General features: G+C 42.2%; 2 protein-coding genes across 5 annotated transcripts; one reads left to right on the top strand and one right to left on the bottom strand.

Moving 5' to 3' along the window:
- The first annotated feature begins 19360 nt into the window (after positions 1-19360).
- Positions 19361-38417, top strand: LOC121551594 (mitochondrial-processing peptidase subunit alpha-like). Its single transcript, XM_041864300.2, has 13 exons — positions 19361-19446; positions 33912-34114; positions 34234-34313; positions 34456-34538; positions 34710-34804; positions 34963-35063; positions 35260-35523; positions 35624-35716; positions 35836-35954; positions 36049-36139; positions 37355-37417; positions 37540-37684; positions 37844-38417. The coding sequence occupies exons 1-13, from the start codon at positions 19400-19402 to the stop codon at positions 38011-38013; spliced, it is 1554 nt and encodes a 517-aa protein (XP_041720234.1). The 5' UTR covers positions 19361-19399; the 3' UTR covers positions 38014-38417.
- A 2630-nt stretch (positions 38418-41047) lies between these two features.
- Positions 41048-48551, bottom strand: LOC121551593 (phosphatidylinositol polyphosphate 5-phosphatase type IV). Of its 4 annotated transcripts, none has more exons than XM_041864299.2 (11): positions 48485-48551; positions 45728-46624; positions 44681-44804; positions 44465-44562; positions 44261-44385; positions 43944-44063; positions 43733-43840; positions 43391-43552; positions 42736-42851; positions 42475-42611; positions 41048-42289 (listed from the first exon to the last, which is right to left on the bottom strand). In XM_041864299.2, the coding sequence occupies exons 2-11, from the start codon at positions 46570-46572 to the stop codon at positions 42157-42159; spliced, it is 1968 nt and encodes a 655-aa protein (XP_041720233.2). In that variant the 5' UTR covers positions 46573-46624; positions 48485-48551; the 3' UTR covers positions 41048-42156. The 4 variants fall into 4 exon arrangements, with proteins under 4 accessions (XP_041720233.2, XP_041720231.2, XP_041720230.2 ...); XM_041864297.2 differs by lacking the exon at positions 48485-48551 and adding an exon at positions 48196-48477; XM_041864296.2 differs by lacking the exon at positions 48485-48551 and adding an exon at positions 47295-47454.
- Between the last annotated feature and the right edge of the window lie 23538 nt (positions 48552-72089).

The raw sequence follows: 72089 nt of genomic DNA, 5'->3' as shown, positions 1-72089 counted from the left end.
ATATCCCTAATGATTAGGGTTGCAAAGTGAGGGTATACAGTGCATTCGAAAAGTATTCAGACCCCTTGACTTTTTCCACATTTTGTTACATTACAGCCTTATTCTAAAATTGATTAAACTATTTGTTTTCCTCATCAATCTAATACACACAAAACCCCATAATGACAAAGCGAAAACAGGTTTTTAGACATTTTTGCAAATGTATTAAAAACAAAAAACAGAAATACCTTATTTACAAAGTATTCAGCCCCTTTGCTATTAAACTCGAAATTAAGCTCAGGTGCATCCTGTTTCGATTGATAAACCTTGAGATGTTTCTACAACTTGATTGGAGTCCACCTGTGGTAAATTCAATTGATTGGACATGCTTTGGAAAAAGGCACACACATGTCTACATAAGGTCCCACAGTTGACAGTGCATATCAGAGCAAAAACCAAGCCATGAGGTCGAGGGAATTGTCCGTAGAGCTCCAAGACAGGATTGTGTCGAGGCACAGATCTGGGGAAGGGTACCAAACAGATTCTGCAGCATTGAAGGTCCCCAAAAACACAGTGGCCATAATTCTTAAATGGAGGAAGTTGGGAACCACCAAGACTCTTCCTAGAGCTGGCCGCCAGCCAAACTGAGCAGTTTGGCTGGGGGAGAAGGGCCTTGGTCAGGGAGGTGACCAAGAATCCGATGGTCACTCTGACAGAGCTCTAGAGTTCCTAAAGGCACCCAAAGACTGAGAAACATGGTTCTCTGGTCTGATGAAACCAAGATTGAACTCTTTGGCCTGAATGCCAAGCGTCACGTCTGGAGGAAACCTGGGACCATCCCTACGGTGAATTATGGTGGTGGCAGCATCATGCTGTGGGGATGTTTTTCAGCGGGAGGGACTGGGAGACTAGTCAGGATCTAGGCAAAGATGAACGAAGCAAAGTACAGAGAGATCCTTGATGAAAACCTGCTCCAGAGCGCTCGGGACCTCAGACTGGGGTGAAGGTTCACCTTCCAACAGGACAACGACCCTAAGCACACAGCCAACACAACGCAGGAGTGGCTTCGGGACAAGTCTCTGAATGTCCTTGTGTGGCCCAGCCAGAGCCCGGACTTGAACTCGATCTAACATCTCTGGAGAGACCTGAAAATAGCTGTGCAGCGGCGCTCCCCATCCTAACTGACAGAGCTTGGGAGGATCTGTAGAGAAGAATGGGAGAAACTCCCCAAATACAGGTGTGCCAAGCTTGTAGCGTCATACCCAAGAAGACTCGAGGCTGTAATCGTTGCCAAAGGTGCTTCAACAAAGTACTGAGTAAAGGGTCTGAATACTTATGTAAATATGATATTTCCGTTGTAATAATTTCTAAAAACCTGTTTTTGCTTTGTCATTATGGGGTATTGTGTGTAGATTGATGAGGAAAAAAATCAATTTCATCCATTTTAGAATAAGGCTGTAACGTAACAAAATGTGGAAAAAGTCAAGGGGTCTGAATACCTTCGGAATGCACTGTATTACTGAAAACTTTCAAAGTTTACCATTAAACTATCAGAATTTGGGAATATTTCAAGGATTTTATATAAACTATCACAAGAAATCTAGTGGCCCTTTTGGGTACTTCAGATTATCACAGGTGTCTGTAATTATCTCTGGCCCTCTGTGTGGCCTTATCACATGTAAAATATATGAAATAATTAAATAAGATGATTTTCAAATAAAAAATAGAATGACAAAGTTGTAAAACATGATCCTAAATATAAACCGTCAACTTAGTGAATACCATTGGTGTTTAATATGAGGGTTTCAGCATGAAATGTCCTTTATCTTATTTTTTACACACTCGGCTATGTCAGTATGTATTTATTGTCAATGTTTTGGCGTCAAACTGGTGTCAGTTATGAAAAAAGGAAATAGTTGGAAGAGTTAATTGAAAATAATGCCATTGTTGATTAGATGCTTTTTTCATCAATTAGGCTATTTTCTCTTGAACTATATGGTCTAGCTCCTAGAACTAATGGACAATTTAAAAAAGTTAGTCAAGTATAAATGACCAAAGTTACTATAGATTGCTATAGATTTTCAGTTAATTACCGAAATTACTGAAGATTCTGGTAACTTTGGTAAACTACCGATAGCTTTTCTACCCTACTAATGATGAACGTGTTTTAGTTAGTTAATATACCAAAAGGCACTATTTGAATGTCCTATCAATGAACAATATTGGACACACAGTACGAAGACATAATTGGAAACGTCCTGTAACAACTCAAAAGAGTTGCCTGTACCTGAGTGACTAAAACCGGCAGTTCTATGATAGCATTCAATCTATAGAAGTGGATCTGTTAATGGACTGTGCATCATGGAAAGTGCTGTCTGGACTTTTTCCGCCTTAAATGAGGCTAATGAGAATGACTGCAAGGCAACACCAAACACTAAACCAATATTGTGACAGTTTTTGTCATTGGAAATAATGTGCTGTCGTACATAAGGAAAAACAGAAATAAACACTTTATCAAACAATTGATAACAACACCATTGTGTCATGTAAGATGTTGGTGAGACACATATCCTATGTTCATAGAAAATAAGGTTATTGTGACTGCCTTCACTGAATCCATTAAGTATTGTCTATAGACAAGACTGTCAATTAAGGTTAAGGACACATCAATGTAAGCATAAACGGATAAGCAGTTTTCGTCTTCCCACGTTAAGGAGAAGAGCTGATAGGCTAAACACAATGGTCTCAACTCCATGGAATTGAGGCTGTAGTAGCGCTGTTTAGCACATTCAAAGGCATGGGTATTATCCACACATAGCCTCGCCTCAGTCTACCTGTAGTAAGACTTTGCAAATGTAAATTGACTCATTTTCCCCAATCAATTCAGCACAATCAAATGGAAATTAAAGTACAAATAGGCCCGGTTTATAAACTATGCAAGGAGGGTGATTTTAATTAACTGGACAAAGACTGATTTAGTTGGCATGTGATATTGTCAGTTCTGGACATCAAACACACAAATTCACCAAAGGAGGTGTGCAACTCGATACCTGCCTAGACGCTAAGCATTTCTATTTGCTGCTGATGTGATAAAGTTTAATAAAAAGTATATAGTACTATATAAAATTAAAATCCTGGGGGGTTAATGTGGTCATTAGTTAGTTGTAAATATAACTCTACTCTGGAGCCTCAATAATGTAATAATAATGTAATTGAAATGCAATGTACTAAGATGAGTCATTGATTTATTGAGACCAAATGGTGTCTTTAGCTATGAATATGTATTCTGTAACTGAACTTATGCAGCTCTTGCACAGTAATGTAAATGCATTTACCAACAACCATAGTAAAACAAATATTATAAGAACTTTGTTTGCAATGGATGCTTGTTTCATTGTTTTATGCATTGATGTATACCTTCCCCGTGAGAGGGCTTGTTGTGAGATAATGATAATGTCAGAGATGAAGGGCTTTCCTCAGCGTTGAGGAGGTGTGGGTGTATAGAGTGGTGTCATTCAAACCCTCAGCTCTCGGCTCTATAATCAAGACATGTGGACCAGCAGGCGGACATTACTGAGCAATGACTCATGATGAAAATCGCATTCACACTGAATACAGCTTACCCTGCAAAACGTGCAGTATTATTGCTACATTCATATATTGATTGGTACACAAAGCATCAGCTTTAAATTACTTTTTATTCAAATACATCTAACAATAAATAAATTCAAAGTATACCTACTCACTGCCGTGTCTTTCAGAGCCAGAATTGCAAACTAGCTAGATGTTTTGAATTGACAGGTTTTAAATTGTTTATTTGAGTAACAAGGGATGAAGATCTTCAGTTGTTGCTATTATTCTTGTAATGGTAGGTCTTATAGCCACATTTAAATTCAGTGTTTGTACTGAAAATCACAATAAACTGTAATATGGAACAGATCCTAGTTAAAAAGCATGACATTCAAAAGAAACAGGCCACAGGTCAGGTCGAAAAATGGTGATGCACAGGAGGTGCAATTATGCCTAGCTATCACTTTAGAAGACACAATGTTAGCCTGGTCCCAGATCTGTTTGTGCTGTCTTGCGAACTCCTTTGGTCATTGTCATGCATGTGAAAATGACCATAGGAGTTGGCGGAGTCGGGAAGACAGCACAAACAGATCTGGGACCAGGCTAACACAATAGTGATTTCTGTATTCTCGAGTTCAGAAGTCAGAAAAGCAGAGGGCTCAACCAGACAATGATTGGAGTAAAAAGGAAGCGGGCAGGAACTTTGAAGATAGGACTGGCAGCTCCGTGGAGATCAGGCCAGCAGAAAGCCTGCTCCAACGTGTGACGTGTCTCAGGACTGATACCTGGAAAACCAGGAGGATTGAGGAGATTGGTACAGATGTAGCAGTGCAGGTTCATCATAGAATACCTTTTGTATCCTGTAAATATGATCTTACCGTGTTGTGTCCATTTATTCCAGGCATGCAGTGAGTCGCTTTTATGCTGTCCTCCAGCGTCTGTGTGGAATGGAATTGGAACTTAGGCTATCTTATGACAGATTATAAATAGCCTAATATTAAATGTGGGAACAACATACCTACTGTACAGTCATGTATCTTGTTTAGTTAAAGTGCTCACCTCTTGAGTGATCCAAGAGCAGATGCTTCAGTTCGCGGAGGGCACGGGTGAGATTCTCCAGACGGTGGTGAAGGTGGACATTCTCCTCTTTCAGAGTGTGGATGGTATCCTGGAGCTCATAGCTAGAGCCAAATCTTGGAAACATACAGATCACCCAGAACATCACAGCCACCTGCACAGTGAGCAGTATTGTATCCCTTAAGGACATAATAGCGAAAGATAGGCTAATAGCAATTCTGTCTGCCAAAATCAACTCAATGTTTCATTGCTTTGTCAAGAATGTCTGAATACCCCTACCGCAGCAACTGTTCGGATTAACTGCTCGGCTGCTCCAAAATGTGATAAAAGCATGTGTAAATGGCAGCATTGCCTATTTCTAGGGCTTGCCTATTTCTAGGTCAAACCATTATTTGGGGTCCAGTAGTGGTGGGCAGCCATATGCCACTCTCAGAGATCAATTGTACTGCTCTGCATCACTAATCTAGGCTAGGGAGACTTCCTGCCCAAAAGGTGCTTTTCTGTTCCCTAATGACATTGACTTCATAAGGTCCACCACAAAGGTGAAACAATCTGCTGTGAACAGTGAACCTATCTCATTCCAGGAAATCAGAGAAACCCAGATAAATTCCCCCCAAGTCTGCATTGCCTGGGAAAGTAGCTACCCACATAAAAAAAATACTACAGTTTATTATAAATTATTACAGTACTTACTATATCATTCTGTAGGAAACTGTAGTATACTATGCTACACACTGTAGCATCCCTCGATCATGTGTAGTACTTTGTCAATAATTTTGTAGTATACTGTAGAATACTATATTAAAACTACAGTATTATCCACAAAAAACACTGTAGTAAATACTAAAGAAATGTCTGCAAAAACACTACAGTCCGCTTTTTTTTTTACTATAGTAAATACTACAGTATTTAATTTTCATATACCCTGCCCATTCCCCTCCACCATATCCGAATTTGTGCCACCCATAAGTGAGAAACCTACATGTCAAGAATAGACCACATATTTTGTTCCCTACATGTTATAGAAAAGAGCAGAAGCCCTGAACTCTCCGTTTACACCCCAGTCCTACCTATCTACAGTACCTACCTACCTACATACCCACCTACCTATAGGTTAAGGAAAATGTGCTAATTTAGTATTTCTCCAGTAGGTTTCCTCAAGGAGAAAGCCCCCCACTTCTATGTCAAAGATAATAAAACAAAAACACTTTAGTAAATACTACAGTAATGTCACTAAAAACACTACAGTAAATACTACAGTATACTACAGTCTGCAAAAACACTACAGTAAATAATACAGTATACCGTACTACAGTCCGCAAAAACACTAGAGTAATTACTCTAGTATATACTACTCTTTGTTTTACTACAGTATTTATACTATAGTAAACTGTAAATACTGCAGTATACTACAGTGAATACTACAGTATAGTCTGCAAAAAAACATTCCTACCATTGTGTACACTATAGTATTTTTTCATGTGGGTAGCTCTAACCAGAGCCATATTTTTATGAAGAGGAGAAATTCCACTAAACTAAACTTGGCGAGACTTACCACAGAACCTGGAGGGGACTGGAGTATCTACTATTTAACCTCGAGCCTCTATCCTCATTGAGCATTGGATAGAGCTGTTTACAGTCTCTGTCTGTGGCCTGTCTGTCTGTGACACATCACACATGCCTGTGTGAGCCCAATTCCTTTTTAAAACGCAGCATGTTTCAGTATTGTCAAAAGGTTGTCACAAAGTGACACATTTGCATTTTCGGGAGTTGCAGTCACCTCAGTGGTTACAGTTCAAAGTTAGCTGACAAAAGTTGGAAATTGGTTTGATGTTACGGAGGTCGTACATAGCGCTTCGGAGAAGGGCACCCCTCAATGGGGTAACATCTGGCGTGTCGTGGGAAGTCAAAATGGAAGAAATAAAAAATATCCCTGGAGTGATTGATGCACGTCAGATGAATCGAGTAGTTAATGTAGAGAAAGTGAAGAGTCTATCTATTATTTACTTTTTTGAAGCGAGTTGAAGTTGGGGTATATGATTTACCGTGTAAGAGCGTTTGTCCCAAGATTGCTGCAGTGTGATCGCTGTAGTGCCTCTGGACATGTGGAAAGTGTCTGTAGAAGAAAGAAGCCAAGGTGTGAAAGTTGTGGAGAAGATCAAATTGAGTGTGGTTTGAGTTTTGATCGTGTGAAATGTTTCAATTGTGGTGGGAACCATGTTGCTTCATCTTTGGAATGCCCGACAATGGTGAAGGAAAATGAGGTGGCTAAAGTCAGGGCCAACCAGAACATATCATATGCAGCGGCTGTCAAGAGGGTTGAGGGAGCGAATGGTCTCGAAGGGCCCATGGTGGTGGATAGGCATTCACTGCAGGCGGCAGGGGTTGCCTCTCATCAGCAGGACCCAGCTATTCTACAGGCTAAGAAGGTGGACTTTGCACTCTTTATGGCTATGGTGATCAACGGCACTGCCAAAGTGGAGAAAAAGTCTAGAAAGATGGACATCATTGTGGATGCGGCAGAGCATTTTCTGGGATTGGAGGACTTACATGAAAGGCTGTTACGAGCTATACTACTGTCTCAGGCCCCAGAGCCTGAGTGGGGAGATATGGAACTTTGAAGGACGGAAGAAGTGGGAGTCTGTTTTGTTTTGTCTACTATTGTAGTTGTAAGGAGTAAGTTAGTTTTCCCCATTAAGTATGGTTTTATTTTTTACTTTGAATCCAGTAGTGGGCGGAAATACAACTTTTTGGATGTAGTCTGCCCTAAAACCCCACCGAAGAAGAAGAAGAAGAAGAAGAAGAAGACGTTATGGAGATCAGCAAAGATACTTTTGAGGAGATGGGAAACTCCATTGGAATAGGCCCTTTTCACGTGACGTCAGACAACTTCCGTTCTGCCGCGATGCAGGTTATGTTTACATCCGGTGTCGCTTAGGAACGCTTAGCTAGTAGCACATCATTATGGAGTTCACCCAGTCCCTTTCACATCTGCCACCAATACGACTTAACGACGTAGAACGACTTGCTGACAAGTGGTCCCTTACTTCAAGATCGAAGCTTGATAAAGGCTACAAGTTCTTCGTTGAAGGTTACCTGTTTGATTATGAAGGTACGTGTTTATCTTTATTTAGCTTAAATTAGCCCTATGCTAGCGAAGGTTATGAGCTGACGAGTTTCTGTTTTGCAGCCTCTTTTTAATATTACTGCTGTTTGTATCGACCGTAAGATAAGAGTCAGTAATGTATTAATGGCTAATGCTGCGCCCTTTCTCCCAATCACTGTATTGAAACAGTCTCAAGTGTAGTTAACGGTGAGGTGACAGTGAGAGGGCGATGTTACAGGTCCATGAAGAAAAATGAGGAGGCTCATCGGCTTCAGGTTTCTCAGATAAACAGTTCTCTAACATTATGATAAGATAGGTTAAGATAGATAAGTTTTCTTTTTGTTGTGTTTTGCTGCGGTTGCAGATTTAATAAGAATGATTCCACAATGTTCCACTGTGGATCAGTTTGTTTCTCAGTCTGAGCTCTGAATTTGTATCATTAAACTTAATACACAACGAAATTCTAACAAACCGATGTGGGTTGTTGACGGCAATAAAGACTGGGAAAGATTCTGTGATAACTCAAAATGTTCAAATTTTCGATAAGTGTTGGCACTACTTGTCAAAGGTTTCAGAACAGCCAATTTTTCTTAATTAAAAAAAGAAATTGGGTTTTGAAAATTGTGTACAGTAGTTTATAATGAAACGCAGAAAAAATGTTTTGTAAGTACAGCACTAATTGTTATGTCTCTATGAACAGGTTACACTAGACTCTGCAGAGGTTCCTGTGGTACTCAATCACATGTCATGTTCCTGCTCTGCTGGGAAAGCACTATGTAATCACATAGTAGCACTTATTTTTCAAAGTGCTCACTATGTTACCATGGGCTTTAAGACAGTGCCATTGCCTCTGTCATGCACCAGCGCACTGCAGACCTGGCACCGGCCTAGGACACAGGTCAGACATTATTTGTTACACTGATGCAGAACTTTGCAGTTTGTATTGACTTTTGACAATGTATTGTTCATCATTATTATATCACAGGGAATTGTACCAGAGGCCACCAATGATATGGCGGTGTGTAAACCAGCGGCTAAGAAAAAAACAAGTGTCAGAGCTGGTGTGAAGTGCACACTGTACCGAGCCTATGATGGTGAGTCTGAATGAGCCCCCGCCTGTACTAGAGCACAAAGACTTTAGTGCATTTCTAAAATAATACAAACATAAAAGTGATTATTATTTGTTACTTTTTATATAGACTTTCAGTGTATATTTTTTTATTTGTATTAGAAGCATGTACGAGACTGGATGAGTGTGGTTGTCTTTTTTAGTGAAAAAGATAAGGTGGCATTTAATGAAATCTAAACTTGACATATCTCACTTTCATGCCAGGGCCTATTCCGGATCCTCACGTCATGGCCAGTGCTGAGAAACTGAAAGACATCCGTCCACAACCAGGGATTTGCAAATTGCTGCACGGGCTTGAGGGCCTTAATTTGGTGGACTCTAAATTTGGCCCTGTGCCATTTGGGTCTGTGCTTTCTTACCAGTGCCCTCTAGAATTAAGTAGAGATATTATTAAACACCCTGGTGCCAGTGAGTTTCCTCAGTTGCCTATTGAAGGTTACAACTTTAAATTTCCCATTGATTTTGAGCCCAACTACATACAACAATGTCATTTGGACAGCCTGATTGTGTCAGAGGAGATGTCTGCTGCTATTGAAGCAGAAACAAGAATGCAGTCAGAATGCCAGCTGTGGAGCCAGGTACGCAAACCCCGACTGACAGCCAGCAGATTCCGTGAAATATGCCATGTTCGTGGGGGAGTTGTCTGCCAAGGCTTTGGCAACCCGCATTCTGAGAGGAACTCCTCAGACAGCTGCTATGAGAAGAGGGTTGGATCTGGAACCTGAGATACTGAGGCAATATTCTGATTTTTGTGATGTCTCTCTGAAACAATGCGGGGTCATCATCCACCCTGATTCACCTCACCTTGCAGCCAGCCCGGATGCTAAAGTCTTCTGCCCAACAGAAGCACCACCATTTGGTCTTGCTGAGGTTAAGAGTTGCGATGTTGAAAATGTTACCCAAGTTAAACACCTGATCACAGTTAAAGGCCAGGCCTGCCTTAAGAAGAGCCACAAATACTACTATCAGGTTCAAGGCCAACTCGCCTTAAGCGGACTTCAGTGGTGTGACTTCATTACAGATACCCGCACTGACTTCACAGTTGAGAGAATCTTTAGGGATGAGGAGATTATCCACTCAATGCGACAGAAGCTTGATCATTTCTATTATAACATCTACATGGATGTCTTCTTAAGTTATAAAACATAAGGCAGAATTATGTGTAAATAGTGTTAAGGTAAATGTGGAAGGTGAACCTTTGACATTTTTTTCTTTAACTGCAAATTAACTTGTCATATACTGTATATCTCCTATGTACTGAAACACACATTTTGAAAAGGATTGTGATGTAAATGTCGACATGTTTTTCTTTAACTGCAAATGAACTTAATTGTGTTATATACTGTATATCTATGTATTGAAATACAAATTTTGAAAAGGATTGCGATGTTGTAAATGCTCTTACCAAAATCAAAAAGGATTGGAAGCAGTTGCTTGCAAACATATATTTAATAGTTCCATCAGTGCCATGACACATAAGCACATAACATGGTTAATAGTTGGATATTTTTACAATATATCACATTAGGTTCATTAATAGCTATGAAAAAGTTATTACCCTTAACAAAAACATACAGTATAACATTAGATCAATTAAATTACCAACAAAGTTAATTCATATTTACATTTTTTTGTACATACAATACAGTAATATAAAAGTACTTCTATTTACAGCCCATCTAGCTTACTCAGGAAATATACAACTTCCAGTTGACAAAAACATCAGACTGGTTTGTCTCCTTTAATGTCAAGAGGTCCCTGATAGTTCGACATGAGGCAGCAGATGGCCCACAGCTGATTCACTGAACCCACTGTGGAAAGAGGAACAAGCCCATCCCAGATATGGTACTCCTTCACCCTCCGTATGGCCCTCTCGACTAAAATCCTCAGCCGGGGCGATGGCCTGGGTCTTAAGAGTGTCCTCCCTGCTGAGCTGAGGAGATTTTTACGGGAAGATACGGGAATTTCTGTTTGTTGTTTGAACAAAATGGTACACTGCAATAGCATCTTCTCGAAGATTGTGCCATGCTTCGGTGTTGGATGGGATACTGTTGCGATACAGACACCGGGAGAAAAGAAACAGCTAAATTAACATTCAGCTTTGACCAGGAATCAATATTTATCTAGCTATCATGCACAACAGTATTTGAATAGGTGAGTTACTATACATTCATGAATAAACTAACTGCCTAACAAAGGGTTAGATAGCTAGCTAAGTAAACTTGTTACATTACAGCCAGGCAGCAATGTAACGCTACCTTTTAACGTTATCGGTATCTGGTACTAAGTTGTTGTTAGCTAACGTTAGCCCACTTTTAAGTAACTAAGGCAGTGAACAATTATGAATTAACAATAACGTTAGCAAGTTACAAACCATTGCATATACGTAAACATTATTACTCTTAACTTTACTAATTTAACTTAAACGTACCTCAGAAGAGAAGTCTCAGGTTACGGGCGAACGGAAGTGAAGTTAACCTGCTACGCGGAAAGGCGGAAGTTAGATGACGTCATCGTGAAAAGGGCCTATTGTACGTTGCCCATGTGTTGTCAATGGGCCAAGCGGTGCATTCTGGGTGAATCTGGGACAAGGAGAGCTCTTCTTCAAGGAGTGAATGGGTACCAGGGAAGAACGACTGCCCCCTCGCATTGAGGATTTCAAGTTGAAGGCCGACCGTGGTACTGCAGGCATTGTTTCCAGAAAACAGGATCCCCCATTATAGTGAATGGGGAAATGCCGATCTTCGTGGTCAATATTCATGGATGCCCAATTTTTAACACAATTATGGTACCAATAATTGTTTTCATTTCACCAGATGTATTTCCTTGAACCGATTACTTTAAAATCACACACAGATGAAGCTATAATAATAATTTAGTTGCTAATGGCAGCCTGCAGTACCTCTGTCAGCCTTTGACTTGAGATACTCCATGAGAGGCGGCAACGCTGAGCTAGCCTGCAACGTCACTTTCTAGAGTAGCTCAAACTGTGCATGCAATTTTTCCCAAAACTCCTCCATGTAGCAAGATGGTGACATGCTGAAATGACACTTCCTGATCATCAAATGCGCCACTGAGCATTCTCATAGGAAACAATGGGGTGACGTCATCGATGGCTTAGTCCATATTTGTACAGTCATGTACAATCGCCTAGTGGGTGGTGCTATAAGTCACGGTGGGTGTCGATTTCAGCTCGCATACAGGTGCACACAGCATTGAGAACGAGCCGAGAACAAGCGGAGCACTCGCACAAGTCCGGATCGTGGAATCTATTCAATACACTGCCTAACGGATGCTACTGTTTCATCAGGGAGTAACAAAGATGACGTCATGTCATCGCTGAATTCACGTTATGTTTGCTATTTCATGCAGCCACAGAATAGAAAGAAGCTAAACAAAGGATTTCACATTGTTTAAAGTTCTGAGATAACATTCACACAAAGTAATGAGACTGGGTGTATAAGTATCCTTCACGGATAATATGGTAAAGTTGGACTCATGTATACCCCTCAAACAAATAAATAAGACCAAGGACATCCAAAATCCATCAGATTAACTGTTTTTAATGATGCCAGCAACGCTGATATCAAATTCATATATTTTTTTAAAGAAAAATAGTTAGCACATCAGCAGAGAGAGATCAAGAGAGATGCTCACACACATATAGTGTCGAAAGTGTTCCACAGGGACGCTGGCCCATGTTGACTCATTTTTATTTATTTTTTTACATTTTTAGTCATTTAGCAGACGCTCTTATCCAGAGTGACTTACAGTTAGTGAATACATTTTTTTTTTTATACTGGCCCCCGTGGGAATCGAACCCACAACCCTGGCGTTGCAAACGCCATGCTCTATCAACTGAGCTACATCCCTGCCGGCCATTCCCTCCCCTACCCTATCCTGGACAACGCTGGGCCAATTGTGCGCCGCCCATGAGTCTCCCGGTCGCGGCCAGCTGCGACAGAGCCTGGATTCGAACCAGGATCTCTAGTGGCACAGTTAGCACTGCGATGCAGTGCCTTAGACCACTGCACCACTCAGGAGTACTCCAATGCTCAGGACTCCAATGCTTCCCACAGTTGTGTCAAGTTGGCTGCATGTCCTTTGGGTGGTGGACCATTCTTGAAACACACGGGAAACTGTTGAGTGTGAAAATCCCAGCAGCATTGCAGTTCTTGACACAAACCGGTGCGCCTGGCACATACTACCATACCCCGTTCAAAGGCAATTCAATATTTTGTCTTGCCCAGTAACCCTTTGAATGGCACACATCCATGTCTCAATTGTCTCAAGGCTAGAAAATCCTTCTTTAACCTGTCTCCTCCTCTTCATCTACACTGATTGAAGTGAATTTAACAAGTGACATCAATAAGGTTTCATAACATTCACCTGGATTCACCTGGTCAGTCCGTCATGGAAAGAGCAGGTGTTCCTCATGTTTTGTACACTCAGTGTATAAAGTATAAACCCACCATAGTGATGTCGGTGAAGAAGTTATGAATGGGTTCCCAGGTGGAGGGTTCTCGGTTGAACGTGGACGCTCATCGGACAGTCCTTGCCCATCATGACATATAGCACAGCTCATCGAGCAAAATGGCGTGAAAATAGTGTGTCCGTGTGAATGGGAGTCAATTGGCGCTAGCTCAAAAACCCAACATTAGCATGATTTTTGTCAACAAGAAGTACAACATTACAAATGTTTTCTGAGATGTGAGATTATTAACATGTTCTCTGTAATATCGTTTAGCTTTGGAATTGTGACACTACGTACTTTTGAGGAAATAGGCAGGTTTCTCCACTCATAGCCTGACTTTAGGAAGAGATTGAGTGACAATTAGTTTAGCAACCACGTGACGCAGCATGACAATGTGAAAGCGATTGGTCGACGGTATGCTTGGTGGGGCATTATACATTCTTCCATTAACCTCTTAAGGATCTGACCCTTTTTTTCAATTTTTGCCTAAAATGACATACCTGAATCTAACTGCCTGCAGCTCAGGACCTGAAGCAAGGATATGCATATTATTGATACCATTTGAAAGGAAACACTTTGTAGTTTGTGTAAATGTGAAACTAATGTAGGAGAATATAACACATTAGATCTGGTAAAAGATAATACAAACAAAAAAACATGTTCCATCATCTTTGAAAAGCAATTTAGATTTTGGCCACTAGATGGCAGCTGTGTGTGTGCAAAGTTTCAGATTGATCCAGTGAAGCATTGCAATACTGGACTATTTTGTATCAAGTCTGCCCAAATGTGCCCAATTGGTCAATTTATACATTTTCAAGTACATAACTATAGAGAACATACAAAAATGATATGGTAATACAAAATGGAAGTTTACACATTCCCAGGAATGTCCTACATGATGGATCATTAGCTTATACACTAACTTTCACACATCTAGATGGCCGGGCGGGGTGGGTGTGGAGCCAGAGACCGCAGGGGTTCAAACTGTGGAACCCAGTTCCTACATTTGAAAATAAAAATGGATTTTATCAAACAAAACTATGCTACATTTTATCTCTGAGACCCTTAGGATGACAAATCAGAGCAAGATTACTGAATGTAAGTACATTATTTACCTTCAGGGGTGAATGTATCAAACCAGTTGCCATGATACGTTTTTTGATGTTGTGCACTCTTCTCAAACAATAGCATGGTATTTTTTCACTGTAATAGCTACTGTAAATTACAACAGTCATACTAATCACATTAGTGCACGTTAGCTCAACCGTCCCGTATACGGGACACCAATCCCGTAGAGGTTAATTGCCCAATGGGATTCCTAACTCCTACTTTCTCTAATATCTCTGAGATCACTGAGGTACAATAAGAACTGTGTCTAAGACCTCCACCCGTTGTTTTCAAGATAATCGAGTCACGTTTGCATATGCCGATTCATGGACCGTCTATATCCGTGTTGCATCCGGTTTATACGGACCAACATCACATGCACACAGGGAGCAACGCGAGCAGCGTCAACGTCATCACGTTATCCAAAAACATGGCAGACATTGGATGAATATAACATTTTATTATTTTCAGCTCTGAGTGCTGAATTTTTTTTTGGCCTCAGCGACAATTATTTGAAAAATTCAATGGATGTTTTGTGCACAAAAGTGTTGACTAATGTGTCTTATTAGGAATATTCTAACCTGACTTGTCTATGTGGCCATCTATAGAGCCCACAGTGGACGTATCATAATACCTATCAAACTTAGCGGTCAAACACAGAAATATTAGCGGTCAAACACGGAAATGGTTCCAATCCTTTTTCACCATTCATTTCTCCCAAAGAGGATTTTAGAACCCCTTCAAAAAGGTCAAACAAAGTCAGTGTTTCAGGCTTTCCCTGGCGTGACGTTTTGAAAACTGTGTAAATCTCTCTTGGACAAGGTAACTTTTATCAATATATTAGTCTCTATTTACTCTCAGATTCGAAAATGCTAATTAGCAATCTCTAGCTGACAATTTTGCTGTCAGCTAGCTAGCTACTAGCTACATTGATCCAAAACGAAAGATACAGTGCATTCGGAAAGTATTCAGACCCCTTGACTTTTTCCACATTTTGTTAGGTTACAGCCTTATTCTAAAATTGATTAAATTGCTTTTTCCCCTTATCAATCTACACACAATAACCCATATTGACAAAGCAAAAACAGGTTTTTAGAAATGTTTGCTAATAAAAATAAATAAATAACTGAAATATTAGCATTCAGACCCTTTACTCAGTACTTTGTTGAAGCACCTTTGGCAGCGATTACAGCCTCAAGTCTTGTTGGGCATGACGCTACAAGCTTGGCACACAAAGTTTCTCCCATTCTTCTCTGCAGATCCTCTCAAGCTCTGTCAGGTTGGATGGGTAGCGTTGCTGGTCTCTCCGGAGATGTTAGATCGGGTTCAAGTCTGGGCTCTGGCTGGGCCACTCAAGGACATTCAGAGACTTGTCCCGAAGCCCCTCCTGCGTTTTCTTGACTGTGTGCTTAGGGTCGTTGTCCCGTGGGAAGGTGAACCTTCGCCCCAGTCAGGTCCTGAGCACTCAGGAGCAGGTTTTCATCAAGGATCTCTCTGTACTTTGCTCCGTTAATCTTTGCCTCGATCCTGACTCACCTCCCAGTCCCTGCCACTGAAAAACATCCTCACAGCATGATGCTGCTACCAACATGCTTCACCGTAGGGATGGTACCAGGTTTCCTCCAGACGTGACGCTCGGCATTCAGGCCAATGAGTTTAATCTTGGTTTCATCAGACCAGAGAATCTTGTTTCTCATGGTCTGAGAGTCTTTAGGTGCCTTTTGGCAAACTCCAAGCGGGCTGTCATGTGCCTTTTACTGGGGAGTGGCTTCCATCTGGCCACTCTACCATAAAGGCCTGATTGGTGGAGTGATGCAGAGATGGTTGTCCTTCTGGAAGGTTCTCCCATCTCCACAGAGGAACTCTAGAGCTCTGTTTTCCTGAACATTCCAATACTTTTCTGATGCATTTCGGGCTCACTTAGCCTAGTGATGCAAATACACATTTTTATACTTTCCCCATAGGCTATTCAAGTCATTTTACATCTTTTCTTATTGGTTAAAAAGGTCATAAGACCTACATCATTTCAATAACAATATAGCTGAAACCACTATTGGCTTCATTGACTTACTACATTTATTATCTTGTAATTGTAGGCTAGGCTTCTTGCTGATAGATTATTTAATATACACTATATATACAAAAGTGTGTGGACACCCCTTCAAATTAGTGGATTCGGCTATTTGAGCCAAACCCGTTGCTGACAGATGTATAAAATCGAGCACACAGCCATGCAATCTCCATAGACAAACATTGTCAGTAGAATGGCTTTACTGAAGAGCTCAGTGACTTTCAACGTGGATGGCACCTTTCCAACAAGTCAGTTAATCAAATTTCTGCCCTGCTAGAGCTGCCCCAGTCAACTGTAAGTGCTGTTATTGTGAAGTGGAAACGTCTAGGAGCAACAACGGCTCAGCAGCGAAGTGGTAGGCCACACAAGCACACAGAACAGGACCACAGAGTGTTGAAGCACGTAGCCCATGATTTTGGAATGAGATGTTCGACGAGCAGGTGTCCACATACTTTGGTCATGTAGTGTATTATTGCAATTGTAGGCCTACCTACACAATAACGTCATATGGGGTTACTGACCACAATCCATTTAATTAATAATAAGAATAGTGGATTATTTGGCCTTGGGGACAGCACAGCACATGGAAGAAAACATAGCTCCTGTAGCTCAGTTGGTAGAGCATGGCGCTTGCAATGCCAGGGTTGTGGGTTTGATTCCCACGGGGGGCCAGTATGAAAAATGTATGCACTCACTAGCTTTAAGTCACTCTGGATAAGAGCGTCTGCTAAATGAAGTAAATGTAAAGGGGTGCTGGAAGTGCTGCAGGTAACTTGAAATACATTAGCCTAATTATATAATTTCTCATGTCTACAGAAATAAATGAAATCATTAAAAATAGTACACCAGAGAGCATAATTTAGCCACAGAGGATCAATAGCTTATTTTAAAAAATTGCTGTAGGCCTAGATTGTGTTTTGTAACATTATGAGTGCATAGGAATATAGTCGGGTATGCCGCAATTGGGCAGCCCACGTGGCAAATATCAAACAGCTGATTGTTGAGTTGTGGCTGTCAGTGTGGCTGACAATGAACAGCAGGCAGCAGCTAAAGGGTATTTAGCAATATTTTAAAATACAACAGTTTGGATAAGTGAGTGCCACTGGAAAGTTGGTGGACTATAATTTCCTCCACATATTGTTGGCCTAAGATCTGTGTATCACTCTTTTCATTGGCCTATGCTATTGGTTGCAATTAAGACATTTGTTTTATTGATCGCAGTATGTCAATGTCAGAGTAGCTTGTCATTTTGGTCATTTGTGTGGTATAAAAATATATTATTGTAATGTCTCCAGTCATGTAAAATGACGTAGAATTGCATGAAATTATTTGAGAAAAGGCAAAAATTATTGGACCCGCAAACCCCTCAGCCCCTGGTCTTCAGGCCCTGGATGTTATGAAACTATGGTGAAGGCCCTGGCAAAAAGTCATAAACCCTGCCTATTTCTTCAAATTCTCTTCTTAAAATGTGTTTTATTACCTAACACTAATCTTAACCCTAACCTTAAAGACACTGCTAACCATATGTCTAACCCTAACCTTAAATTAAGACCAAAAACCTCATTTTTATTTTCATGAATTTTTATGATATCGCCAATTTTGACGTTGTGGCTGTGATAACTAGTGGAAACCCTGAGACCTATGCCTGAGGCCTTGAACGGGCTGGTCTTGGTAGCCGGAGACGGAAAAAGATGGCGGAAGCGGATGATTAAGTGGATTCTGAATCTAACGGTGGTAGAATCAAGGAGAGTTGGAATATTGTCCAAAAGTGTGTCCAAGGTGTGAGAAGTGTGCAGAAGGGCATGAGACAAAGGACTGTATAGCATTGGGGAAAGTACATTTACATTTTACATTTACGTCATTTAGCAGACGCTCTTATCCAGAGCGACTTACAGTTAGTGAATACATATATATATTTTTTTATACTGGCCCCCGTGGGAATCGAACCCACAACCCTGGCGTTGCAAACGCCATGCTCTATCAACTGAGCTACATCCCTGCCGGCCATTCCCTCCCCTACCCTGAACGACGCTGGGCCAATTGTGCGCCGCCCATGAGTCTCCCGGTCACGGCCGGCTGCGACAGAGCCTGGATTCGAACCAGGATCTCTAGTGGCACAGTTAGCACTGCGATGCAGTGCCTTAGACCACTGCGCCACTCAGGAGACAAGTAGTGGTATGTGCTAATTGTAGGGGTGCCCATGGGGCTGGGGATCAGAAATGTCCTGTGCGAGAGAGGCAGGTTGAGGTTTCCAGGGTAAGAGTAGTGAAGAAGTTGTCATATGCTGAGGCAGTGAAGAAAGTAGAGGAAGATGGGTCAAGGGGGAGGAGTGGTGAGAGTAGTAGAGATGTACCAATGCAGAGGGATAGGCCAAGAAGTGATATATGTTTCAGTAAGACTGGATTTTTAGCATTTATAGCAATGGTTATTAATTGTACTGCAGGGATGGAACGTAAGTCGAAGAAAATTGAGGTTGTGGTGGCAGCTGCAGAGAGGTATTTGGGTGTGCGAGACTTTACATCAGAAGAGTTACAGGGTGTGTTAAGTGGTGATGTCCCATCCTTTCAGGTTGAGGGCATGAGGTAGGAATAAATAGATTTAAATAGTGGAGTAGGTTGGTGTTAATTTTATTTTATTTCTTTTTTCTTTTTTGTGAGTGTAGTGTTAGATGGTAGGGTATTTCTTTATTTTATTTTTATTTTTCAAGCAAAATATAAGGCAGTTGTACTCCAGTCTAGTAGGTGGCGGTAATGCAACATATTGGATGCCAACCGCCGTTAAACCCAATCGAAGAAGAAGAAGAAGAAGAGAAGAAGAAGACGAAGAAGAAGAAGGATGTGTTTTGTAATAGCATCCGGGTGAATTAGTGGTCACAGAGAATTCAAGATGGCGACGCACATGTTGCAGTGTAGAACTTGGGGCCGTGTTCAGAGGTAATATTCACACCTTAGTATTTGCACAAGCTAAAAGACCGAAATATTGTATCTTCACGTTTATCTTAAAGCATTTGCACTGACTTTACTGCAATATGTATTTTCGTGATCAGCTAGCTGGCCAACCATAGCCATGCTAGCTATCTGTCAAACTAGCTATTACGCAAGCTAGCCAGCCGTGTAACTAAGATATATATTTTTTATCTGTAGTCAGCTCCAACCGAAAAGCATTGTTGACAGTAACGTTAGCGTTATATGCATGCCAGCGTAGTCGTGATTTCCTCTCTAGCTAGCTAACTACTGTTAGGTAGCTAGCTAACGTTAGTTAGGTAGCTAACGTACATTGTCACTGGCAACTTGGATTAATTCTGGACAAACACACTTTGGCATCATCAATAGTTAGCATATGGTACTACCTAGCCCATTTTTATAAGCTAACTACTACCTTTAGCGTCTATTGACGATAGTATCTTCTGGCCGGGGAAGTTTTGTTAAAGGTGTATTATGTTGAAATTGCTCGGCCATTTCCTGATTGCAAAAATAGTTCGCCTATTTTCAGTTAATCTAACAAAACAATCAAGTATAATGTAGAGAGTCATTGCACCATCTAAACCACATTTTTTTTTTTCATAAGCAAAAATATTGTGTTTGAAGCTGGTGTACAAAACCGAAAGTAAACGATTCAAAACGAAACGTAAGAACAGAAAGCATAGAAATATTACACACAAAACACATCTGCCGCTTCTTAGACTTGCTTTCAATGAGAATTACATTTGTATGTGAATTTGGTCGGGTAGCCCAAAAAGTTACATATTGCAGCTTTAAGAGCTCAGATGCTGCTTCTGAACGTTAAAACGAATCGCTTGCTGTATTTTATTTTTTTATTTAACCAGGTAAGCCAGTTGAGAACAAGTTCTCATTTACAACTGTGACCTGGCCAAGATAAAGCAAAGCAGTGCGATTAAAAACAACAACAGAGTTACATATGGGGTAAACAAAACAGTCCAAAATACAAACAGAAAATATATATACAGTGTGTGCGAATGTAGTAAGTTATGGCGGTAAGGCAATAAATAGGCCATAGTGCAAAATAGTTACAATTTCGTATTAACACTGGAATGATGGATGTGCAAAAGATGATGTACAAATAGAGATACTGGGGTGCAAATTAGCAAAATAAATAACAATATGGGGATGAGGTAGTTGGGTGGGCTAATTTCAGAATGGCTGTGTACAGGTGCAGTGATCGGTAAGCTGCTCTGACAACTGACACTTAAATTTAGTGAGGGAGATAAGTGTCTCCAGCTTCAGAGATTTTTGCAGTTCGTTCCAGTCATTGGCAGCAGAGAACTAGAAGGAATGGCGGCCAAAGGAGGTGTTGACTTTGGGGATGACCAGTGAGAGATACCTGCTGGAGCGCAGACTACGGGTGGGTGTTGCAATGGTGACCAGTGAGCTAAGGTAAGACGGGGATTTGCCTAGCAGTGATTTATAGATGAACTGGAGCCAGTGGGTTTGGCGACGAATATGTAGTGAGGGCCAGCCAACAAGAGCGTACAGGTCACAATGGTGGGTAGTATATGGGGCTTTGGTGACGAAACGGATGGCACTGTGATAGACTACATCCAATTTGCTGAGTAGAGTGTTGGAGGCTATTTTATAAATAAATAATAAATTGGTCATTTAGCAGACGCTCTTATCCAGAGCGACTTACAGGAGCAATTAAGGTTAAGTGCCTTGCTCAAGGGCACATCGACACATTTTTCACCTAGTCGGCTCGGGGATTAGAATCAGCGACCTTTCGGTTACTGGCACAACGCTCTTAACCACTAGGCTACCTGCTTGACATCGCCAAAGTCAAGGATCGGTAGGATAGTCAGTTTTACGAGGGCATGTTTGGCAGCATGAGTGAAGGAGGCTTTGTTGCGAAATAGGAAGCCTATTCTAGATCTAACTTTTGATTGGAGATGCTTAATGTGAGTCTGGAGTGAGTGTGAGTCTGGACACCTAGGTATTTGTAGTTGTCCACATACTCTAGGTCAGACCCGCCGAGAGTAGTGATTCTAGTCGTGTGGGCGGGTGCAAGCAGTGTTCGGTTGAAGAGCATTCATTTCGTTTTACCAGTGTTTAAGAGCAGTTGGAGACTACGGAAAGAGTGTTGTATGGCGTTGAAGCTCATTTGGAGGTTTGTTAACAGTGTCCAATGAAGGGCCAGATGTATACAAAATGGTGTCGTCCGCATAGAGGTGGATCCGAGCTTCACCAGCAGCAAGAGCAACATCATTGATATACACAGAGAATAGAGTCGGCCCGAGAATTGAACCCTGTGGCACCCCCATATAGACGGCCAGAGGTCCAGACAACAGGCCCTCCGATTTGACACATTGAACTCTATCTGAGAAGTAGTTGGTGAACCAGGCGAGGCAGTCATTAGAGAAACCAAGGCTATTTAGTCTGCCAATAAGAATGCGGTGGTTGACAGAGTCGAAAGCCTTGGCCAGGTCGATGAAGACGGCTGCGCAGTACTGTCTTTTATCGATCGCGGTTATAATATTGTTTAGGACCTTGAGCGTGGGGGGGGGGGGGCATGGGCAAGTTGCAGCGGAGGGTGCAGAGCTGGTGGCCGGGGTAGTGGTAGCCAGGTGGAAAGCATGGCCAGCCGTAGCAAAATGCTTGTTGAAATTCTCGATTATTGTAGATTTATCAGTGGTGACAGTGTTTCCTAGCCTCAGTGTAGTTGGGAGGAGGTGCTCTTATTTTCCATGGACTTTACAGTGTCCCAAAACTTTTTGGAGTTAGTGCTACAGGATGCAAATTTCTGTTTGAAAAAGCTAGCCTTTGCTTTCCTAGCTGATTGTGTATGTTGGTTCCTAACTGATTGTGTATATTGGTTCCTGACTTCCCTGAAAAGTTGCATATCGCGGGGGCTGTTCGATGCTAAGGCAGTACGCCACAGGATGTTTTTGTGCTGGTCAAGGGCAGTCAAGTCTGAGGAGAACCAGGGGCTATATCTGTTCTTAGTTCTGAATTTTTTGAATGGGGCATGCTTATTTAAGATAGAGAGGAAAGCACTTTTAAAGAACATCCAGGCATCCTCTACTGACGGAATGAGGTCAATATCCATCCAGGATACCCGGGCCAGGTCAATTAGAAAGGCCTGCTCGCTAAAGTGTTTTAGGGAGCGTTTGACAGTGATGAGAGGTGGTCGTTTGACTGCGGACCCATTACGGACGCAGGCAATAAGGCAGTGATCACTGAGATCCTTGTTGAAGATAGCGGAGGTGTATTTAGAGGGTAAATTTGTCAGGATGATATCTATGAGGGTGCCCATGTTTACAGATTTAGGGTTGTACCTGGTATGTTCGTTGATAAATTGTGTGAGATTGAGGGCATCTAGTTTAGATTGTAGGTTGGCCGGGGTGTTAAGCATATCCCAGTTCAGGTCACCAAGCAGTACGAACTCTGAGGATAGATGGGGGGGCAATCAGTTCACATATGGTGTCCAGGGCACAGCTCGGGGCTGAGGGGGTCTGTAGCAAGCGGCAACAGTGAGATACTTATTTCTGGAAAGGTGGATTTTTAGAAGTAGAAGCTCAAACTGTTTGGGCACAGACCTGGATAGTACAATAGAGCTCTGCAGGCTATCTCTACAGTAGATTGCAACCCCACCCCCTTTGGCAGTTCTATCGAGACGGAAAATGTTGTAGATGGGGATGGACATTTCAGAATTTTTGGTGGCCTTCCTAAGCCAGGATTCAGACACTGCAAGGCACGGCTTCGGATGTTAATGTGCAAGAAACCAATGCTTTTACGGTTACAGAAGTCAACAAATGATAACGCCTGGGGAGTAGGAGTGATACTGGGGGCTACAGGGCCTGGGTTAACCTCTACATCACCAGAGGAACAGAGGAGGAGTAGAATAAGGATACGGCTAGAGGCTTTAAGTACTGGTCTTCTAGTGCGTTGGGTACAGAGAAAAAAAGGGGCAGGTTTCCGGGCGTTGTAGAATAGATTCAGGGCATTATGTACAGAAAATGATATGGAAGGATATGAGTACAGTGGAGGTAAACCTAAGCGTTGGGTAACGATGAAAGAGATCGCATCACTGGAGGCACTGATTGAGTCGGTCTCCGCGTGTATGGGGGGTGGGACAAAGGAGCTATCTATGGCAGGTTGAGCTGGGCTGGGGTATCTACAGTGAAATAGTACAATAAGAAATAACCGAAACAGCAATAAGCAAGGCATATTGACATGGGAGAGAGGCATAAGTTAATGGCGACAAAGTTTGGGCTGAGGCTAAACGTAAACAGGATGCGGTACCGTATAAAGGAACAGTCCAGCAGGCATCAGCTGTATAGCTGAGTTATCATAAGGTCCGATGAACAGCAATAGGAGAGTTCGGAGGTAGTAGGGCTGCTATAGCACTGGCGAACAAGAGGCCACGGCTTGCGTGTGCTAGCAGGCCAGGGCTAGCAGATGGATCTTCGTGGTCGTCGTCGGCAGACCAGTCGTGTTGGATCGGCGGGGCTCCGTGTCAACACTAGGAGGTCCCGTCCGGTTGACGGAGAGGTAGATAGCCGGGAGAAGGGCCTGACTCGCGGCTAGCTCGAGGCTGATTAGCCAACAACAACGTCCATTTGATTGCAGCTATCTAGCTACGATGATCCGGTGTTAAAGGTCCAGTGAATCAGTGATTCCGGCAGAAAAACCGATAACGCGCTATGCAGACTGGCCGATAATAGTCCAGGCTAGAGCTGGCTGGTAGGTAGTGCAGGTCACGGACAATGGTGAGAAACCGCTAGCCGTGGCTAATGGCAAGTAGCTAGTTAGCTGGCTACACCCGTCCGGTAGACAGAGCGGTAGATAGCCGGGATATGGGCCTTGCTCAAAGGCTAGCTCAAGGCTAACTGGTGCTTGCTTCAGGGGCAGTGGTGATTAGCCAAACAGCAACATCCAATTCGGTTGCGGCTAGCTAGTTGCGATCCGGTGTTAGTGTCCAGTGATTCAGTTATTCCGGCAGAAAATCCGATGTTCTGGGTGAAAACCGCTAACGGTGGCTAATAGCAAGTAGCTAGTTAGCTGGCTAGCTGGTATCAACTGGAGATTCTAGATAAAAGTCAATAATAGAATCCGTTCCACATTGAGTGAGGCGGGTTGCAGGAAAGTATATTTTGTAGAAGGGTGAAAAGTGTGATAGGGAAATATGTATGAAAAATACAAAAAAACGGGCTATTTACAGACACACAACAAAGAACACGACCGCACTGCTATGGTTTTGGAAACCTAAGGAATGTCAGATGAAATAATTTTCAAAAAAAAGGTTAAATTACTATATATCTTTATAGGGTTAGGGTTCCCACACAAACATATTTTCATGTTTATGGAAAATAGACTGAAGAGAGGCATACCTATGCTAATTAGCTATCTGAGTCTCCGAACATCTCAACTCTACGATGGAGTTGAGGGGAGACTAGTGTGGGCTGACTGGAGCTCTGACATCACATAAAGTGAAGTTATCAAAAACTGGTAGGTGCATATTGAAGATATTGGAAGAACTGTCCACATTTACTTTTCGTCAGCCAACAAGATGAGTAGGTCTAACGAACAGCAAAAGCACTAGCCTATTTCAATCTACTATCCCCCATAGTAAAAAAAAGTTGACCTATTATATTCTGTGCGAGAAATAAATATTCCAAACATAGTTTGGGACAGTTGTGGGATGTGATAGATCCCAAGTTAATACAACCACTTGCATCAAAAACCTTTTTTACGCAATAAGGCTGATGCAACATATCAGAACGTTTAGCTTAAAATGTTGATAAACTATTACGCTATTTCTTCACACTATAAGCGCAGCAATGTGCATATGGCAGTAGGCTATAAGCACGAATGTTCCATTAGTGGAAAACACCATTATCAAAAGTGACCACAAATCCGATTATGCATGTAATGCTTTTATTATAAAGGTGCATTTTTATGGTGAAAATTATCTTCCCCAAACTTGAAACTCTACACCCCTTGTAAAGCAGATTAATGTGCTTAATTTTAAGAAGTTATTTGACCACTTTAGTTGTGATACAAACCTTATCAAAACATATAGGCCTATGGGCTAGGTTACATGAGGTGTTCGACTATGATTATTTTTTAAACAAGGAATTGTTTCTTGCCTTAAACTGGGCATCATTCACAAGTGATAATATATAATTCACAAGTGATGAGCTAATATTGTCGCCCATCAGGCTGTTCTTGATTTAATCTTGTCATTACATATACTAAATAATATGTGTGGAATTCGTTTTGATTTAGATTGGACCATTATCATGCACCTGTCTCGAAACAGGGGCAGGGGAAAAATACAGTTGAAGTCGGAAGTTTACATACACTTAATTAAAACTTGTTTTTCAACCACTCCACAAATTTCTTGTAAACAAACTATAGTTTTGACAATTCGGTTAGGTCATCTACTTTGTGCATGACACAAGTAATTTTTCCAACAATTGTTTAGACAGATTATTTCACTTATAATTCACTGTGTCTTTAACAAGTCACTTTAATAATGTTTACAAATCTTGCACTATTCATCTCATATGTACAGTGGGGGAAAAAAGTATTTAGTCAGCCACCAATTGTGCAAGTTCTCCCACTTAAAAAGATGAGAGGCCTGTAATTTTCATCATAGGTACACGTCAACTATGACAGACAAAATGAGGGAAATAAATCCAGAAAATCACATTGTAGGATTTTTAATGAATTTATTTGCAAATTATGGTGGAAAATAACTATTTGGTCAATAACAAAAGTTTCTCAATACTTTGTTATATACCCTTTGTTGGCAATGACACAGGTCAAACGTTTTCTGTAAGTCTTCACAAGGTTTTCACACACTGTTGCTGGTATTTTGGCCCATTCCTCCATGCAGATCTCCTCTAGAGCAGTGATGTTTTGGGGCTGTCGCTGGGCAACACGGACTTTCAACTCCCTCCAAAGATTTTCTATGGGGTTGAGATCTGGAGACTGGCTAGGCCACTCCAGGACCTTGAAATGCTTCTTACGAAGCCACTCCTTCGTTGCCCGGGCGGTGTGTTTGGGATCATTGTCATGCTGAAAGACCCAGCCATGTTTCATCTTCAATGCCCTTGCTGATGGAAGGAGGTTTTCACTCAAAATCTCACGATACATGGCCCCATTCATTCTTTCCTTTACACGGATCAGTCGTCCTGGTCCCTTTGCAGAAAAACAGCCCCAAAGCATGATGTTTCCACCCCCATGCTTCACAGTAGGTATGGTGTTCTTTGGATGCAACTCAGCATTCTTTGTCCTCCAAACACGACGAGTTGAGTTTTTACCAAAAAGTTATATTTTGGTTTCATCTGACCATATGACATTCTCCCAATCCTCTTCTGGATCATCCAAATGCACTCTAGCAAACTTCAGACGGGCCTGGACATGTACTGGCTTAAGCAGGGGGGACACGTCTGGCACTGCAGGATTTGAGTCCCTGGCGGCGTAGTGTGTTACTGATGGTAGGCTTTGTTACTTTGGTCCCAGCTCTCTGCAGGTCATTCACTTGGTCCCCCCGTGTGGTTCTGGGATTTTTGCTCACCGTTCTTGTGATCATTTTGACCCCATGGGGTGAGATCTTGCGTGGAGCCCCAGATCGAGGGAGATTATCAGTTGTCTTGTATGTGTTCCATTTCCTAATAATTGCTCCCACAGTTGATTTCTTCAAACCAAGCTGCTTACCTATTGCAGATTCAGTCTTCCCAGCCTGGTGCAGGTCTACAATTTTGTTTCTGGTGTCCTTTGACAGCTCTTTGGTCTTGGCCATAGTGGAGTTTGGAGTGTGACTGTTTGAGGTTGTGGACAGGTGTCTTTTTATACTGATAACAAGTTCAGACAGGTGCCTTTAATACAGGTAACGAGTGGAGGACAGAGGAGCCTCTTAAAGAAGAAGTTACAGGTCTGTGAGAGCCAGAAATCTTGCTTGTTTGTAGGTGACCAAATACTTATTTTCTACCATAATTTGCAAATAAATTCATTAAAAATCCTACAATGTGATTTTCTGGATTTTTTTTCCTCAATTTGTCTGTCATAGTTGACGTGTACCTATGATGAAAATTACAGGCCTGTCTCATCTTTTTAAGTGGGAGAACTTGCACAATTGGTGGCTGACTTAATACTTTTTTCCCCCACTGTATATACTGCGTTCTATTCTATAATATTCTACTGTATCCTACTCTATGCGGCTCTGTCATTGCTTGTCCATATATGTATATTTTCTTAAATTCCATTCCTTACTAGTTTTGTGTGTATTGGGTATATGTTGTGAAATTGTTAGATATTACTTGTTAGATATTACTGCACTGTCGGAGCTAGAAGTACAAGCATTTCGCTACACCCGCTATAACATCTGCTAAACATTCGTATCACAATTCCAGTGGGTCAGAAGTTTACATACACTAAGTTGACTGTGCTTGGAAAATTCCAGAAAATGATGTAATGGCTTTAGAAGCTTCTGATAGGCTAATTGACATCATTGAGTCAATTGGAGGTGTACCTGTGGATGTATTTCAAGGCCTACCTTCAAACTCAGTGCCTCTTTGCTTGACATCATGGGAAAATCAAAAGAAAACAGCCAAGACCTCAAAAAATGGTAGACCTCCACAAGTCTGGTTCATCCTTGTGAGCAATTTCCAAACGCCTGAAGGTACCACATTCATCTGTACAAACAATAGTACGCAAGTATAAACACCATGGGACCACGCAGCTGTCATACCACTCAGGAAGGAGACGTGTTCTGTCTCCTAGAGATGAACGTACTTTGGTGCGAAAAGTGCAAATCAATCCCAGAACAACAGCAAAGGACCTTGTGAAGATGCTGGAGGAAACAGGTACAAAAGCATCTATATCCACAGTAAAACGAGTCCTATATCGGCCGCTCAGTAAGGAAGAAGCCACTGCTTCATGAGGAAGGGAAATTATGTGGAGATATTGAAGCAACATCTCAAGACATCAGTCAGGAAGTTAAAGCTTGGTTGCAAATGGGTCTTCCAAATGGACAATGACCCCAAGCATACTTCCAAAGTTGTGGCAAAATGGCTTAAGGACAACAAAGTCAAGGTATTGGAGTGGCCATCACAAGCCCTGACCTCAATCCTATAGAAAATGTGTGGGCAGAACTGAAAAAACGTGTGCGAGCAAGGAGGCCTACAAACCTGACTCCGTTACACCAGCTCTGTAGGGGGAATGGGCCAAAATTCACCCAACTTATTGTGGGACGCTTGTTGAAGGCTACCTGAAATGTTTGACCCAAGTTAAACAATTTAAAGGCAATGCTACCAAATACTAATTGAGTGTATGTAAACTTCTGACCCACTGGGAATGTGATGAAAGAAATAAAAGCTGAAATAAATAATTCTCTCTACTATTATTCTGACATTTCACATTCTTAAAGTAAACTGACCTAAGACAGGGAATTTTTACAAGGATTAAATGTCAGGAATTGTGAAACTGCGTTTAAATGTATTTGGCTAAGGTGTGAGTAAACTTCCGACTTCAAATGTACACTACCGGTCAAAAGTTTTAGAACACCTACTCATTCCAGGGTTTTTCTTTATTTTTACTATTTTCTGTGTTGTAGAATAATAGTGAAGACATTTAAAACTATAACTATACATTGTGCAAAGCTGTCATCAAAGCAAAGGGTGGCTATTTGAAGAATATAAAATATATTTTGAATTGTTTAATACTTTTTGGTTACTACATGATTCCATATGTTATTTCATAGTTTTGATGTCTTCACCATTATTCAACAATGTAGAAAATAGTAAAAATAAAGAAAAACCCTTGAATGAGTGGGTGTTCTAAAACTTTTGACCGGTAGTGTGCATGTCATCTCTGCAGTTAAATAGCGAATGTAGGACGCGTTTGTTGTGGTTCATTTTCATGCCAGCTAGGTAGACTATACTTCTGTTGTAAAGATAAGCAATGTGCTTAATATTAGGAAAGTTGAGAAATAAATATAGTAGGCCTAGCCTATAGAAAGCTAATGGGATCCTCCTCTTTTTAATAGAGGCCATCATTATGTTTTCTTGCGCAATGTCATAGCCTATAGAAACGTTGTGCAACATGAGCTCACGGGCTCTCATGAAGTGTTTGATTAGATTTGCGTTGTCAGTGATTAGAGGGACAATAGAGTGCTGAGTACCAGGCAGTTAGCAAGTTTGGTAGGCTGCTAATGACCGTCAGCAGCATCAGAGCTTGGAGAAGCCTAATTACCGTGACTAAACGGTCACGTGGAATTTGACTGCCTTTATGACTCGTGACCGCTGGTGTGGTGGTAATACGGTCACCGCAACAGCCCTAGGCAGGAGGTCCTGTATAAACACAAACTCACTTCCTTGACAACTTCCTTCACAACAGCTTTGCGCTGCTCTGCAAAGCACAAGAAGTATGAATGCCTTGACTTCTGCAGAGGCCGTTTCACTGTAACTGCTGCACGGCCAATGCAGACATCGGATTGACCATGCAGCATCTTTAAGATACAACTGGTCCACGGACCCCAAACCGATCCAAATGTAGCATGCATCGGTCAGATAATCCATTCGAATTTTACGAATAGCAGATCTACTAAAACATTTTGCTCATTACTTTCTTTCTACCTTCCGAAAATACCTGATATTTTGTGGCACCTTCAGTGTCGACCTAAGCATGTAACTGTGTTGACATTTGTTTTGCATGCCGAACAAGAACAACCCCAGGTAATATAATTATCCTAGTCAAACTGCGCCCAGTTTTGCACACTGCACAGATTCAGGCGCTGACCAACACAAGGTAGGCAGCCATGTTCCTGATCTTGAACATCTGCGTGGCAACTTCAGCATTCAAATGCTAAAATGGTTGCGTGCTATTAGGTTGTCACTCAAGGAAAAAAGCCTATGTAATTTGCTAGGTTGTTATCTATGCGCTGTTGAAAGTTGTTTTACCGGAATAAAAGTAAGCTACCGGAGACAACTCATCTAGCTATAGGCTACCTGCTGAACTGGGCATATAATAGATTTTATTTAGATCGTTCGGATTCGCCATCAGCAATAGTTTTGCTTTAAACAATCAGTGTATATGGTCATTTTTAGATATTCTGGGTAAAGTTGATAATTTCATAATGACGACAGCACACTGCATGGCCAAAGCAGGAGAAAATAAGCTCACTAAACTTCCAAATGGTCAACCATTCGATTTTGAGGTGGGGTAAAATCCAAAGTTGTGCTATATATTCACTGGTGATGTCATAGCTAATTTGTAAACTATATAAATAAGTGGGGGGACAATAAACATTGGCTCATTCACACACACATTACATACACCATAGATATACAGTGCCTTCGGAAAGTATTCAGAACCTTTTGACTTTTTCCACATTCTGTTACGTTACAGCCTTATTCTAAAATCTACACACTACCCCATAATGAGAAAGCAAAAACAGGTTTTTAGAAATGTTTGCTCATTTATTAAAAATAAACTGAAATCACATTTACATAAGTATTTAGACCCTTTACTCAGTACTTTGTTGAAGCACCTTTGGCAGCGATTACAGCCTAGAGTCTTCTTGGGTATGACGCTACAAGCTTGGCACACCTGTATATGGGGAGTTTCTCCCATTCTTCTCTGCAGATCCTCTCAAGCTCTGTCAGGTTGGATGGGGAGCGTTGCTGCACAGCTATTTTCAGGTCTCTCCAGAGATGTTCGATCAGGTTCATGTCCGGGCTCTGGCAGGGCCACTCAAGGACATTCAGAGACTTGTCCCGAAGCCACTCCTGTGTTGTCTTGATTGTGTGCTTAGGGTCGTTGTCCTGTTGGAAGGTGAACCTTCACCCCAGTCTGAGGTCCTGAGCACTCTGGAGCAGGTTTTCATCAAGGATCTCTCTCTACTTTGCTCCGTTCAGTCTCCCAGTCCCTGCCGCTGAAAAACATCCCCACAGCATAATGCTGCCACCACCATGCTTCACCATAGGGATGGTGCCAGGTTTCCTCCAGACGTGATGCTTGACATTCAGGCCAAGGAGTTCAATCTTGGTGTCATCAGACCAGATAATCTTGTTTCTCATGGTCTGAGAGTCTTTGGGTGCCTTTTGGCAAACTCCAAGCGGGCTGTCGTGCCATTTACTGAGGAGTGGCTTCCGTCTGGCCACTACCATAAAGGCCTGATTTGGTGGAGTGCTGCAGAGATGGTTGTCCTTCTGGAAGGTTCTCCCATCTCCACAGAGGAACTCTGGAGCTCTGTCAGAGTGACCATCGGGTTCTTGATCACCTCCCTGACCAAGGCCCTTCTCCCCCGATTGCTCAGTTTGGCTGGGCGGCCAGCTCTAGGAAGAGTCTTGGTGGTTCCAAACTTCGTCCATTTAAGAATGATGGAGGCCACTGTTTTCTTTGGGACCTTCAATGCTGTCTCGGAGCTCTACAGACAATTTCTTTGACCTCATGGCTTGGTTTTTGCTCTAACATGTACTGTCAACTGTGTGACCTTATAGACAGGTGTGTGCCTTTCCAAATCATGTCCAATCAATTGAATTTACCACAGGTGGACTCCAAGTTGTAGAAACATCTCAAGCATGGTCAATCGAAACAGGATGCACCTGAGCTCAATTTCGAGTCTCATAGCAAAGGGTGAATACTTATGTAAATTGTATTTTTTTATGTGCAGAAATGTCTTACCTTTTTTCGCTTTGTCATTATGAGGTATTGTGCGGAAACAGAACAGCTTGGGTGGCTGGAGTTTTTATAGATTTTCAGGGCCTTCCTTTCACACCCTTACTGTAACAAATGTTAGATAATCGCATCGAACCGAATCTCATTGATTCGTTCTCTAATCAAACTGAATCGCACCGAATCGTTTCAAACTAAAATGCATCATTCCTGTTTTGTATCAGAACACATGTATCTGAATACGTATTGAGTCATCTTTAAAGGGAAAGATGCACATCCCTAGCATTTACACATGACATTGTCCTGTCTGCTACAACTGTGTTAAAACCTGTTAGTACAGTGTATATTTTGCATATGTGATATGAAATTAGAGGGCTTTATGTTTCTAGAACTGTACAGCAATTGAGAATCAATTTGTGTTTACAGATGGAGTATCTGGCTGTTTTGGCTACCAGAGCCAGTCTACCTCTGAAAATAGCGTAAGGTCCTTGGACCTTAAGGAGTAACGCTAATGTTAGGCTCCTTAAGAGTACATCTTGGTCTAGGTGCTACCTAGGATGTGTGGGAAGGTGAATCTGGTACTTAGTTGTGACTTCAGTTCTCCTGAATGTCAAGACGTACTGTTGTTGATTGCCGCAATCCATAAACTAACCTAAACCTTGCCTCTTTCGAATCTGAGTGTGACATTTATTTTCTCACTAGTCTCTAACATATATGGTCTAAAATGACAAACTGGCTCTTTACAAGTCAGAATGTTAAATAAACCTAATTTGAACTTGTCTGCTGACTTGTCTGCTGATTTTCATCCTTATTCGGGTGGAAATGTGAGATGAAATATCCACAGGAAAGTAATATTAACTGACTTAGCCACACACAGATATCAGCGTTTTATCACGATTTGTCTGCTCATCAACTAAAGCTGGCCATACATCACACGATTTTAAACTGCGATTTTGCGACTACTTGGGATCCACAACACATTTCTGGGATCGTTGTAGGCTCTGACCAAGACGTCTTAGATCGCATAATTAAAATTACATTATTAAAAAAATAATGTAAGCGGGTGAAAGAAGTGCCATTTATGGGTCTTTCGCTCTCCCGATCCACATCTTAGGTCCAGATAACATGCCAGACATGCCAGACATTTTGGTTCGTATCTTTTCTCCAATGCGATTTAGTGCAACTTGTCCTCTGTTGCTTGGCTTCAACCACAGAGAAGGGGTAATGATGACACGTCTTAAAGCCACAGGCACCACGACACATCTGGACATTTTAGGACAGGGATGGGTCTAGACAGGTCGCAAAATGAGCAAACTTGTGTAATGTGAGCACACCAGTCGCATACTTCAGGATAACAAGATTATGCAGACAATTCACATAATGTTGGTGCTCCCAAGATGTGAAGATTTTTGTTTTCGTGTAATGTATGCCTAGCTTAAGGCACGTGCACAAGACGGAAGTACATGCACGTAACGCATGTATACTAACCAAAGTCTTGCAGGTGTTTACATGGTTTTGCGCATGTGTCAGGTTATAGTACCGATTATTCAAAAAAGTCGGGTTAATAAAATGTCTACCTAAATAAGGACCAACCGCACAGACAACCGGAAGACTAAGTTCAAATGTAATTTTATTCATCATTCTGGCTTGTAAGGAAACTTCCCATGTTTTTGCAGTCCTTTAATTCAGACTGGATTGCATAAATCTGGGATTACAGTCTGATTTATTAGGCAAATTTAAACCTTACGTCTTTGCATTTACAGGTACGGAATTGCAGTATATAGAAAGTACAGCAGTGGCAGCAGATATCCAAATATCTCACTCTCTGCACCATTACCAGGGATCCCTAAACCAGTGTTTGCGTCCGTTGATGGGCATGAACAATGCGAGACTAAAATCACTACATTGGAAAATGGCCTTAAAGTAGCATCTCAAAACAAGTTTGGTCAGTTCTGCACGGTTGGAAGTAAGTTCCTACAGTATTTGAATAGAACTGATCTTTCCTTATCATTCTATTTAAGTCTCCATTGCTGCATAATCAATATAGTATGACTGAATAATGATTTGCTTCTTCCCTCCTTCCAGTTTTAGTAAATTCAGGCTCCAGGCATGAGACAAAATACCCCAGTGGAATTGCACACTTTGTGGAGAAACTAGCCTTTTCTGTAAGTGTCATCTCTTGCACAAGGTGTCTCAAAGCAGATGTTCCACTGTTTTGCCTCAGTGTTGTCACTGTTGTAGCATAAGCAAATTGATGGCCATGTTTTTGTTTATGGGAAACGATGAAAGTACAATATGCATCTTCAGTCCACAGCCCAGTATGGCAGTAAAGATGAAATTCTTCTCACACTTGAAAAACATGGAGGGATCTGTGACTGCCAAACATCCAGGTATGAATCATTTCTTTGGCTTTAATGTCCAGGCACTGTATGTTTTCTCTCTGACTGATGGAAAGGTATACTAACAATCTAGTCATGGTACTCTTTATCCCTTTCAATGTTGTACTGCTTTAGAAGGGGATGAAACTCTTCAGTCAGTTTGTATGATGTTTTTATTCACAGAGACACCACCATGTATGCTGTCTCTGCCGAGGTGAAGGGACTGGACACGGTAGTCAGCCTGCTCTCTGATGCTGTATTGCAGCCACGCCTACTAGGTGAGTCAACACTGAGTGACGGATCTCATGTTTGAGGTCTCCTTCAATGATTTGGAGAAAATGTTGACTTCATTGAATTGTCTACAAAAGGAACAGACTAGTAAATGTTTTTGTTGGAGTATATTTTCTTCAGGGATTGCTCTGCTTTTGGTTACTAGATGAGGAGATCGAGATGACTAGGATGGCTGTGCGCTTTGAGCTGGAGGATCTGAACATGAGGCCTGACCCTGAACCTTTACTGACGGAGATGATCCACGCAGTGAGTCATACTATTGATTGATTGATTGATTGATACACTCAGAAATTACAACACTCTTGAGCTGCATGAAGTCTTGCACTGTTACTGATTTACTTTGGCCCCACCTCTGCAGTGAGCCTAGATCATCAATTGTGCCATTTGTGGACAAATGTGTATGACGATACATAACGTTTCACAACACTTACTCTGTGACTAGGCAGCATATCGGGGGAACACCGTTGGGTTGCCTCGCTTCTGTCCAGTAGACAACGTGGAGAAGATCGACAAGAAGCTGCTACACACGTACCTGCGGAGCTACTACTGCCCAGAGCGTATGGTGCTAGCCGGAGTGGGCATCGAACATGAACAACTGGTGGCCTGCGCCAGGAAATATCTGCTGGATGTGAAGCCAGTATGGGGAGCCAGTACGCCTACCAATGTCGACCTGTCTGTGGCACAGTACACTGGTGGAATCGTAAGGGTAAGAGCATCAAGATGTTTCCCTTTCATTGCTTACTTTTTCCTTTTCTTATATTTATTTAACTAAATCAGAATGTAAATCTCTGTTTTGATCCTCTCAGATGGATAAGGATATGTCAGATGTGAGCCTTGGCCCCACCCCCATTCCTGAGCTCACCCACATCATGATTGGCCTGGAGAGCTGCTCCTTCCTGGTGGGTGCTCACTGTGGTTGGTTGGTGTGGAGAATCTCCCATCCACTTGCTTGAACTGTTGCAGGCTCTATCTAGGTTATCCTGTGTCTGGATGTTAATATGCATGTTTTGTGATACAGGAGGAGGACTTTATCCCATTTGCCGTCCTCAACATGATGATGGGTGGAGGTGGGTCCTTCTCAGCGGGGGGTCCTGGGAAAGGCATGTTCACCCGGCTTTACCTGAACGTGCTCAACAGGTAAGCAGGACGCATCCTTCTAAATTCTAATTAAAGTAATTTCGATGGATTTCTTTATTTAAATTCATGTTTTTATACATTTTTTATTTTTCAGGCATCATTGGATGTACAATGCCACCTCATACCATCACAGTTATGAGGACAGCGGCCTGCTGTGTATCCATGCCAGTGCAGACCCCAGACAGGTAGGGAGAGGGGTTTCAGGAGAGGCAGGGCAGGACTTTACACTGTAGTTTAAAGAGCTAATACAAAGCTGCCATATGCTTGGAGAATAACATCTGTTAAAAATAAAACATTTTTGTTATGTCTTTTTTTAAATAATAAATAATTTGGTGGGTGTTTATATTTGTCAAATGTCACACATTTACAAGTGTGTATTAATACATGCACTCAGTGGCCAGTTTATAAGGTATACCCATCTAGTATTGTGTCGTACCCCCCTTTGCCTCCAGAACAGCATGAATTCTTCGGGCATGGAGACGTTGCTCAATTGGTATCAAGGGACCTAACGTGTGCCAGGAAAACATTCCCCACATCATTATACCACCGCCACCAGCCTGCGGCCATGGACTTACGCTACTTACGCCAAATCCTGACTGCCATCAGCATGACGCAACAGGAACTGGGTTTCGTAGGACTAGGCAATACTTTTAGACTCCTCAATTGTCCAGTGTTGGTGATCATGTGCCCACTGGAGCTGCTTCTTGTTTTTAGCTGATAGGAGTGGAACCTGGTGTAGTCGTCTGCTGCAATAGACAAGGACTGACGAGTTGTGCGTTCCGAGAAGCCGTTTTGTTCACCAATGTTGTACTGCGCCGTTATTTGCCTGTTGGTGGCCTGCCGCTTGCACGATTCTTGCCATTCTCATTCGACCTCTCATCAACGAGCTGTTTTCGCCCACAGGACTGCCGCTGACTGGATGTTTGTTTGTCGCACCATTCTCTGTAAACCCTAGACACTGTCGTGTGTGAAAAGCCCAGGAGGCTGGCCGTTTCATACCACGCTCAAAGTCTTAGGTCACTCGTTTTGCCCCGTCTAATGTTCAATTGAACAGTAACTGAATTCCTATGCTGGTCTGCCTGCTTTATATAGCAACCGCAGCCACGCGACTCACTGTTTGTAGGAGCGACCCATTTTTGTGAAAGGGGCCAGGGTCTGTCATTATCAACGGTGACCCTGGAGCAATTAGAGTTAAGTGCCTTTCTCAAGGGCACATCGACAGATTTTTCAGCTTGTCAGCTCGGGGATTCTAACTAGCAATCGTTCTGTTACTGGCCCAATGCTCTAACCTTTAGGCTATCTGCCGCCCCTGGATTTGACTTTGTATTATGTGTGTTCTCTGAAGTTGTGAAAGGGCTGCCATTCCAACATTGTTGATTACAACATCTTGCTTTGTCAAGGTTCGGGAAATGGTGGAGATTATAACCAGAGAGTTCATTCAGATGGCTGGGACAGCAGGAGAGGTAAGGCTTGCCATTAGCCTGGTGTGGGAAATTATCACACAAGCCATTTAAATTGACAAAGCTTTCTGAACATGGAACTCTCTTTGAACTTCCAAACTTTGCATCTCTCTTTCTGTGCTCAGATGGAATTGGCAAGAGCGAAGACGCAGCTCAAGTCCATGCTGATGATGAACCTGGAGTCGCGTCCGGTTATCTTTGAGGATGTCGGCCGACAGGTTCTAGCCACAGGGAAGAGGAAGCTGCCACATGAGCTGTGTGACCTCATCAGTGAGTAATAGTGCCCTGGGTCATAATAGTGGATATAAATATCAGCAAGCCCAGAATGAAACATTGGTGTCCAACAATCTGCAGGGAAATGACTAATCATAACTGTCATAGCATAAAGAACTACTGATCTGCCAACTTTTCACTCACTCCTCTTTCCAGGTAACATTACAGCAAGCGATATCAAGAGGGTCACAACCAAGATGCTGCGCAGCAAGCCAGCAGTAGCAGCGCTAGGAGACTTGACCGAGATGCCCTCCTATGAGCACATCCAAGCTGCCCTGTCCAGCAAGGACGGACGCCTGCCTCGCATGTACCGCCTCTTCCGATAGACCTCCCTACGTTTACCCAGACATCATTGTATATACTGGACACTGACCTATGCTAGTGTTCTCTCAATAGAGATGTGCTAAGCTCTGGGAGAGTACTGTTTGGATCTCCCAACTCTAAAAGAAAAGTGTTGAGTGAGGTGATTTTTAAAAACTAAATTTTACTTGGTGAGGATATACCCTGCTCTGTGCACCTGGAGCGTCTACATTTTCTTGCCAGAGGGAAGTTTTTAATTTCCTGTTCAGTAGCCCACCTGACCAATGTTGGCTGGGATGGTTTTCATGCTTTTGGGTTTAATTCCAAGTATGTGGGTGAATATGGCTCGAGTGTTGCATTGCTGGATCTGTAGAGGGTGACCTACAAATTACCTTCATGGTAAAAAGGAAAATAAAGGGTTGTGATTGTCTCTGTTTTCTAGCCTTCTGTAGGATAGCAAACAGGCCTGGGCCCGGTTTCCCTACAGCGATGGAACTTCGGCTTATGAGTGTTTTTAACGATACATCTTCGGCTGTTATAGGAAAGATGCAACATGCGTTTCCCAAAACACCACACCGAGAACGTTCACGAAGTGCATCGTTGGAGCATGTCAATATAGTGATAGGATCGAAAGAAAGGCAGCGCTGCTGAAGTTATCGGTGGTCACCTACCGATAAACATCTTGATTCTATGTTAAGCATAGATCTTCTGTTTATGAAGTGACGCGGAAGAGCAAAAAAGCATCTAAAGACTCACTTAGTTCTACGAGTGGTCTGAGGCAGTCGGTAAATAATGAGCATTTTCAAGTACAACTTTAGTATCAATGGTTTTGGGAAACTGCTCGGAGATTTAACGATGAACTTAGCCTTAAGATACTTTTGGAAAACCGGGCCCTGGACTGCACTTTATGTATGTTTGAATGTCCTACTTCACTGATGTTTATCACAGTTGACACAGATACGTCCTTAAATTTGACAAGACACTTTTATGACATTTCATAGGCTGGAGTCTCACCCAAGGCCTTGTCATCTTCAGCAGACGGTGACTGAATACTAAGAGAGATGTATCTGACTAACTGCAAGCACTTCTGTCAAAATGTCCCTTACACATATGGCTGAGTTGGTCACCTCTGTAAAGCAGAGAGAATGAGATCAAAGAATCTTAGGGAATGTTTGGATTGGTGTCACCAACCTTGAGGCTCTTGTTTCTTGAAGATAGGTACACATTAATCTCAACTTAACCAGACAGAAATTAAATATACTGTATGATGCTGTGTAGTTATAGTATGCTCAGTATTCTGCCTAAGGTCCATTCTTTCATTCAACCCATTACGTCACTGTTTTGGCGTCTGTGTATATTCAACCACCTCCCCCTTTTGCCCTCAGAACAGCGTGAATTCGTCGGGGCATGGACCCTATAAGGTGTTGAAAGCGTTCCACAGGGATGCTGGCCCACGTTGACTCCAATGCTTCCCACAATTGTCAAGTTGGCTGGATGTATTTTGGGTGGTGAACCATTCTTGATACACAGGGGAAACTGTTGAGCGTGGAAAAACCCAGCAGCGTTGCAGTTTTTGACACACAAACTGGTGCGCCTGGCACCTACTACCATACCCCGTTCAAAGGCACTTCAATATTTTGTCTTGCCCATTCACCCTTTGAATGGCACACATACTCAATCCATGTCTCAATTGTATCAAGGCTTAAAAATCCTTCTTTAACCTGTCTCCTCCCCTTCATCTACACTGATTTGAAGCGGATTTAACAGGTGACATCAATAAGGGATAATAGCTTTCACCTGGTCAGTCTGTCATGGAAAGAGCAGGTGTTCCTAATGTTGTTTACTCAGTGTATATAGTACTGTATGTGTATGTGCTGATATCCTTTCAGGTGCCAGAAAAGTCTTTTACATTTGTTTCTCCTCAGTTGCAAAACTATTTTGCAATATAGTAGAGGAATGGTATGTCTTCTCTAAATTGTAATAATGTCTCCACACAGCTTTTTCACTTTCTGTTTCTGAATACTGACACAATTTTATTTCAAACCAAGGTTTCTCTGGGTCCTGGAGAGAAATTGTAAATATTGAATGTGATGACCCATATGTATATCTATTTAGGCCAATTGGAGGTTTGTTTCTGGTAAATTAATAAATATTCCCATGAATAAAAATATATATTTTGAGTCATGTTTGAAGCGTCAATGAGCATTTATAAAATTATTATACTCTGTCTTTTGAGATATTTTAATGTCCACTTCAGATGACAAAAGGAAACATTTGTTTCACAATCTCAAAAAAACAGAAATAACAAATATTCCAAAAATGTTCTGTGATGTTACATCACAAATCATGTGTTATAAAAGACGCACAGTTATGGAGCCCTGAGGAAATCACAAACAAGATCACAAGCACTTGCCATGAGCATTAAAGTGAATGAGGACTCATGATTCACCATTACACCAGAACCATTGAGCTTCATGCAATGGATTCTCTTCCCTTCGTTAGCACAATACAGTACATGGAAAGTATTTTTTGATTAAGTTACATGAGTGTATTTCATTTAGTCACGACAGATGACATTAAGGCAATGAACCAGAGTTCAACCCCTCCAACATGATCAACATCACCATTGCAAAAGATGGTTCTGTATCCATTGTGAGATATTAAACAATATGTCACTCATGCATCTGTTTTTATACAATGCCAGAAAAGCCACCATGCATTAATTCAATAAGTACCATACTTGCAGGGAATGTATGTTCATCAAGCAACATAAAAATAACAAATTCCCCTTAAATTTGATAGGGATAAGTCAATTTCTGCAAAACCTTGGGTCTGTTTTTTCTTTATTTGAGGAAATCCAAGAAAAAACCAAAAGTTTGGTATAAGAAAGTGCTTTATACTGCTTAAGAGCTGTTTGATGAAAAAGCATTTTTGTTAAAACACATTTTTACTTTTACCTTTATTTAACAAAGCAAGTCAGTTAAGAACAAATTCTTATTTACAATGACAGCCTACACCGGCCAAACCCGGACCAATCACGACCGGTTGTGATACAGCCTGGAATCGAACCAGGGGGTCTGTAGTGACACCTCAAGCACTGAGATGCAGTGCCTTAGACCGCTGCTCCACTCGGGAGCCTTTGAATACAGCTACACCAAGTAATAAAGAGGTGACATTACATATGGTCCATTTCAACCTGGCTTGTTAAATAAATGTACAAAAAAATTATAATAACGTATTAAGTACAGTATACTCAGAGCAACTTCATCCAACCAGCGCACACGGATGAAGATGTGTGACTGGCTGACTGACAAAGGTCATCTTCAATGTCAGGTTCCCCAGTTCAGTCTTGTTTGTAGAAGGGCTGTATAAATAGACCCGTTTACTGCTGAGTCTGCAGACTGGAGTCTGTCTGAACTCAAGGTCCCTGCCCTCGTGAACAGCCCCGCAGCTACCTCCTCAGCCCCCCCTAAACCATATGAGTGACACAGTTCCAACAGCTCTCAGTACGGGGGGCGCTCATGGATCAGCCGACGTGACTTCCATGACTCACAGGGAGATTCTCAATTGGGAAAAGTCCATCCTTTCCTCCGTGACCCGGAAAGCGATAAGTGGTCGACTGGTCGAGGAGTGTCAATTCGTTAGTCGGCGAACGGAGGAGTCTGCTCACCTCCTCGATCACCTACTTCAGCAGAGGATGCACAAGAGTATCCTCGGCTAGCGCTTAAGTGTTTTAAAATCCACCACACCCCCTTTGAATCAGCTGTTGTTTTCTCGAAGGAGAAAAGTATGCACACATTTAAAAACTATACGCTACTGTCCTTTTATCTATTATGCACAACTAGCTACATTTGTTTTATCACTTTACCCATTTATTTTGGGATTTTACCTCTGTAAAAGTAATTTGCCCGATGACGCACAAGTGGAGAACTAGAGTAATTTCATACAAGCACATTTGTTTCTACGGTTCCTCTCCTCGACTCTGCTCCTCGATTACCTTTGACCTTTTTCAAAAGCAGGCGAGGAGAGGATGGAGGAGAGGACGCAAGGAGTCGAAAAAAAAACAACAGATTCTCCCACAGACTGGAAGTGGAAACACAAGACTGGTTCCCTTTGGTCCCTCATGGCTGGGTCAGTGATTCTGGAGGGAGATCCAGTCTGGTTCAGGTTCAGGAGATGGAGCAGATGGTGCTGCTGCCCTGGTTCTTCATGGCTTCTCTCTTCTTCAGCTCTCTGGTGATCCTCCTCCTGATGCCCTCCAGGTACAGACTCCTGTCAAACTGGCCTGCACCCAGAGGAATACTGAGAAACACACCAGACAGTGAACAACAAAGAAAAGGGTTAACCAACTGTTCTAAATAAACTGAGCTTTTCGTTGACCGCACTTTCGGACACCTATTACTACTACAAACATTAATACTGTTAGAGCTGAAAGCTGCAAAAAGCTTGCTGCTACAACAGCTAAGAGAGGAAGGGGTGGGACTCACTTGTCTCTTCCAGGACGGAGTTTGACCTGGAACATGCCGATGACAGGCCGGTGGTCTGACGTCTTTATCGTTGAACAGCTGGTGTACTTTATCACTTTGATGTCATCCACCTGCCTGTTCCTGAACAGTATTCTGTCCTAGAGCACACAGAGGAACAGTAAAATATAACATTCATTTTTGTGTGTTTAAAACAAGCCTATATAAAAACAAAGAGGCTTGCTTGTATGAATGACACAGGGTATGACTGGTGCTGACACGTACTGTGTATGAGGGAGTTCTCTGCTTAGAGGTGGTGTCATACACGTCATAGCCAACGTCAAATTTGTAGGTGGGGATGAACTGAATCTGTGCTTCCTGGAAGCCTTTAAAGATGGAACCTTGAACAGAGCATAATACATTTGCATTCTATTTTTAAGTATCTGTCACAGTGAGCATGGTAACAAATCAAATCAAATTGTATTTGTCACATGCGCCGAATACAACAGGTGTAGACCTTACAGTGAAATGCTTACTTACAAGCCCTTAACCAACAATGCAGTTTTAAGAAAAATAAGTGTTAAGTAAAAAATTGAAATTACAATTATTATTTTTTTTTACCTTTATTTAACTAGGCAAGTCAGTTAAGAACAAATTCTTATTTACAATGACGGCCTACACCGGCCAAACCCAGACGACGCTGGGCCAATTGTGCGCCGCCCTATGGGACTCCCAATCACGGCCGGTTGTGATACAGCCTGGAATCGAACCAGGGGGTCTGTAGTCTGTAGTGACGCCTCAAGCACTGAGATGCAGTGCCTTAGACCGCTGCGCAGCAGTAAATAACAGATTGAGATATCATTCACAATCTAATACATGTAATATTTGCCTAAACCTCTGGTTATTAGTGTTAGAATTGTGTTGTTCCATGTAGACGTACCATCCTTCATTTCCTTGGAGAGTTGGTCATGGTGGAGCAGAGGGCCCATGTCCACACCCTGGTTCTGGTTTAGAAGGACCTCTACCTCCACACGGTCTTTACTCAGACGGAAGTTAAAGTCCCCAAACCAGAAAACCTCATCAAACCGTGTTGTCACATCCGCTGAAAGCCATGAAACAGTCATTATCAGTAGGATTAACAATGTACTTATTGAGTACTTGTTGCATGAGGGAAACTACAGCATTTCTCCTCACACAATTAGGATGCTCTTCTAGATGTGACAGCAGTACTGCAACATAGTAGTAGTACTGCAATGAACAGCTCATCTTTAAGAGTACTTACAGGATGTGGAGCGGTAAGGGTTGGTGTCTGGAAGAACTTTAGGGAGAGCAAGTGCTTCAACGATCTTGTTGTAGTCCAGAATCCTCTCGTACACTCTGGAATCTCCAGCTGGAACATAAGGACATTTCTTAAATCACCTAGTTAGTAGTGCGACTGTGTCCAAAGGCTTTCCACTTCCTGTTTACATTCACATCATGTAACTGTCACTCACAGGTAAAATGGGAGGTGATGAAGAGGAAGGAAGTGCCAAAGAAGGTGAAGCCGATCCCCACGGCTCCTTTGGTTTTGATTTGAGACATGATGCGTGTTGTGACCGTGGCATGCTCCACTTCTGTTAGGAGATGCGATGGTTACAGGAACCAAATCAGATCACGTACTGTACACATAAAATGTGCAGTAGATAGCCAGAGAGATTACCTTATAAATGTTGCCTCTTTAACAACATTTCAATTAGAGACAACCTTCTGAGATTTGTTGATGGGAAAGGACTGATTCACTTTCCTTAGAAAAACATTTTTTGGGACAGACCTGAGCAGAACCAAATAAGGTCCCTCCTGACGAACACAGTGAGGTAGAGAACCCCGTGGGAGGCTGTGTAGAGCATGACGTAGTACGGCCCCAGAGTCTCCTGAAGACGGATCTCCCATTCCCTCCTGTGACACACACATAAGCAGAGTACTTTAGACTTCATTGATATAATGCAAAATGCACTCATACACAGTCATCTCATACCGGTCTGGACATCCCTCCTGGACTCCGATGATGTAAAAGTCTTGTGCAAATTCAGAGTCCGTCGGGAGCAACAGATCATCTAGGTTGTTTGGAAGTCCCTGAAAATGATATGGAAGGAATACCAGGAAACACGCTATCAAAGAGTGAGTGTAGAATGTGTGTAGAAACAGATATTCAGGCTCTAGGCCTAATGTTGAACAGTAGGAGTGGCCCCACCTTCTCTCCATGCATGTTCCATGTGGCTATGTAGATGCCAACTCTCCTCTCTGGGAAATAGCGGTCCAGCTCCTCAGCTCCCAGAAGGGCACCACTGCCCAGCACACTGCCCTCCAGAAAACTCCTGGAATACAATGAGGAAATGAACACTTCATAACCGGAGGTATAGCAGCACTGTTTTTCCTGCTTGCTCTAAAAAACGGTTTCTTGGCTACTTTGAACCAACCCCATTTCAAATGTCTGGTAGGCTACACTATAACATTTCAGTAGCATACACACACACAATTCAAAGAATGCTGGATATTATTGGCACTGACACACATTTCAAAACATAGGCTTCTTCCATAGCATATAGCTGACTGAAACATTTCAGATAAATCTTCTGATTCCTTGAAAAGCTCCTTGCTGAGGCACAACACGTGTATTGAGACCCATCTTTGCTCCCTGAATGGTGGCAAAAGCTATGCTGATTCACACACTCCCACCTTACAATTTCCTCTGTCAGTGTGAGCACTTAACATACCATAAGCCCCTGAGGCCTTCATTAATGCAGAACTGCAGCCAGTGTTGCTAGAGTACACACCAATGCTAATGCCCTAGCTGCAGATGTGCCATGGTAATAATTACAGCATAGTCTTCTTGGTTACAATTTGCTGATTGTGATTATGACTGTTCACAATAAGTTACAATAGCTCAAATGTCTGTCTGTATTTCATGCAGAATATATTTAACTCAAGGCCCACCTCAATTCTTATCATAAGATGTCATGTTCCACATCACAGGGAGTGCATTATTGTATCAATGGAATGGAGCATCACCTATCTTCATTTTAGAGTTGCATCAAACATTCAAAGGATACTTTATACACCATATTTAGATCCAGAATTTGTTAATCTATTACAACTTCAACGCCTTCTGAAAGCTATCAAGACTTCTAATAGCACTCTGATACCGGTATGGTATCAAATACATGTAGAGAAGGCTTCTGCAGTACGTATCTGGTCAGTAATCTGGAGAGGATATGATGAGTGAGTCGTGTAGCCCTACCTGTTCCTGACGTCCCTGGGTCTGATGGGGTTCAACACACTGAAGGTGGACTTCATGGAGTTGACAGAGGTGTTGTCCAACACCATGTTATCCAGAAGCCGGCTGTCGCTCAGATTCCTGTGCAGGTGCAGCCTCTCCGGCCCAGCTCTCCCCGGCACAATGGCATAATCCACGCAATCCCTGTCAATCCGATTAGCCGTCCTTAAGGACTCCGACGCCAAGCTCTGCTCCAGAGCAGGAAGTGGACCCGATGGCTGTAAGGGAGAGAGACGTACCTTGGAGGACCTCACCCGCTGCTCCGCTGGGTCACTGTGGTGGTCGAGGGGCCTCCTCTCGTACTCTGAGAGGCTCTGGCCCCTGGCTCTGAAGACAGGGGACCCTGTAGGAGTCGAGAGGGGTTCAACAATGGAGCCCTGTCCATTCCTTAAGGTGGCAGCACCGCTCAAGGTGAACACACCTGTAACTGTCGAGTCCTCCTTAAGGGAGTCTGTGGAGGAACCAGTCTCAGCTGGGTCAGTCAGACTCTCCTGGCTGTGCTTAAGTCTTCTGCTTCTCACCTCCTCCACCGAACTGCTCTTCCCTCCCTTCGACAGTGCAGGGGGCTTGGGCAGCAGGGGAGGTCGCGGCTGATGGAGACCTGTCTTGCTGCTTTGGTCTCCTACATCCTGAGGGAATTTCAGGGTGTCGTTGAGAAGCATGGTGGGTTTGTTGTCCTCTGTAGGGGGGTTCACTGGCCTCTTGTCACCGCTAACTCCTCCTGGATCCTTCCCACCAGGAGCTCCACGAGGTAACACTCCATCAGGCTGAGAGCGGCTGCTGTCCTCCCCATTCTCAGTCATCCTCATGCCAGGCTGCACCTTCTGTCAGATGTCAATAGCATGGCATGGAGGAGGTAATCTAGAAAACAATTATAGCTACTATTATTGAGAAACAATTTATAATATTTCTAATGTTATGCTTGATTGTTCTGTTCCATTCCTTTGCTCAAACTTTACACTAGCTAGCTAGACACTTGCTCTGTTACTCATCTCACACAAGCAATGAAGCTAGCTAGGTAGGTAACGATTTGAAGAGCCAACTACGTTAGCTTAGTTAACTGCACATATGGTTGGCTCATGTTAGCTAGCTAAATTACCGGAAGAGAGAACTCCACAGACAAAAGAGGAAACCTTAGTTACCAGTATCTTTGACAGCTCTGTTGGCAGTAATGTTAACTGGATTCTAAACTTGCTAGCTACTGTGATCACATGTAAAGCTGACTGGCTAACTAGCTAGCTACCTACTCGTAAACATGGTTCTGCCCATCTGGTTCTGCTAGCAAAGATAGCTAGCTAGCTAGCTAGCTAGCTGCTTGCTATGCGCCCTATCTAGCATTCGAATTCACATAACGTTCGCTAGATAGCTAGCAGAAACACATTGGTCAAACGTTGTAGCTAGCTAGCTATTGTGCTAGCTAATATTCTAACCTAGGACAGCAGAACGCTAGCTTGCTAGGAATGTGGCAGTCTGGGAAAGACAATGCATTAGACATGACACTACATTGAATCAACTTATTGTCGTTAGATACCTGGGGGGAAAGCCTAATCAAGTTTAGTCCATTACAACATTGTGCGAATATATCGTTACTGAGGTAGCTCGCTAGCTATTTTGAGCTTAGCTCCGAACGCTTAGCACCAAACTTTCCACTTCCCTAGTAACGCTTGACAGTTTTTCTTATTTGATGTTTATTGGCAGACTACACTCATAAGGTGTATTGCCGCCACCTACTGTACGGGGTAGTAAAAATACCCCCAAAACAAAATATGTTTTGGATGAACAAATTCATACTAGTAATAACCAAAAACACTAACCAAATTCACGTTACCACCTTGTATTTTAAAAATAAAATAAACACTACTCCTTCGGTCGGAATAAAAATGCCTATTCAGATCCATACACAGGCTCATGTAACCTGGGAGGGGGGAACCTCTTAATTCGGTACTCCCTGTAATATTTCGGCTGTAGAGTCCTGAAGATCCAGAAATCTATTTGCCGCCTTCACAATGATGTCTAACTTCTTAGACGTTTTATTAGTTGACTAGTGCAATTTATCACTTGCGCTATAAAGACAACAAAGTCCACCTTCTTCACTGTTAGTGTGTCGGGATCGTTCTCCTGCATGGTATTCACTGCAGACTGTGGGCCATCCACTACCATCTCATCTCTACTCACTCCTTTAGCTATTTTCACTGCCTCCACATAGGAGACCTGCTGGATAGCCCTGATCCTATCTACTGCGACCTCCTTCATCCTTACAGGGCACTCCGGGAACGTGATTCCCATCACAATTACAACATGCTTCACGACTCTTCAACTGCTACATACAGCATTTATTCCTTCGACAAACACTTGCCACGTGTCCAAACTTTTCATAATTGTAACACTGCAGTTGCTTCTGTGCATATGGTCTCACCGCATATCTCACATACCCAAGTTTTACATAAGTCGGGTGAACCACTTCATCAAACGACAGTAAAAACGATAGGCTTTGCTCCTTCTTTCCATCTATCATTCGATTCAAGCGACGTGCGTCTACCACTCCTGGAATGTTGTCCCTAAACTACACAGCCTCTATGTCCAACGAGACACAAGAGATGACACCTTTAACCGGTGCCCTACTCTGAAAATCAAAGCTTTCCACATCATACGTCGACATCTTGTAGAGCCACAGAGCTTTCTCCTTGTGCGCTTTTGACACACAGGAAATCAACACCATACCGCTCCTGGTCACTCTGACCGTTTCCACTTCACCCAATTCGTCCTTCACCATCTTCAAGACTGCAAACGGGTCAACATGATTTTTGTTACCAAGAGGAGAAAACAAACCACACGTTGCTTGCATTGTACCGCCACCTACTGGTAGCTAGTAATAGTAGTCGTACAACCTCGTGAGCCACCCTGAGCTCATGTCATGAGTTTACATAAATAGGAATTGGAATACTAAAATGGACATGAATGTTCTAAGAATGGTTTATTTCACATTAATTCGACATTACAAAGTATCAATGGCAGCCGATGCTGAATTATTTGACACAATTCACATACAATATATACAAGAAAATCATCAACACAATACAAACTACAACTTTAAAATACATATATTTTGGAAAACCATCAGTGCTAAGGGTAAAACAGAAATGGCAGTCCATAGCTCACTGGTTGAGCAGTCTAGTTCTATGAAAGTATAAAAGGTCAGCCATTTTGTTCAGGGAGTATAGGTCAGCCATACCACAGATAGAACAATGGGTTAGTTATAAAAATATTTGGCCATACCAGTGATGTGATAAGACATTGTGTAAAACAATGAATTTGAGGATTATCTACGGGTCATTCCATGAAATAAGTGTTTTTTGTGCCCCTTTGATATTTTTTGTAGAAACAGTGCACCGATAATGAATTTTAAAAGCCTGTTATATTAAATGAAGTGCCCTTTAAACGGCCATTCAGCAGTTGAAACAATAACAAAGCATACTCTCCGCCACTGTTTTGGTAAAACGCTAAAGGATGGGTCTGGAGAAAAAAACACTCTAACATTCATGTTTTGAGGCTTTACAGATTTTCGGTTTTGATGGGGTACAACAGTTGAACTAAGCTCATGAGGAATTTATAAGTTATATTCTTCAAGAATCAATGGGTACATATAATTAATTTATAAGTCCAAAAATGGATGTAGCAACTGCTGACTCACCCTTTAATTAATGACCACATGGACAATAAAAAAAAATCAGATTTTTATAATGAACAAAGACTTGCTAGAGTGCCAAAATCCAGCAATTTGACATGTCCCTCTGTGCATCCTCTGTGACTTCTAGGAAGATTTTAACACCAACAACCCCAAGGTTTCACCATCATTGTAAAGCTATTTTGTTACTTTGACAAAATCATTTCTGAAGATTATTTAAGCAATAATACATGAGGGGCACCATTATCAAAATGTCATAACACATGGCCTCAAGTGTATTATTGATTTTATACAATGGGTACCAGCCTTAAAAAGCAAGATTATTTCCCAAACCATACATTTTTTAACAAAAGGTGATGCTACATTCAGTAACACAGGTTGTCAAATGCAATTTTAGGTAGGGTGACCATATTTTAGTTTTCTAAAAAGAGGACAGTGGGAGCGGGAGGCAGACAGACACCTGCAGTGGGTTGTAAATACAAATGCGTTCACAACCATGCAACTATGTTATTGAACTTTAATACATAAAGTAATACATCCATTCCATTCAACTGTTGGCCCTCAACAATAGAATAACAAAAAAACAAAAACAAAGTTTAGCTTTTAACACCTTTTACATGACACTGTTTCTTTTCATGGCCATAGGTAAAAAAAAACAAGAAAAACAAGAAAAAAAAACTGTTGTCATAAAAAAATCCACTATTTCAGTCAAAAATAATGTCAGTCCTCCTGATGCTCTCTGGTATACTTTCCCAAAGATCGAATCTTTCCCAACAGTCCTTGATTACCAATCAAGTAGGCATGAAAGTCTTTGCCAGACATGTTTTTTAAGTTGTATTGTGTACACAGAAGCCCCTTCAATGACTCAACAGACAAGTGATTCCTTTCCTTTGTCCACTGTGAACATCAGTGAAAAAACTCTCTCTACATTTGCATTGTGAGAAGGAATAGCAAAGAAAAACTGTGCAATCTTCAGTAGCTCTGAATGAAAATCTATGCTTTTGGACCTTTCAAAATATTTGGTCCACTTCTTGTGTGCTTGCAGATTACTGAACTCTCCATCACTGTTACACCTTTCTGTGAATTTCTTCAGGTTGGTGACCTGAAGCACTTTGCATCATCAATTGGCACCCCCTTTTCTCCCAGGTGTTTGATACAGGCTTCTATGTCATTCCAGTCAGGTGTCTCACTCAGATCCAACGTGCTGGGCAACCCACAACGATTAAAGACTTGTTCTGCAATGACTTCTTTAAGTTTGCGAAAACATTCTTTCCTTCGTTAGCACTCCAGACACCCCCGAACATTGTATTGCAGTTGTCACCCGTAAATGCAATACATTTAGAAAAAATCCCATTATTTTCCAGTGTTTCTTTGATGTATTGCGCGATCGTATCAGCTGTCTCATTTGGAGTATTTTTAACTTCGACTAATTTACTTTGCACGCCACCATTCGTCCAATCAAAATACTGAATAAGCATAAAGGCAACATTGTGCTGCCCTCTTCATTAACTTGTCAAAGGCTTTCAATACTGTTGATCACTCACTGCTAATTCAGAGGCTTTCCTCAATTGGTCTAGACCAGGCTGCATGTAACTGGTTTAAAAATTACTTGACAGATAGAACTCAATCAAATCAAATCAAATTTCATTTGTCACATGCGCCGAATACAACAGGTGTAGACCTTACCATGAAATGCGTACGTACAAGCCCTTAACCAAAAATGCAGTTTTAAGAAAATAGAGTTTTAGAGATATTTACTAAATAAACTAAATAAAAAATAATAAAAAAGCAACACAATAAAATAACAATAATGAGGCTACAGTGGCTTGCGAAAGTATTCAACCCCCTAGGTATTTTTCCTATTTTGTTGCCTTACAACCTGGAATTAAAGTCAATACTTTGTAGAGCCACCTTTTGCAGAAATTACAGCTGGGGTATGTCTCTATAAGCTTGGCACATCTAGCCACTGGGATTTTTGCCCATTCTTCAAGGCAAAACTGCTCCAGCTCCTTCAAGTTGGATGGGTTCCGCTGGTGTACAGCAATCTTTAAGTCATACCACAGATTCTCAATTGGATTGAGGTCTGGGCTTTGACTAGGCCATTCCAAGACATTTAAATGTTTCCCCTTAAACCACTCAAGTGTTGCTTTAGCAGTATGCTTAGGGTCATTGTCCTGCTGGAAGGTGAACCTCCGTCCCAGTCTCAAATCTCTGGAAGACTGAAACAGGTTTTCCTTTAAGAATTTCCCTGTATTTAGCGCCATCCATCATTCCTTCAATTCTGACCAGTTTCCCAGTCCCTGCCGATGAAAAACATCCCCACAGCATGATGCTGCCACCACCATGCTTCACTGTGGGGATGGTATTACATTTACATTTAACATTTTAGTCATTTAGCAGACGCTCTTATCCAGAGCGACTTACAGGAGCAATTAGGGTTAAGTGCCTTGCTCAAGGGCACATTTACGTCATTTAGCAGACGCTCTTATCCAGAGCGACTTACAAATTGGTGCATTCACCCCTATAGCCAGTGGGAAAACCACTTTACACTTTTTTTTTTTTTTTTTTTGGGGGTAGAAGGATTACTTTATCCTATCCCAGGTAATCCTTAAAGAGGTGGGGTTTCAAATGTCTCCGGAAGGTGGTGAGTGACTCCGCTGTCCTGGCGTCGTGAGGGAGCTTGTTCCACCATTGGGGTGCCAGAGCAGCGAACAGTTTTGACTGGGCTGAGCGGGAACTATGCTTCCGCAGAGGAAGGGGAGCCAGCAGGCCAGAGGTGGATGAACGCAATGCCCTCGTTTGGGTGTAGGGACTGATCAGAGCCCGAAGGTACGGAGGTGCCGTTCCCCTCACTGCTCCATAGGCAAGCACCATGGTCTTGTAACGGATGCGAGCTTCAACTGGAAGCCAGTGGAGTGTGCGGAGGAGGGGGGTGACGTGAGAGAACTTGGGAAGGTTGAACACCAGACGGGCTGCGGCATTCTGGATGAGTTGTAAGGGTTTAATGGCACAGGCAGGGAGGCCAGCCAACAGCGAGTTGCAGTAATCCAGACGGGAGATGACAAGTGCCTGGATTAGGACCTGTGCCGCTTCCTGTGTAAGGCAGGGTCGTACTCTCCGAATGTTGTAGAGCATGAACCTGCAGGATCGGGTCACCGCCTTGATGTTAGCGGAGAAACGACAGGGTGTTGTCAGGGGTCACGCCAAGGCTCTTCGCACTCTGGGAGGAGGACACAACGGAGTTGTCAACCGTGATGGCGAGATCATGGAACGGGCAGTCCTTCCCCGGGAGGAAGAGCAGCTCCGTCTTGCCAGGGTTCAGCTTGAGGTGGTGATCCGTCATCCATACTGATATGTCTGCCAGACATGCAGAGATGCGATTCGCCACCTGGTTATCAGAAGGGGGAAAGGAGAAGATTAGTTGTGTATCGTCAGCGTAGCAATGATAGGAGAGGCCATGTGAGGATATGACAGAGCCAAGTGACTTGGTGTATAGGGAGAATAGGAGAGGGGCCTAGAACTGAGCCCTGGGGGACACCAGTGGTGAGAGCACGTGGTGCGGAGACAGCTTTCGCCACGCCACTTGGTAGGAGCGACCGGTCAGGTAGGACGCAATCCAGGAGTGAGCCGCGCCGGAGATGCCCAGCTCGGAGAGGGTGGAGAGGAGGATCTGATGGTTCACAGTATCAAAGGCAGCAGACAGGTCTAGAAGGACAAGAGCAGAGGAGAGAGAGTTAGCTTTAGCAGTGCGGAGAGCCTCCGTGACACAGAGAAGAGCAGTCTCAGTTGAATGACCAGTCCGCAGGGAGGAAAATGTGGCAAAGAGCTTCCTAGGGTTAGAGGCAGATGCTTGGAATTTAGAGTGGTAGAAAGTGGCCTTAGCAGCAGAAACAGATGAAGAAAATGTAGAGAGGAGGGAGTGAAAAGATGCCAGGTCGGCAGGGAGTTTAGTTTTCTTCCATTTCCGCTCCGCTGCCCGGAGCTCTGTTCTGTGAGCTCGCAATGAGTCATCAAGCCACGGAGCTGGAGGGGAGGACCGAGCCGGCCGGGAGGATAGGGGACACAGAGAGTATTCTCGGGTTGATGAGAGGTGTTGGGTTTGCACTAGACATAGCGTTTTCCTTGATGGCCAAAAAACTCAATTTTAGTCTAATCTGACCAGAGTACCTTCTTCCATATGTTTGGGAAGTCTCCCACATGCCTTTTGGCGAACACCAAACGTGTTTGCTTATTTATTTATTTAAGCAATGGCTTTTTTCTGGCCACTCTTCCGTAAAGCCCAGCTCTGTGGAGTGTACGGCTTAAAGTGGTCCTATGGACAGATACTCCAATCTCCGCTGTGGAGCTTTGCAGCTCCTTCAGGGTTATCTTTGGTCTCTTTGTTGCCTCTCTGATTAATGCCCTCCTTGCCTGGTCCGTGAGTTTTGGTGGGCGGCCCTCTCTTGGCAGGTTTGTTGTGGTGCCATATTGTTTAAACATTTTAATCATGGATTTAATGGTGCTCCGTGGGATGTTCAAAGTTTCTGATATTTTTTAATAACCCAACCCTGATCTGTACTTCTCCACAACTTTGTCCCTGACCTGTTTGGAGAGCTCCTTGATCTTCATGGTGCCGCTTGCTTGGTGGTGCCCCTTGCATAGTGGTGTTGCAGACTCTGGGGCCTTTCAGAACAGGTGTATATATACTGAGATCATGTGACAGATCATGTGACACTTAGATTGCACAGAGGTGGACTTTATTTAACTAATTATGTGACTTCTGAAGGTAATTGGTTGCACCAGATCTTATTTAGGGGCTTCATAGCAAAGGGGGTGAATACATACAGTGGGGGAAAAAATTATTTAGTCAGCCACCAATTTTGCAAGTTCTCCCACTTAAAAAGATGAGAGAGGCCTGTAATTTTCATCATAGGTACACGTCAACTATGACAGACAAAATGAATTTTTTTTTCTCCAGAAAATCACATTGTAGGAATTTTAATGAATTTATTTGCTAATTATGGTGGAAAATAAGTATTTGGTCAATAACAAAAGTTTCTCAATACTTTGTTATATACCCTTTGTTGGCAATGACACAGGTCAAACGTTTTCTGTAAGTCTTCACAAGGTTTTCACACACTGTTGCTGGTATTTTGGCCCATTCCTCCATGCAGATCTCCTCTAGAGCAGTGATGTTTTGGGGCTGTCGCTGGGCAACACGGACTTTCAACTCCCCTCCAAAGATTTTCTATGGGGTTGAGATCTGGAGACTGGCTAGGCCACTCCAGGACCTTGAAATGCTTCTTATGAAGCCACTCCTTCGTTGCCCGGGTGGTGTGTTTGGGATCATTGTCATGCTGAAAGACCCAGCCACGTTTCATCTTCAATGGCCTTGCTGATGGAAGGAGGTTTTCACTCAAAATCTCATGATACATGGCCCCATTCATTCTTTCCTTTACACGGATCAGTCGTCCTGGTCCCTTTGCAGAGAAACAGCCCCAAAGCATGATGTTTCCACCCCCATGCTTCACAGTAGGTATGGTGTTCTTTGGATGCAACTCAGCATTCTTTGTCATCCAAACACGACGAGTTGAGTTTTTACCAAAAAGTTATATTTTGGTTTCATCTGACCATATGACATTCTCCCAATCCTCTTCTGGATCATCCAAATGCACTCTAGCAAACTTCAAACGGGCCTGGACATGTACTGGCTTAAGCAGGGGGACACGTCTGGCACTGCAGGATTTGAGTCCCTGGCGGCGTAGTGTGTTACTGATGGTAGGCTTTGTTACTTTGGTCCCAGCTCTCTGCAGGTCATTCACTAGGTCCCCCCGTGCGGTTCTGGGATTTTTGCTCACCGTTCTTGTGATCATTTTGACCCCACGGGGTGAGGTCTTGCGTGGAGCCCCAGATCGAGGGAGATTATCAGTGGTCTTGTATGTGTTCCATTTCCTAATAATTGCTCCCACAGTTGATTTCTTCAAACCAAGCTGCTTACCTATTGCAGATTCAGTCTTCCCAGCCTGGTGCAGGTCTACAATTTTGTTTCTGGTGTCCTTTGACAGCTCTTTGGTCTTGGCCATAGTGGAGTTTGGAGTGTGACTGTTTGAGGTTGTGGACAGGTGTATTTTATAGTGATAACAAGTTCAAACAGGTGCCATTAATACAGGTAACGAGTGGAGGACAGAGGAGCCTCTTAAAGAAGAAGTTACAGGTCTGTGAGAGCCAGAAATCTTGCTTGTTTGTAGGTGACCAAATAAAAAATAAACATTTTTTTTTGCAAATTTCCACCATAATTTGCAAATAAATTCATAAAAAATCCTACAATGTGATTTTCTGGATTTTTTTTCTCATTTTGTCTGTCATAGTTGACGTGTACCTATGATGAAAATTACAGGCCTCTCTCATCTTTTTAAGTGGGAGAACTTGCACAATTGGTGGCTGACTAAATACTTTTTTTCCCCACTGTATGCACGCACCACTTTTCCGTTATTACTTTTTTTCATTTCACTTCACCAATTTGGACTATTTTGTGTATGTCCAGTACATGAAATCCAAATAAAAATCCATTTAAATTACAGGTTGTAATGCAACAAAATAGGAAAAACGCCAAGGGGGATGAATACTTTTGCAATGCACTGTAGGTAGGGGTAAAGTGACTGTATAGATAATAAACAGCGAGTAGCAGCACTGTAAAAACAAAGGGGGGGGTCTGAGTGGCAATTTGCCTGTAATTCATGGCTTCTGGTTGGGATATGTACGTATGGTCTTGTGGGGACGACGTCATCGATGCACATATTGATAAAGCCCTTGACTGAGGTGGTATACTCCTCAATGCCATTGGATGAATCCCGGAACATATTCTAGTCTGTGCTAGGAAAACAGTCCTGTAGCGTAGCATCCACTTCATCTGACCACTTCCGTATTGAGCGAGTCACTGGTACTTCCTGCTTTAGTTTTTGCTTGTAATCAGGAATCAGGAGAATAGAATTATGGTCAGATTTGCCAAATGGAGGGCGAGGGAAAGCTTTGTACGCGTCTCGGTTTGTTGAGTAAAGGTGGTCTAGAGTTTTTTCCCCCTCTGGTTGCACATGTGACATGCTGATAGAAATGAGGTAAAACAGATTTAAGTTTGTCTGCATTAAAGTCCCCGGCCACTAGGAGTGCCGCTTCTGGATGAGCATTTTCTTGTTTGCTGATGGCCTTTATACATCTTGTTGAGTGCGGGTCTTAGTGCCAGCGTCGGTTTGGGGTGGTAAATAAACGGCTACAAAAAATATAGATGAAAACTCTCTTGGTAGATAGTGTGGTCTACAGCTTATCATGAGGTACTCTACCTCAGGCGAGCAATACCTCGAGACTACCTTAATATAAGACATTGCACACCAGCTGTTATTGACAAATAGACACACACCCCCACCCCTCGTCTTACCAGACGTAGCTGTTCTGTCCTGCCGATGCACGGAAAACCGTGTCGTCATTCAGCCACGACTCAGTGAAACATAAGATATTACAGTTTTTAATGTCCTGTTGGTAGGATAGTCTCGAAAGGAGATCATCCAGTTTATCCTCCAGTGATTGCACATTGGCCAATAGAATGGATGGTAGAGGCGGGTTACCCACTCGCCGACGAATTCTCACAAGGCACCCTGATCTCCGACCCTGTATTTCCTTATTTTCTTCATGTGAATGACGGGGATTTGGGCCTTGTCCGAGAGCCAGTTCGAGGAGAGTAATCGCTGTTCTGATGTCCAGAAGCTCTTTTCGGTCATAAGAGACGGTAGCATCAACATTATGTACAAAATAAGTTACAAACAATGCGGAAAAAACACACAAAATAGCACAATAGGTTAGGAGCCCGTAAAACGGCAGCCATCCCCTCCGGCGCCATTCTTCCCCTGCGAGACACCTTCCGAATGTACATCTACTGATGGTTTTAAATCAGGTTTTCTGGATATTACGGAAGGTGTCCCGCAGGGGTCCTGTACTTTTTATTGTTTACATTAACACTATCGACTTGTCTGTAAAAAATGGTAACCTGCACTTGTATGCCGATGAGACTGTTGTGTGTGCTATTGCCCCCACGGTTGACCAGGCTCTATCTGAACTATAGTCTGCCTTCATTGTATAACATAAAAACTTTATTGACCTGAAATTAGTACTGAATGCTGGTAAAACTATAAGTATAGGTTGTTCTCTAGAGCACATAAAAATAAGTCTGATGATTTAAGCATATGTACTTTGGATGGTGTCAATATTTGATTGTGTCCGTGCTTACAAATATATATATACAGTGGGGAAAAAAAGTATTTAGTCAGCCACCAATTGTGCAAGTTCTCCCACTTAAAAAGATGAGAGAGGCCTGTAATTTTCATCATAGGTACACGTCAACTATGACAGACAAAATTAGAAAAAAAAATCCAGAAAATCAAATTGTAGGATTTTTAATGAATTTATTTGCTAATTATGGTGGAAAATAAGTATTTGGTCAATAACAAAAGTTTCTCAATACTTTGTTATATACCCTTTGTTGGCAATGACACAGGTCAAACGTTTTCTGTAAGTCTTCACAAGGTTTTCACACACTGTTGCTGGTATTTTGGCCCATTCCTCCATGTAAAACAGTGATGTTTTGGGGCTGTCGCTGGGCAACACGGACTTTCAACTCCCTCCAAAGATTTTCTATGGGGTTGAGATCTGGAGACTGGCTAGGCCACTCCAGGACCTTGAAATGCTTCTTACGAAGCCACTCTTTCGTTGCCCGGCGGTGTGTTTGGGATCATTGTCATGCTGAAAGACCAAGCCACGTTTCATCTTCAATGCCCTTGCTGATGGAAGGAGGTTTTCACTCAAAATCTCACGATACATTGCCCCATTAATTATTTCCTTTACACGGATCAGTCGTCCTGGTCCCTTTGCAGAAAAAACAGCCCCAAAGCATGATGTTTCCACCCCCATGCTTCACAGTAGGTATGGTGTTCTTTGGATGCAACTCAGCATTCTTTGTCCTCCAAACACGACGAGTTGAGTTTTTTACCAAAAAGTTATATTTTGGTTTAATCTGACCATATGACATTCTCCCAATCCTCTTCTGGATCATCCAAATGCACTCTAGCAAACTTCAGACGGGCCTGGACATGTACTGGCTTAAGCAGGGGGACACGTCTCGCACTGCAGGATTTGAGTCCCTGGTGGCGTAGTGTGTTACTGATGGTAGGCTTTGTTACTTTGGTCCCAGCTCTGTGCAGGTCATTCACTAGGTCCCCCCGTGTGGTTCTGGGATTTTTTGCTCACCGTTCTTGTGATCATTTTGACCCCATCGGGGTGAGATCTTGCGTGGAGCCCCAGATCGAGGGAGATTATCAGTGGTCTTGTATGTCTTCCATTTCCTAATAATTGCTCCCACAGTTGATTTCTTCAAACCAAGCTGCTTACCTATTGCAGATTCAGTCTTCCCAGCCTGGTGCAGGTCTACAATTGTGTTTCTGGTGTCCTTTGACAGCTCTTTGGTCTTGGCCATAGTGGAGTTTGGAGTGTGACTGTTTGAGGTTGTGGACAGCTGTCTTTTATACTGATAACAAGTTCAAACAGGTGCCATTAATACAGGTAACGAGTGGAGGACAGAGGAGCCTCTTAAAGAAGAAGTTACAGGTCTGTTAGAGCCAGAAATCTTGCTTGTTTGTAGGTGACCAAATACTTATTTTCCACCATAATTTGCAAATAAATTCATAAAAAATCCTACAATGTGATTTTCTGGATATTTTTTCTCAATTTGTCTGTCATAGTTGACGTGTACCTATGATGAAAATTACAGGCCTCTCTCATCTTTTTCAGTGGGAGAACTTGCACAATTGGTGGCTGACTAAATACTTTTTTTCCCCCACTGTATATATATATATATATATATATATATATATATATATATATATATATATATATATATATATATATATATATATATATATATATATATATTTTAAAAGCTGTCTTTTAAAAAGCATATTGATGAGTTAGTTAAGAAGCTGAGAATACAAATGGGCTTCTTCTATAGAAATAGGTCCTGCCTCTCGCTAAAGAGTAGAAAGCAGATTATTCAGTCAACGTTCCTATCGGTCCTAGATTATGGCGACATCATCTATATGAACGCAGCTGCCACTTCATTAAAGCCGTTAGATGCAGTTTATCATAGCGCACTGCGCTTTATTATGGGCGACAATTTTAGTACTCATCACTGCATTCTCTACCAGAAGGTTGGTTGGCCCTCTTTGATGTCACGTAGGTTGATACATTTCTATGTTTTCATTTATAAAGCCCTTTTACAAAAAGTCCCACTGTACCTAACATCATTACTAAGCTTTAGACATATGAGTTACCACACCCGGTCTCAGGGATGGCTAACTCTGGAAATTCCTTTGGTCTCTACGGAGTTAGGTAAATCAGCTTCTAGTTTTCCTGCACCTTATTTGTGGAACAATCTTCAAAATGTTCTTAAATTTGATGTTTTGGTGCCTCTAGGGCAATTCAGAAAGCTGATTGAGGACCTTATTACTGATGAATGTGTTTGTTTTTTATGACCATGTTTTTTTTTCTACTTGCATTTTGTATTTATATTGATGTGTGTATTTTCTGTAAATTATGTAATTCAGGGCTCGTCTGTAAAAGAGACCTTGGTCTCAGTATGACTATATTTATTTAAAAATTACTTTTTGTTGTTTATTTTGCCTAATAAGTGCTTTGAGATTCTGTCTGTAATGAAAAGCGCTATAAAAGTTGAGTACATGATTAATTAAGTAAAATATTTGTTGCAGCCAGAGACAACTTTTGCAATTGTAGTTTTAACCAGAAGGTGTGATTATCGGGATGTGACTGCTTGATTCACAATAAAACATGAAATACATCTGATTTAGCTCAATTATTGACTTGTACATCATCTACACACATTCACATATCCCATTTACAATGAAATAGTGGGTGGAGTAAAGAGAGCAGTTTGCAGACTGTTGAGGCCATGATTTTTCAGCATACGGTCGACGAGGCTATTTACCCAGAGTAAATACACATGACATTTTCTGAGCTGTTTGAGATCTGTTATGTTCCTGTGTTTACTCATGTTTAAAATGTTTATTGGCTCAATGATCCTGCAGCACAGAAGTGTTCTCCTGTGATTGAATCACGGTGCTTTATCTGACATCACAGCAAGCTCTCTGACATTGAGTCTCACCCTGGTAAAGAGCAGATGGATGCTGGTTTCATGCAACTCCTCTTGTGTTTGGTATCGTCACATTTTATTGTTCCCTCCTACAGTTGAAAGTGAGATGGCTAGGGTAGAGAGGGCCTGGGAATCTTGACTAGAGAGGGTTCCATAATCTGGGGCATCTGTTCACTGTAAACAATGTTCTTTCATTACTGTAAGACTAAAAAGCCTCCCAATGATGTCACTCTATGATTATGAACTTCTGGATCATCTGTACCAGAGTTTATTATACACTAAAGATCTAGGGATCAGGCTACCTCATCTCCCCTATTGAGAATGATATTTGCACAGTTCAACCATGTCTGAGAATACCACCTACACATAACAAGTTGGTGTGGACCCAAAGGTCTCCACTCTGTATCCCAAATAGGACTGTGTTCAGACCTGCCTCTCTCTCCCAGTGTTTCAGACACATTTTACAGAGCTGCTACACAGAGAGCCCTGGTGGGTGAAACTGGCAGTTGCATGTTGCAACAGGACTCTAGGAGGTTAGGCGTGGGAATAAAATGATCTGAAAGCTCAAGGGATACCTATGCAGTTTAACCATGAAAAGGTAATCAGGGTCTGCTCACGGAATGGGTTTTCCACAATGTCTGAATCTTCTGTATGCTGTCTTTGTATTTACTGGTATGTGTGCATATACTGTATTGCCCATCACCAAGAGACAGCTGATCGACCTTCCGTGAATAAACAATGGTACTGTGGATCCACTCTTTGAATGATATTGTAGATTTTTCATAGATTTCGGAATCAAAATATTTTTGTCATAGGTCAGAAGTTTAGACTGTGATGACACTAATTGGAATTTCAAACATTGTGTCTGTAGTGTCATGTAGTAAACTTGGGCAGAATATTTTAGATTCTTTGGTGATTTTAAAATCAGATGCATTTGCTTGACTCCATTTTAAAGTTGCCATGCAGTGTAAATATTGACTTTGGCCACTTGATGTCTTTTTCTATCTTGGCCAGACTGAACACTTCTCATGATAAGAAAACAATAACAGAGCAGTGCAGCAAATAAATCAGTGGTCATACAGACACACAAACACACCCACTCCATTCCATCTGTTTAAGGGTGAGAAAAGGACACAGTTGTTAATTAAACTTCTCTATTGTACAGCAGTGCAATGGTCTCTCTCTCTCTCTCTCTCTCTCTCTCTCTCTCTCTCTCTCTCTCTCTCTCTCTCTCTCTCTCTCTCTCTCGCTCTCTCGCTCTCGCTCTCGCTCTCGCTCTCGCTCTCGCTCTCGCTCTCGCTCTCGCTCTCTCTCTGTCTCTCTCTCTTGAGAGGGCCGAGCGAGCGAGCGGGAATCGATGCGCTGATATGAGATTCAGTCTAATGAGGATCAGAAGCATCTTAATAAAGGCCCGTAATCCCGGTTTAATCCCTCATTACAGGCCAATCTGTATTCAGTGCTCCTACCTCTGCAGTCGCGGCACATTCCCCTTGCATTGTTCTCCCTCTCCCCATCCTTCACAGAGGGCCACGCTCTCTTTGTCTTCTCTCAGTGTCAGTTACATTTGATCCCCTCATTAGACTTTTAGAAGAGAAGAGCTCCAGGGCTGAAAATAGTGCTTTTGTATGCACTTCTTATAGTATTAGTGAACTGAAATGGAAAATGAGACATATGCTTAATAACTCCAGACCAGTGTGGGACTGGGGCCCAGACGTATTGTTTTATCAGAGATAGGAAATGAAATGTTATAATGGAGTTTGAGTGTTGAGACTGGCTGGGCTTTGACCAGAAGTAAAGAGACACACTTCTGAGTCATGTAATACTTACTGTATGACCTTGGACAGTGTGACATTAGTTGTCAGACATATGCACTACCGGTCAAACGTTTTAGAGTGTGCATAGCTGTGATCAAGGCAAAGGGTGGCTATTTGAAGAATCTCAAAATAAAATATATTTTGATTTGTTTAACACTTCTTTGTGTACTACATGATTCCACATGTGTTATTTCATAGTTTTGATGTCTTCATTATTATTCTACAATGTAGAAAATAGTACAGATAAAGAAAAACCCTTGAATGAGTAGGTTTTTCTAAAACTTCTGACCGGTAGTGTAGGCTTGTTCAAAAGAAACCTAATCCTGAGACTATCCTACATGTGTGTTCAAAACAGATATGACACCTATAATGTGATACCATACATGTATCGGACTACACACCTCTGACAGGACCACTGAAATCAATCAAACCTATGAAATCAAACCTGTCCAACCACATTGCTTTGCAATTACCTTTGCAAGGTATACCCTTGTGAGTGGAGCACGTTAAAATATCCAGAGGGAATGTTGTTGGATGATATTTACTTTGTGACCAGTTCAAATATCGCAGTGGCATGAGGTGTTGGGTGTCTAAATGAGGTGTGTGTATTGGTGATCTCTACTTCCTACATTATTCCTGAGCATGAAGGCCCTAGTTACAGTCCCCTATTATACTACAACATTAGAACAATTTTGTTGAGCCCTGTGGATGAGAATAGCAGCCAAACCTTGTGTGAAAACCAGCTTATCAACACCAAGGGCGTCCATTCCTGCCGGCCAACGCACGCGCCCCAATTTACACTAATGAAGGAGGTTCATGTTGAATTATGTGGAGAGAGAGATAGAGAGAGAGGCGGTGCGGTGCAATGATCCATGTGTTGTGAGAGGTAATTAGCTTGGTGTTGATGTAGATAGAGCACAGACATCAGAAATACCTCTCCCTATTACTTGACGAGTAGGGAGAGGGGGGAGAAAACATATAATAACAAATAAAGCTAATTAAGAGTAAGAGTTGCTAAAACCCTCTAGCACAGCAGTAATGTAGCACAGACATGATTAGGTAAGGCCAGAGGGAGACATTGGTACAGTAGTATGTGTGTGTATGAATGGCGATCAAAGGCATGTGTCTTTTGACCTGAGAAAGAATATCAGCATCAAGAGCCCTGCTTTCTTTTTTTTGGCAGATTCCCCATTTATTCTCCAGCTAATGATCTATTCCTAAAGACCTGAAAATGACAGCATATAAGAGGTGAAAAAAACAGTATTTAAAATGCTGAAGAGGTGTAATTCAAAATTGTCTCTACAATGGGACCAGCAAAGGCAATATTTTTTGTAGCCAACAATGAAGTTAATATTGAATGTAAAATATACATAATAAATCCTATTTTATGTGCACATTGTTCTGAATGGAAATGTATTTACATTTTGTTTAACCCAAAGGGACAGTTGTTATACAGTTAGCTTTGTCACAACAAATCTGAACTTGTAGTGTTATAGAGTTAGTGTTAATACCTCCCTTCATGTTCCCTTCCCAAGGTATTCATTTCAAAACAGTGAGAACTCTGCGAGTCTAATTTAGAGCTCTGTGTCACTAAACACTGCCTTACCAACCAATCAAAACCAAAACACAGCCTGTTCATTTTGATTCTATCCATAGCCAATAACCATCATATTTTCATTGAACAATTGTTTTTATGAGGGCAGGTTGGGCCATGTCTGTGCACGCACATCGAGTGGGCAAGGAAAGTTATCATTTATATCACCAAACAGCGGGTCAAAACAGGAAGGAAAACAACATAATTGCTTATTGGAAGTTTGTTGGAAACAAACCGTCAGGCAATGTGTAGCATATGATGGTGTCTTTAGGAAAGTAAAGGGTTCGTAAGCTGTGGAGGCACAGGTTAGAGATCCCCATACACAATCACTGTGGCAGATCTCTCTCAGAGGTGATGTTTTTGCTCAAACATGCTGTGTGTAATCCATCCTGATCCCCAGCTTGCTTCATTCCATGCTCCCATTCCCAATTTGCGTCGGAATGATCCAGGCAGGTCTACAGGTCGCCTGGGCATGAACACTGCTCCACACTTAAACAAACCAACACCCAAAATCACCAACACTCAAACTCACCAACACGCAAACTCACCAACACCTAAACTTGGCTTGTTAAAAAACTCCTACCTCAAATTAGAGACTATAGTACTAATTTAGCATTTACTGCTCAGATATTATTTCAATGAAAAGGGCCCCCAGTGTACCTCAACTTGAACTTGCCTATATTGCTTCATCCCATTATCCATTCCCCCACTCCCCCCTCCCTCTAGCTCTGCAGCTGCTCTGTTTACACTGGGCAAAGAGAGGAGCAGGTGCAGACCTCAGGGGTATTGTGTGTGTGTGTGTGTGTGTGTGTGTGTGTGTGTGTGTGTGCGTGCGTGTGCATGTGCGTCTGTGTGTGTGTGTAACTGTGGGAGCAGCTTAACTGCAATCAGAGAGAGCATGTGCCAGCAAATACCCTGTACACTAATCACACGATAGCATCTCCAGCAGAAAGACAGCAGGCGCACGTTAGAGCCTTCGGCACTGGGCTGGCCAAACTGCCACAACCAGCCATGGTGACAGCACTCTCACTCACTCTCACTCAGACACACAGACTCTCTCTCTCTCTCTCTCTCTCTCTCTCTCTCTCTCTCTCTCTCTCTCTCTCTCTCTCTCGCACGCACGCACGCACCACACACACACACACACACACACATACACACACAAATACACACACATACACACACACACTGCTGCCTTTAAGGTGCCTGAGTCTGTGTCTGTTATTGGAGAGAGAGGGGAAAGAGAAAGATTTTGCTTCCCTCAATGCACATGCTAGATCTACAGATTACACAGTGTGTATGCAATGCTTTTTATTGACATAAGCAAAATAAATAGATTTGTGTTCATATAAGAAGAGTTATTTTACGACTCCTACGGTTTTGAACACATTTAAAGTATGTTAGTGGAAAAAAGAGAATGGGTCAGTGTCTATACTCTATGAGCATGCACTTATAAATATTAGTATGGCCACCCTGTCATTTATATTAACATTTCCGACAAAGTGGTAAACGTTGGGACAAGAATCTGGTCAACTGGTCATCGATAGCTCGGACAAAAGAATCCCACACAAATGTACATTTACAGCACAGGCCTGTGTTGAAGTAGCATGCCAGTCTCTGTTCAGCTATTACATTCCTCTCCTTGTATTCCTTGTCATTTGCCAAATAGACTAGCCTTTCTTAAATCCTCATATATGAACATTCTATCATTAATGAGCTTAAGGAGATCATTAAAACAAGCTTGTATTTTGGGTTCTGATGGGGTACGACAGTTGACCTACGCTCATGGCATTCATAAATCAAATTGTATTCGTCACATGCTTCGTAAACAACAGGTGTAGAAATGCTTACTTACGGGTCCTTTTCCAACAATGCAGCGCTAAAGATAAAGATAACAAATATAAAATATAAACAGTGACACAAGGAATAAATACACAGTGAATAAGGAATAACAATAATGAATCAAAATAACATGGCTATATACAGGGAGCACCAATACCACGTCAATGATGTGCAGGGCCCTCCTGTAGCTCAGTTGGTAGAGCATGGCGCTTGCAACGCAAGGGTTGTGGGTTTGTTTCCCACGGGGGGCCAGTATGAAAAATGTATGCACTCACTAATTGGAAGTCACTCTGGATAAGAGCGTCTGCTAAATGACTAAAATGTAAATGTCATTGAGGTAGCTATGTACATATATAGTGGGGAGAACAAGTATTTGATACACTGCCGATTTTGCAAGTTTTCCTACTTACAAAGTATGTAGAGGTCTGTAATTCTTATCATAGGTACACTTCAACTGTGAGAGACGGAATCTAAAACAAAAATCCAGAAAATCATATTGTATGATTTTTAAGTAATTAATTTGCATTTTATTGCATGACATAAGTATTTGATCACCTACCAACCAGTAAGAATTCCGGCTCTCACAGACCTGTTAGTTTTTCTTTAAGAAGCCCTCCTGTTCTCCACTCATTACCTGTATTAACTGCACCTGTTTGAACTCGTTACCTGTATAAAATACACCTGTCCACACACTCAATCAAACAGACTCCAACCTCTCCACAATGGCCAAGACCAGAGCGCTGTGTAAGGACATCAGGGATAAAATTGTAGACCTGCACAAGGCTGGGATGTGCTACAGGACAATAGGCAAGCAGCTTGGTGAGAAGGCAACAACTGTTGGCGCAATTATTAGAAAATGGAAGAAGTTCAAGATGACGGTCAATCACCCTCGGTCTGGGGCTCCATGCAAGATCTCACCTCGTGGGGCATCAATGATCATGAGGAAGGTGAGGGATCAGCCCAGAACTACACTGCAGGACCTGGTCAATGACCTGAAGAGAGCTGGGACCACAGTCTCAAAGAAAACAATTAGTAACACACTACGCCATCATGGATTAAAATCCTGCAGCGCACGCAAGGTCCCCCTGCTCAAGCCAGCGCATGTCCAGGCCCGTCTGAAGTTTGCCAATGACCATCTGGATGATCCAGAGGAGGAATGGGAGAAGGTCATGTGGTCTGATGAGACATGAATAGAGCTTTTTGGTCTAAACTCCACTCGCCGTGTTTGAAGGAAGAAGAAGGATGAGTACAACCCCAAGAACACCATCCCAACCGTGAAGCATGGAGGTGGAAACATCATTCTTTGGGGATGCTTTTCTGCAAAGGGGACAGGACGACTGCACCGTATTGAGGGGGAGGATGGATGGGGCCATGTATCGCGAGATCTTGGCCAACAACCTCCTTCCCTCAGTAAGAGCATTGAAGATGGGTCGTGGCTGGGTCTTCCAGCATGACAACGACCCGAAACACACAGCCAGGGCAACTAAGGAGTGGCTCCGTAAGAAGCATCTCAAGGTCCTGGAGTGGCCTAGCCAGTCTCCAGATCTGAACCCAATAGAAAATCTTTGGAGGGGAGCTGAAAGTCCTTATTGCCCAGCGACAGCCCCCGAAACCTGAAGGATCTGGAGAAGGTCTGTATGGAGGAGTGGGCCAAAATCCCTGCTGCAGTGTGTGCAAACCTGGTCAAGACCTACAGGAAACGTATGATCTCTGTAATTGCAAACAAAGGTTTCTGTACCAAATATTAAGTTCTGCTTTTCTGATGTATCAAATACTTATGTCATGCAATAAAATGCAAATTAATTACTTAAAAATCATTGTTTTAGATTCCGTCTCTCACAGTTGAAGTGTACCTATGATACAAATTACAGACCTCTACATGCTTTGTAAGTAGGAAAACCTGCAAAATTGGCAGTGTATCAAATACTTGTTCTCCCCACTGTAGGCAGGGGTAAAGTGACTGGGCAACAGGATAGATAATAGACTGAGCAGTAGCAGCAGCGTATGTGTCTAAAAGCATGTGAGTGTGTGTGTGGCGTCAGTATGCATGTGTGTGGAGGTTATGTGGGCGTACAGTATGTAGTGTGTGTGTACGTGTGTGTTGGGGTGTCAGTGGAAGTATCTGTGAGTGTGTGGGTAGAGACCAGTGTGTGTGCATAGAGTCAGTGAAAGAGAGTTAGTTCAAAAAAGGTGCCCCCGTTTTCTTTAAACGGTATTGAAAATAATACTGTCTGTACTTCGAAACACCCTGGTATACGGTATAAACGGTATATCGCCCAAGCCCAGTTGGGGCGGTATGCAAATTGGAGTGGGTTCAGGGTGTCTGGGATGATGTTGTTGATGTGAGCCTTTTAAAGCATTTCTTGGCTATAGATGTGAGTGCTACGGGGTGATAGTAATTTAGGCAGGTTACCTTGGCATTCTTGGGCACGGTGACTATGGTGATCTGCTTGAAATAAGTTGGTATTTCAGACCGGGTCAGGGATAGGTTGAAAATGTCAGTGAAGACATTTGCCAGCTGGTCAGCGCATGCTCTGAGTACGTGTCCTGGTATTCCGTCTGGCCCCGCGGCCTTGCGAATGTTAACCTGTTTAAAGGTCTTACTCACATCGGCTACGGATAGCGAGATCCCACAGTTGTCCAGAACAGCTGGTGTTCTCATGCATGGTTCAGTGTTGCTTGCCTCGAAGCGAGCATAGAAGGCATTTATCTCATCTGGTAGGCTCGCCTTGCTGGGCAGCTCGTGGCTGGGTTTCCCTTTGTAATCCGTGATAGTTTGCAAGCCCTGCCACATCTGTCGAGCGTCAGAGCCGGCGTAGTAGGATTTGATCTCAGTCCTGTATTGATGCTTTGTCTGTTTGATGGCTTGTCGGAGGTCATAGCGGGATTAGTCCGGATTAGTGTTCCACTCTTTGAAAGCGGCAGCTCTAGCCCTTTAGAAGTTATATTCTTCAAGATGCAATGGGTGTATATCATTAATTTATAAGTCCAAAACTAAGGATTCCACCTTTAAATTAAGACAAAAAAGCAATATAACCTGGGACGGCAGGTAGCTTAGTGGTTAAGAGCGTTGTGCCAGTAACCGAAAGGTCGCTGGTTCTAATCCCCGAGCCGACTAGGTGAAAAATCTGTCGATGTGGCTGTGTTATCTAGTGGAAACCTGCTGAAAGGCCAGTCTCTTTGGCACATGACACAGAGTACAGGTGGAATGTTACCGGTACATACACACTTAGAAAAAAAGCTATCTAGAACCTAAAAGGGTTCTTTGGCTTTCCCCATAGAATAACTATTTGAAGAACCCTTGTTGGTTCCAGGTAGAACCCTTTTGGTTGGTTTCCACAGAGGGTTCTAGATGGAACCCAAAATGGTTATACTTGGAAGCAAAAGGGTTCTACCTGGAAAATAAAAGTGTTATCCTATGGGGACTGCCGAAGAAGCCATTTGGAACCCTTTTTCTAAGAGTGTAGGGAGAATCTAAATTGCAAGGTCAGAGGTCCCCCCATCTGACCTTCTCCTCCAATGGATTTTGAGAAGGAGGCGAGGAGAGAGGAGAGAGTTTGCAATTGCGAGGAGTTTGCAATTGAGATTCTCCCCCAGACTAGTGTTGAAGCTGATTGACATGATGACCTCAGGCGTTGGTTTGTTCAACAGCCAATAGGCTCAGACTGCATACATGGTGGTGGGATCTGCACCATAGATATAGAGCACTGTATATCAGGAAAAGGAAGCGAGACACCCCACTTGCTGTTTTTTCTTTCAGTTTTTTTCTGCTTCAATGAAAGTCAATGAACTAAGTAGATTAGATCCAGCTGCTATTGCATTGGTATCTAATGGAGACACCTAGTTAAGTACCTTTTTTTTCCAAAGGTAAACGGTCTGAGTGACCTATCTTCATTTACCTACCATCTTTGGTTATATCTCTATGGGTTGGACCCTGCCAACCTCCAGTCATCTTTGACCCCTGTTCTGCTGTGGCCAGACGCTTTAATAAGGGCTTCAGAGATTAGTTCCATATGGTGACTTACAGTAGAGGACTTAGTGGAGCGCCCTGGCAGGATGTTTCATAATTAAAAGTCCCCACTCTTTGATCACTGGAGCCAAGGAGCTGAGATCACCAGGAATGAAGAAGTGATCATAGATGGTCATGGTCCATTGGCTAATGGTTTAACACAAAGTACTCTATTCTGTATGTTCTAATGACATTAAATGAATCATGTTGAATAGTTTATTTAGGGCCTATTGATATGATTGCATTTTTTCAAAACAAGTTGTAGAAAGGAAAACTAAAACGTTGTAACAACATAATCATTAGCTACAAAGGCACAATTCATAAAACATATAAGTGTGATTATTGGATTTCCATGCAGTACATATTCACAATTCATAAGGATCAATCAAATCAGGTATTTAATGTTATGATATACGAAAAAATATACGTTATACACATTTCTACACAATGTTTGTAATCATATTGTTTCTCTGAGACTCCATTTCCAGATAGATAGGAGTTATCTGTCTGCAGTCAGGGAGTCTACCAGCTCACTGTGTTGTTGACGTAGCTGCAGGCAGGCGGAGTGAGTGGAAACCAGGATGCATCATGTGCTTGCCAGCCCACTTCACAGGGCACAACACTCACTGTGAAAACAATCTAAAGGTAACAATGTTTTGATTGTTAGCTGTTAGACTTGAGAGAGAGCTGGAGTAATTTGTAGGCCAGGGCACTGGAAGCAAACAACCCTCTTGGACATGCCACTGTTTTATTTCTGACCTTGTTCTTATACCAAAACATTTTGAAATTCTCTTTTGTAATTAGTTTTATCTTATCATGCACTGATTATTAATTGTAGCCAGCACCCTTACAAAACTAAACCACCAGCGCCTCCACTCTACAATAACTGATCATCCAAATTAAGAAGATATTGATATAGCTGCAATATGTAACTTTTTGGGAGACCCTACAGAATTCACATAGAAATGTGTGTTACAGATCTGTCATTCTCATTGAAAGCAAGTTGACGTGGCAGATCTGTTCTATGTAAGCTATTTCCATGCTTCCCGTTTTTTAAATTTAGTTTTTGCATCTTTTACTTTCAGTTTTGTACACCAGCTTCAAAAAGCTGAAAAGACAATATTTTTGGTTATGGAAAATATATTTCACAGCAGTTTAGATGATACAATGATTCTCTACACTATACTTGCTTGTTTTGTCACATAAACTGAAATTAGGCGAACTATTAGACATTTTGCAACCAGGAAATGGTGATTTATGCATAGTGCATCCATCTTTAAATTTGTTTCTATAGTTTTGATGGAAACTTGACAGTTTGGATTATCAGTTATTGTAGTAAAAATGTACATTGAACCAATACGAATGTTGTGCTGTGACCTTCCCATTACATGCCCTGCCACTAGAGATAATATGCCCCTTGCCCTTATGCTGATGTACTGCCCTAGTTGACCTGCTTGAGTCAGTGCCTTCAGAAAGTATTCATACCCCTTGACTTATTCCACATTTTGTTGTGTTACAGCCTGAATTCAAAATGGATTAAATATGATTATTTTTCACTCATCTACACACAATACCCCATAATGACAAAGTGAAAACATGTTTTTAGAATTTCTGCAAATCTATTGAAAGTGAAATACAGTATCTCATTTACATAAGTATTCACACCCCTGAGTCAATACGTTGTAGAAGCACCTTTGGCAGCGATTACAGCAGTGAGTCTTTTTGGGTCTCTAAAAGTCTCTAAGAGCTTTGCACACATATTTGCCCATTATTCTTTTTTAAATTCTTCAAGCTCTGTCAAGTTGATTGTTGATCATTGCTAGAGAGCCATTTTCAAGTCTTACCATACATTTTCAAGAGGATTTAAGTCAAAACTGTAACTCGGCCACTCAGGAACATTCAATGTCATCTTGGTGAGCAACTCCAGTGTGGATTTGGCCTTGTGTTTTAAGTTATTGTCCTGCTAAAAGGTGAATCTGTCTCAGAGTGTCTGTTGGAAAGTAGACTTAACCAGGTTTTCATCTAGGATTTTTCCTGTGCTTATAACTGTATTCCGATTATTTTTATCCTAAAAAACTCCCTAGTCCTTGCCGATGATAAGCATACCCATAACATGATGCAGCCACCACCATGCTTGAAAATATGAAGAGTGGTACTCAGTGATGTGTTGTGTTAGATTAAGTGCCATGTTGCA

The sequence above is a fragment of the Coregonus clupeaformis genome, chromosome 18, assembly GCF_020615455.1.
Source record: "Coregonus clupeaformis isolate EN_2021a chromosome 18, ASM2061545v1, whole genome shotgun sequence".
NCBI classification, from domain to species: domain Eukaryota; kingdom Metazoa; phylum Chordata; class Actinopteri; order Salmoniformes; family Salmonidae; genus Coregonus; species Coregonus clupeaformis.
This window is presented reverse-complemented; position numbering and strand designations above follow the sequence as displayed.

Coding starts and splice junctions, on each gene's coding strand:
- LOC121551594 (XM_041864300.2), top strand. CDS start 19,400: ATGGCGACGCACATGTTGCAGTGTAGAACTTGGGGCCGTGTTCAGAG. Junction 34,539..34,709: donor TGTGACTGCCAAACATCCAG/GTATGAATCATT, acceptor TTTTATTCACAG/AGACACCACCATGTATGCTG. Junction 35,064..35,259: donor TGACGGAGATGATCCACGCA/GTGAGTCATACT, acceptor CTCTGTGACTAG/GCAGCATATCGGGGGAACAC.
- LOC121551593 (XM_041864299.2), bottom strand. CDS start 46,572: ATGAGGATGACTGAGAATGGGGAGGACAGCAGCCGCTCTCAGCCTGAT. Junction 44,563..44,680: donor GGAACATGCATGGAGAGAAG/GTGGGGCCACTC, acceptor TATCATTTTCAG/GGACTTCCAAACAACCTAGA. Junction 42,612..42,735: donor AGAGAACTCCCTCATACACA/GTACGTGTCAGC, acceptor TGTGTGCTCTAG/GACAGAATACTGTTCAGGAA.